The sequence below is a fragment of the Lathamus discolor genome, chromosome 8 (genome assembly GCF_037157495.1).
Source record: "Lathamus discolor isolate bLatDis1 chromosome 8, bLatDis1.hap1, whole genome shotgun sequence".
In the NCBI taxonomy this organism is placed as follows: domain Eukaryota; kingdom Metazoa; phylum Chordata; class Aves; order Psittaciformes; family Psittacidae; genus Lathamus; species Lathamus discolor.
Genome location: NC_088891.1, coordinates 1,265,042 through 1,336,240, shown reverse-complemented (window position 1 = coordinate 1,336,240; position 71,199 = coordinate 1,265,042). Strand labels below are relative to the sequence as shown.

The window sequence follows — 71,199 nt, the reverse complement described above, 5'->3', positions numbered from 1 at the left end:
AAGATGGAGCTGACAGCTCGGGGCGGGAGCGGCGCAGGGAACCTGGGCTGGGCATCTCGTGCTGAATGGGGCTTGTGGTGGTGTTGGTGCTGCACCAGGGATGCAGGGGTCCCGCGGGTGGGGATGCTGGCCTGCTCCTGGACCACTGGTCAGCAGGGCACTGCACAGCCAAGGTGATGGGCACCGAAGGACAAGCTTTAGAGTCCTGGGGGGACTGGGAGCAGCAGGAGGATGCTCTGCCAGGGCTATGGGGTGGCTGGGGAGGGGGGGCCTGCCGTTCGCCATCCTGCTCAAGCTGCTTCTGACACATCTGCTTCATGGTGGTCATGCTTGTCCAGGCCTCAACACACTGCCCTCAGCCTGCCTGGACCTGGGGGTTATCTCCTCCAGAGTGTCCTATTGTCAATCAGATCCCCCTTTCTCCTCTCAAACTGCTGATTCCCACCTCCTCTGCTGTGTCTTGTGCACAGGGGCACCCACGTATGGCCTGGCTGTCAGGGAAGAGGGGAAAATGCATCTGGGAAAGCAGAAGGACACAGCTTTTTCCCAACCTGCAGGATGCCAGATGAGCAGAGCCCGGTGAGGAAGGATGGGGGGCTCAGCCTGAACTCCAGAGGGATCAGAGATCATCCCATACTCTGCTGCTTTCACCCAGCAAAGGGATGACATGCAAAGAGCCACACGCAGCAACAAGCTCATTTCTCCCATCTCTCAGGGCATCCAGCAGCAGAGCAAGCACTGGATCTGCCCAGCCTCTGCTGCTCCGCAACCAGCAGCAGCATCCAGACCATTGCCCTTCCCGACTGCCTCATCCCCTTCCCAACTGGCCTCCCATTTCCACAGTTAATTTATCAGTTTAATACCAGCACCATCGAGAAGGGCGACGCGAGGTTAGCACTGAGCCAGCTCAACTTTATATACAGATCACCCAGAGTAAAAACGTCATGTAAGATTTACTCAACACGCATTATATCAAAGTGCTCAAGCGCTGAAGTAAAAGAGCTTTTAGTTAGAGCAGATTGAAGGGGGTGGCACGTGGGGAAGGAGGAGAGAGCGGGTGGATTTTAGCTCTGCCAGACGCTCTTGTGGCTTTTGCATCAACATCTTTATTTTCTAAGGGAGGATTTAAGACCTTGTTGTGTATAAACAGCCGAGACTGGAGGAACCCGAACGGTGAGGAACTGTAAAAGGTTAGACTGAAAATGCTATTAGTCGGCATGAAATAAGATTCTTCCTGGAAACATGACACTGAACATTGAAGGGAGGGGGAGGAATAGCTGTAAAACGGCTATAGGAAAGGGCTTACAAATTAAATATAATAAAAAGAATCCTTTTGAATGAGATCTTAATTTAACCTCCACATCATGACCATATATTTCAGGAAATTAATCCCTTGGCCTCCAATAAATCCAAAGTATAACACAACCACTTATGGTTCAGCAATGAGCCATTAGTATGGGCTACAGATCCTGCAAAACCACCAGACCCATTATTTAGGAATGTGCTGAATTACCCGGGTCTAATGCAGCTCATCAGCAACCAGTGTAATTCCCATACCAAAGGCTCTGCCAGCTGCTTCCTCCACCCCATCCCACCCATCCTGAGCAAACATCATCCTTCTTACCTGCAGGAATAACCGGGGAGAGGTGTCGGAAGGGGGGGGGGGTCAGCCTCAGCCAGACCCAGAGGAAAGCCCCACGGGGTTGTGGCTGGTGGATTCCATCCCACCAGCACCACGCGGGGCTCCCAGCCTCTGCATTCACCCACATCCAAGGCTGCGCTGCTTCCAGAGCAGGATCATTAAGGACAGAAGCGCAAGAGCAAACATCCTCCGGAGCATTCCCGAGCCCCCCACCCCGCGCGCTGCCGGCTTTGGCACCCGGTTCTCCTGCATATGCCCCAAAACAGGGCAAGGAACTTGTAATGAGTCAAGAGCGTAACCCTGCTCTGAGAGCGAACATATGCCACCGCGGCTCCCTTGGCAGAGGCACTTGGAGCCCGTTGCTGGCTCTGCAGCGAGAGCTCTTCCCATCCAGGCTGCAGACACTTTGGGGCTCTTGATAAGGAGCACATAGACCAGGTGAAGAGCACTGAGGCTTTGCAAGCTTCAAAGGACCTGCTGGCAGGGCCTGCTGCAGCCCTGCTTCATGTCAGAAGCCGTGCCAGAAGCCAGATTCCTCCTAGAGAAACATCCCTGCAAACTGATAGGGATATTGTGGAGCAAGTGGCCATTTGGGGGGTAAAAGGCATCATTACAGACACATTTAATATCATCAGAGAGCACGCGGACAGGTTCAAAGCCTCCAGCGCAGGCTTGACTCTTGAGAGCCTGCACCTTGTCCCCAGCTTTCCTTTCCAGGCAGAAAAAGCAGTGGAAATGGGAATGTGTCTGTTCCAATGGGCAGCCCAGAGCAAGCTGGAAAATGCCTTTTTGTCAGAAGAAAGGAAGTTCCTTATCCAAAAGCTTTTTTGTCAGCAATTTCAGTGCAGGGCAAAAGCCCAGCAGTAAATCCAGCATCCAGGGGATGCACCGTCACAGAATAAAAGCCAAAGATGCAAGTTTTGATGGAGGTTCACAAACAGGGGGGCAGGACCTTCCACCATCACCTCTCCCGCACCCCTGAAAACCCCTTTCACAAGCTGGAACCCGCATCCGGGCTGGCTGAGCCACCACGGGGCCAACAGGAACCGAGTGACCACCTCCCCACCCGCCTGCAAGCAGGCAGTTTCCTACATTTACCATGGGATCTCCCACCCGTGGCCACACGAGGGGTTTTCCACCTGCAAAAGTTGCCTGCGCAGGGGGAAGGCGCAAGGTGGGAACGGGGGGTGCTCCGCTTTCTCATCCCTCCCTGCACAGCCCCGCTCCCCAGCCACCGCGCGGCTCTCGCTGCAGCGGATGCTGTGGTTTTCTTGTCTGAAATAAATGCACAACAAGCCCAGCCTGGTGTTGAGGAGCATTAACTAAAGCAAAGCAGCTCTAATAGTGCTGGTCCTGAGCGCCCCGCTGGGAGACTTTCAATTGATGGACTTACGAGAGATGAAATATTCAGTAGGATTAGGAATTTGGAGGAGGTGGAAATCAAAGTGAAAAGGAAAACAAGTAAAAACAGTTTAATCTAGCCTCCTAGCACTAATTGTCGCTGGGATTCAGGCTAAAACAAACACAACAAAACGAGCTGCCAATTTGAAAGGGGAAGGAAGAGGGCGAAGACGATTCCCATCGCATCGAAAGCAACCTTTCATCTCCGCGCCGCCGCAGATGAGAGGCGGCAGGCGGGGAGGGACCACCCCAGCCCTCATCCCTCCTGCATGGGCAGCGATGCCTTGAAAGATGCCACCATAGATGCAAGGCCAGGTTGGACGGGGCCTGGAGAAACCTGCCCTAGTGCAAGGGATCCCTGTGGCAGGGATTGGAACTGGAGGAGCTTTAAGGTCCCTTCTAACCCAACCCGTTCTGCCCCACACACACCCAGCCAGGAGCCCTCAGGCAAACCTCAGGCTCGGCAGACCCTTCGCACCAGAGGGGCAGAGCCCAGCGCATTGCCCTCACGCTGCTGGGGCCACAAGAGGGGGATTATTTTACAGGCGAAGCTGAGTTATCCAACACTGCAATTTAAGTTGACAATTACATGGTAACTGACTTGCTCACAAAGAGAGGCTCTGGAAGTATTCCCAGAATACAGAAGTCTGACAGTATCCACCCAATTTGTTGCAACAACAAAGAATACTGGAATATGTCCTTTCATTTGGCAGAGGAGTGCTTTATTTTTCAAGGCTAGGTGGAGAAATTTAGCCTGCTATTTAAGGAGCATGTTGTGCCTTGAGAGTGACAAGCCAAGAGTCTCACTAGAAAGCCAAACTCAAACACAAATTGCATCCTGCCACCCAAGAAACTAAATTGCACCAGGGAAAGGAATTAGCAGGGCCCCATCTGTTGGTAGGGCCGGTGTTCCGAGGCATAGGGAGATTCAAGTGGGGGCTTTTTAGAGCTGGATGGGGAGACACCAAGCCAGGCCTGACGCAGCAGCGGCTGCAGTGATGCAGAAGATGCTCAGTCAAGATGCTCATTGACTTGCTCACGCTTTCCTGGTGATTTTATATCAGGATCTTCTATTAAAAAGCAAAATACAAACCCCCAGCAAACCCCCATGATTCTAACAAGGGAGATTCTGATGCTGGCACAGGGTGCCCAGAGAAGCTGTGGCTGCCCCATCCCTGGCAGTGTTCAAGGCCAGGTTGGACACAGGGGCTTGGAGCAAGCTGCTCCAGTGCAAGGGGTCCCTGCCTGTGGCAGGGGTTGGAGCGGGGCGAGTTTTGAGGTCCCTTCCAACCTGAACCAGTTTGGGATCCTGGGGTTCTGTGTCACCATCAGACTATAAAATAAAGCACTCCCAGAAAATCAGCCCTGAAAAGTCAGACCAGTGGCTTTCGCCCGATGCATCCCAGAGAGGAGAGGCTTCAGATGCACACAGCTCTTTGGGATGAGGAGGATTCCACAGCACCTGGCTTTGCTCTGATACAAGACAAACAAGGAGGAATAAAGACTTTATAACCCTCACATGGACATCCCTAAGGAGCCTTCTCTGTGTTACCCAGCCCCAGGGTTCACTCTGGCCATTCCCACCTCCTGCTCCCCTCCAGGTCTGTGTCAAAAGGTTAATGGCACGGGGCGTTTCTTGGGGTGCCTTTTTCCCCTCATGGCCTGGCTTGCGGTGGGCATCAATGGGCTCCCCCGCGCACAGCCTCCAGCTACAGCCGCACTTCTGAACCGCTCGGCGCTGCCACCATTCCGCAAACCACTTCCTTCCAGGTTACTGGCAGCCATGGTGCTGCGAGGGCCGGAGCACGGCTGGTGGTGGGGAGCCGTGCACCCCAGAGCTGTGCTCTGCTGCCAGCAGGCACCCCAGGCAAAAGGGGGTCTGCAGAATAACCCCCCCACACACAAACCCAGCTCCAAACCAGAGCTGGTGACGCCAACCCAGCGCCACCACGCTGCTTTTCCCTGCGGGGACAAACCCTCGGCTCGCACAGACAGGGTTTGGGGTGCAGGAGGTGTGGGTGAGCCCAAGGGGTGGCACCGCACCGGCACGGGAGCCGCAGCCACCCCAGCCACTTGCTCTCGAAATCGGTGTTTCACAAGAGCTCGCTGTGGATGGCAAAGTGCAGCAAAGTGCAGCACGTTTCTGTACCTGTCAGCCGCTGGCTCAGCAAACGGCCAGCCCTCTGCTGCTCTCCTCTCTTCCTCTTCCCCTTCCTCCCCACTGTATAGAAACCCATCCCTCAGAGGCAAAGCCCAAACCCCATGCACCCCACCATGGATGCTTTGCAAAAGCCAGGGTTGGAAAATTTAAGGCAGAGAAAGGAAAAAGGGGGATAAGCTGAGGGATGCTCAGTGGAAACAGAGCACAGGGGCAGAAACTCTGTAGAACTGACACCAGGCTGATGATGTGACCCTGCTGCTCCCTCTGACAAGGACCACTGCTCCCCACCTGCGTCCCAGGAGCAGGCAGCAGCAAGAGCATCACTGCCCCACCGGAGCCACGGCCAACTGCCCAACCACAGAGGTTTGTTTCCCTTAGAGGGGATCTCAGCTTGAAGGGGAAAAAAGAAAAGACGCCCCCAAAAAACAGCAGCAAAAGAAACCGCAGCCACATCCTGCCTAAACTGTCGCTCGTGATGGGTTACTTGCCAGCGAGGATGCAGGGGAGCGGCGGTGAGAGCGGGAGCGCTCCTCCACTTGCCAAGTAACGCTTCAGCTATGAGTCAATCGACTGAAGCCACAAATCCATTTGCTTATGAGCACGAAACCACAGCAACCCATGCTGCTTCTCAGGACCAACCTGGCCTAGTGGAAGGTGTCCCTGCCTGCAGCACGGGGGGGGGGGCACTGGATGAGCTTTAAGGTCCCTTCCAACCCAAACCAGTCAGGGATTCCTGGGTTATTTGCCCCACAGCATCCCTGTTTGCAGGCTGGTCCTCCCAGTCCGTCCTCACACAGCATCATGGAGCAATGTCTCTGGCAGCAGCCCAGGGATCACACCTGCACCATGGCACTGGGCCAGCCCATACCCACACCCGTCCTCATGGGGCAGAGTTGTACCCTTCACCCATCAGCACGGGGCTGGGTGGAGGCCGGCGCTGGGTAACGCTCCTGGTATGCAGCGTGTTGAAAGCCCCGTGGGTTAATAAACACTCGACGTGGGTGGCTTGTGACTCACGAGCTCCATTGCAGAGCACTACAGGTGCTGCTGGCGAGGAGGAATCCAGCAATTAAACACTGGGAAAGGGAAAGAACACCCTGAGCAGCTAAAGGCTGCAACCATGGGGCAGCCAGGACCCCGCAAGGGGTGCTGAGGGTATGGGGAGGGAACCGGGGGTCCTCCATTGCTTCCTCCATGTGATGGCAAACAGCCCCATCATCACAGAGCCGCCCTGGGCCACCCCTTGTCACCCACCAGATGATGCCACAGGCTGCGAGCAGCTCCCGGGGCTGCGAAATGAATCCCTGGGGTTATTAATGGGAGAACACAACCGTTTCCTCCCCACATCCAAGCCATGCCTGCTGCAAGCAGCCCTCCAAGCAGGAGGGTTTGGTGGCTTTGCCCCAAGCTCTCTCTCCCAGGGGACCTCCCTTGGCCCCAGAGAGGCTCTGTGTGGCTTTGGGCACCACAAACACCCCAAATCCAAGCACCGGCGCAGCAACGCATCCCTGATGAACACACAGTAGCTGTGCGGAAGACTCGGGGACTACACGTGCACCACGCACCCTCCCTCCAGGCTGCACAGGAAGGGAAAACAGCCCTCAGTAACGTACCCTGGGCATGCACCCATGCCCTGCTGTCATCCAGGGCGCCACAGCCTCCCCAGAAGCAGTGCTAGGCTCACAGGATGGGGCATCTCCCCCCCCCCCCGTGAGGCAGGGTCATGCTCTGCAATGCAATTAGGAGGAGAAAAATAATGACACAGTAGAAAAAACCCTGTGAGAGAAGCAGCAAAGCATGTTTGTGAGAGGGGAGACAGTGTCTGTGCAGCAAAACCGTGCTCTCAAGAGCTTTAGCAGGGTTTGGATGTTTTCCTGTGGCAGGACATCACCGGAAGAGCTGCACTGCCAGGCAAAGCCATGCCCCTGCCATCAGAGATGCTGCATCTCCCCACGTCCTGCTGTAAAACCAGAGCTGCTGAGCACCCCCACCCCCTGCCCCATTACCTGGGACAAAACAAGGCTCAGTAATCCCAGGTTCCTGGTGGGGAGAACGGAGTTAGAGCATCACAGCAGGAACAAATGGCTGGAGAGGTCCCAGTCCCTGACGGTGCTACAGTCAGAAGCCACAGGTCTGAAGCTGTTTTATCCAGTCAGGGCCAGTCCCTGCCCACTCGAGTGAAAGCCGAGGACTTGGCTCAGCTGTGTTAATTCCTCCTCAGGGCCATTTCCCTAACGAGTGCTGGTGAGTGCCGGAGGTGCTCACAAGGCTCAGCTGGACCCAGTGCAGAGCTCCCTGTGCCCAGCATCAACCAGAGCTGGGCTACAAGCAGCACTGCCTGGGCTCCTCCGCCTGAGATGCATGATCAGCAAGGACCGAGGTGCAAATGAGATGCAAGGAGCAGAAACACCCAGGCAGCAGGGGCCAGGGAGCTCACCAAGCACCTATATCGTGTCAGTGATCCCAGGAGTCATCTCCTGCCCTGTTGCAAATCATGTGTGCAATGCAGGAGCCTACCCCAGAGTCTGGAACAGAAACACAGGACCCCAGTCTGGTTTGGGTTGAAGGGACTTCAAAGCTCCTCCAGCTCCAACCCCTGCCATGGGCAGGGACCCCTTCCACTGGAGCAGCTTGCTCCAAGCCCCTGTGTCCAGCACTGCCAGGGGTAGCAGATCTCTCTCTGTGCAGAGCAGCAGCATCCAAACCCATTTCAAAGGCCACCTCTCCCCCAGGGCAGCAATACTCACCTCGCTCCTGGCTTGTTTCCTTAGGGCAGCAGTGCACGGAGGTTCTGGGAAGAGCCATGTGCACGTTACCCCTGCCCAGGAGTCTGCTCTTGGCTGCGGGGATAACCTGTGCCCACGTTGGCTCAGCAGGAGCAGCACCCACTTCAAAACAGAGGCTGTGCTGGCAGCCGGCAGCGCTGCCCCGAGCAGGAGCCCAGCAGCCTCTCCCCCCCTCCACCTCCTTTCTCTGTGTTAAACTTTTTAGCTCCTTTATTAAAGCAGCTGAACAGTTTAGACCCTTTTTTCCCCTCTCCCCCTTCCCCTGTGTGGCGCTCGGTGTAATCTGCCTCGAATATTTGATGTGGAATCCCTTGCGAGAGCGAGAAGTGTTTTTATGGGCGCTGGAGGAAAACTCTTGCAAAGCAGAGTGGTAATGAGTACCCCTGAGTACCCTCTCGCTTCCACAGCCGCCGCTGCTTCAAAATGAGCAGGAATTGGGCAAGTGGTGCTCGCTGGGGAGCGGAGCAGCCTCTTGCTCCCAGCAACGCTCTGCCTTCAGTAGCTCGGCACAGGCGAGCAGCGCTTGTTTATTCCAATTGAAGCTGACACCAGCAGCGGCCCAGCCCCAGCAGATGAGCTCATGTGTGTCCTGTTTTATTTCCAACGCAGATTAACAGCATCTCTTTAATCTCTAACGGCCCAGCCTGGGAGCTGCAGGCAGTGTTCAAACAACATCAGGGGCTGTCTCTCCGCACACCCTCCTGCTCCCATTCCCACTCTGCGACCAGCGTGGTGATTGTGCACAGGGCAAGAGCTCTCACCCTAATTACATGGGGTGAACTCGCAGGAAGCTTTCCATCAGAGACACAAACACGGGTGGTTTTCACCACCAGGTCTCTGAATTTAACACAGCAGACACGATCCCTGTCCTTTGCAAAGGCAAAGTGTTCCCTTTCATTTCCAGACCCCTTGTACACCACCCGCCGGAGGGAGCTCAGCGCAGAGCTGCACAGCGGCACTGCGGCTCGGCATCTGAATAAAGAGCTTTGGCAAGTCCTGGAGGTGTCGTGGCTCACCTCGGATGGGGTTTGTCCCAAAGCACACACCTCGGATCCTTCGAGGGCAGCGGGGTCCCATTGCCCGGGGAAACCCAGTGGCAACGTCGGAGCAGCGGCTGCTTTCCAAGGGCCATGGCTCATTCGCAGGGACAGCAGCAAAGCAGCCGCAGCGTGAAGAGAGGCAAGCCCCGGGGACAAACGAGGCCTCGCTGGGGTCTTGCCAAAGGCTTCTCCCTGCCCGAGCCGCCTGCAGGAAGAGCCGGAGCCGGGGCTCGGTGCCACAGGGCTGCGGCCCCGCGGGCGGTGGTGCCGAGGCCGCGGCTCCGGCTGCAGACAGAGGGTCCCATTATTGCAGTGAGGTCTAACGAGGCGATCAGTGCGGGCTGGGCAGGGCCCGGGCTCCCGCTGCTGCCCGGGCTTTGTGTGCCAGGACCCCAGGAAACGTCCCCTTCCTGTGCCTGGGGGGGCATTCGCAGCCCCTCACCCGTGCAAGGCGCAGCCCCAGCCCGGCGCTGGCGTTTGCCTGCCCGCTCCCGCACAAGGCAGGGCGGCTGCTGTGCAAGGGCTGCTGCCGGCAGTGGCTGGTGGGAGGGAGCACTGAGCCATGGGCTCATGCACGGTGCCTGCAGCTTCCGAGCACCTGCTGAGGGTTCATAGGGTCCCCAACGGGTTTGGGTTGGAAGGGACCTTAAAGCCCATCCAGCCCCAACCCCTGCCACGGGCAGGGACCCCTTCCACTGGAGCAGCTTGCTCCAAGCCCCTGTGGCCAACCTGGCCTTGAGCACTGCCAGGGATGGGGCAGCCACAGCTTCTCTGGGCACCCTGTGCCAGCGCCTCAGCACCCTCACAGGGAAGAGCTTCTGCCTAAGAGCTCAGCTCAGTCTCCCCTCGGGCAGGTTCAAGCCATTCCCCTTGGCCTGGCCCTACAGAGAGCTTTGTTTCCCCCTGAGCCGGCTCCTGTCCCACACTGCTGTGCTGCAGCAGGATCAGAGGACATTATTAAAACAGTGCCATGTTACCCATCAATAATAAATGACCAGAATAAATTCACTGCTCTCTGCTTAATAACCCTCCCAGATTTCCATTTAAATATCTGCAAAGAAACGGGTCCCCGCTCGATGAGCCTTGCAGCTGAATGCAAGCGCTGCATTCCAGAGAGCCGGCCCAGGAGAGCCGAGCCCAGCTTTTAATGGGAAAGAGCTTTTCTCCTGCCGCAGGACTGAGCTGCAGCAGAGGGAGGAGGAGAAGCTTGGGATGGATGAAATAAATCCAGTGATACACAAATATCACTGATGTGCTTCTGTCTAGGTGCAGCCTGAGCTTCCCCACCCTCTGCTCCCCATGGAGAACTTGCCTATCCTGGTCCCCTTGGCCAGCATCAGTGTTTCATTCCCAGGGACACGACCTTGGGCTATGGCCAACAGCGATGCAGCAGAACAGCAAAGCCGGGCCTGAGATGCTCCCAGCTCACAAAAGGCTGGAGCAGACCCCGGTTTCCCCAGGCCAAAAGATGAAATCAAGCCCCCATACCCCGCTGATGCTGGGAGAGCATGGTCCGTCCTGCTGCACACCAGCACACAGCAACCTCGCTGAGTCCCAAACCCCACTGTCCTTGGGGATGTTCTGCTCCTTCCAGGGCATGTTTTAGCTCAAATGGCTCTTGGCCTTGGGACATGCATCAGAGACACAGCCCCTGAACACCTCACGCAGGGCTTCACCTTGGTGCTTCCAGCAGGGAAGGCACGTGCACAGGTCAGCCCTGACTCCCTTATCTCAGCATTCGCATAAATGCAAAATCAAAAGGAAGAACAAAAGGCAGAGGGGATCTGGGGCTACGAGGCGCTCACCCAAGGAGCCAAGGAAACGGTGCTGCTGCTTTGAACAGCAGCATCACCCACACAGCTAATCCAGTGCACACCTAGGCTGGGCCAGGGGTGCAGCACATGAGTGTGCCAGGAGGATCCTTAACCCTGCCGGGAGCAGAGGCTTCCCACAGGCACCAGCAGCCAACCCAAACCCTGCAGGAAACGGAGCACATTGGGCTGGGATTAACCCCAGACAACAAAAGGGGTTGGTTATTTACAGCTCTTGCTTCTATCTGATAAAACCCCACATCTGGGAGCTACTTTCTCTCCTTGCTACAAGCCTGAGCAGTACAAGAGTATTGCACCTTTCCTCTAGGAGCCTTGTGGTAAGGGTGGAGGACTCCCGGGTGCTCCTCCTGGCATCCCATCGCCTGCTCTCCTCTTGCTTTCCTCATCCCTCTGCTTTCCAACTGCTTTGCTCTCTTCCTCCCTCCCATGCAGGAGGGAACCCACACAGGGATCACAGAGCATCGATGCTAACCAGCATCGCTGCTGCAGCGCGTGGCCACCTCCCTGCTCCCCAGCGGCAGGGCAAGCCCAGCTCAACCCCTCCGCCTTGCAGCAGGACACGAGCAGTCACCAAGAGCAGCACCAGGGACATCCCAGCTGCAAGAGCAGCGAGCCAGCGGGTCAGAGAGCTGAGCCCCCCGTATCCCACCCACGGCAGAGCCCGCAGCCCATCGGCGCAGAGCAGCATGGCAGCGGGGCTGTGGCGTGGCTCCGTTTTGCCTTTCAAGCCTGTCGAAGCAGACCGATCCCTCCCAGCGCGCTCAGATGTGGTTGCGTTGTTTTCGCCAGAGCTTCCCAAACACGAAGTTTCAACCTAAAGCAGACGCTGCCCGCAGAAAGCTTCGCCCCGAGCTCGCTGCAGTCATGAGCAAATAAAACTGGAGTGAATAATGGGAAATATTCATCATTCTTGTGCGTATGCCTCTGGAGTAAAGCCACCCTCGTAGAAGACATCCTCCAGTACAGCACAGCCTGGGCTGGATGCTCACTGCTTTTTGGACCAAAGCACATGGAGGACCGGGTTTATTTCCCCTTCATGTGGGCACAGTCGCATGGCAGGGTTCAAATCTCCTTTCCTTAGAGCCATAAAAGTTGAGGAGCTGCTTTGTTGCAGCCTCTGCTTTCAAGAGGTCCCCAAGCCAGCCTCCTCCAGCAGCTTCCCAGCACAGTCTACCAGTATTTAAAACCCCATCAGTTCACTGGCACAGAAGATCCTGTTCTATTTTTCAGGGTTTAAAGTGTTTAAGGCACCCTAAAGCAGCCGCAGGAGGGTGCTGGGAGCCCTCACCATCCCACACGCACAAGGGGAACAGGTTTGCAGCACCCCACGCCTGCTCCCGTTGCCCCTCCACAAGATGAGATGGTAGCGTGGACAACAGGCAGCGAGCAGCCCTGGCAGGCCCAATTTGCCAGCTCCCCGTCATCACCTCCACAGCAAGCACAGCTTTAATTTGATGTGGTCCTCAACACCTCAGAGCTCTTTGTTCTTCAGATCTAGAAACTAATTAAACCTGACCGAGGCAGGCTTTCAGCCTTCCTTTGTTATTGGAAATCGGGAGAGAAACACCACCGAGCACAGAAACACAACCCGGCCCCAGCGGCGTCACGGGGGAAGCTCCTCACGACACGGAGTCATCAGACCTTTCCTTAATGCTTGTCATGAAATCACTTTGGATTCTCCAGCTTCCTCCATGCAAAGCTCCCACAAGAGCAGGGCACAGCGCCCGAGCCCCGGAGGGCAGGATCAGGCAGCAACATGTGTTTGGAACGGGAGGCTTGGGCTTTGGGATCTGCTGTGATTTGTTATGGGACATTGCACAAGCGACGCCGGGCTGGGGTTTGGGTTTTTCCAGAGGGGACGTAAAGCATCTCCTATTGCCGGTGCTTCAGGAAGGGCAGCCCGAGGTGAGCACAGCCCCACAGAGCCCATCCCTGTGCCCCTCCATGCCCCGGAGGCTGGGGTTTGTTTGGGGTTTCACAGCTTGAGGGTTTCACCAGGGCACGAGGTGCACTGAGGGGGCTGGAAATGGGAAGAATAAGCAGGAAGATAAAGGTCCACTTCAATCCAGTGTGGTGTAGAGCCAGGCCCTCCCGGGATGTACAGGAGGAAAACCAACAGTGCGCCAGGTTGTTTTCCTCTCCCAGGGATCTGGAGCAACAGAGAGGACCACAGCAAGCCGAAACTGCACTGCACACACCAGGCTCATCGCAGCTACAGCCCTGGAACAACAGGTTGCCTTGTCCATATACAACCTCCACCCCTTCACCCGGCACCCTTGGGCCACCGAGCAGGGAGACAGAAGGGAGCAACTGCCTGATCTGCTGGAGGTGATGCTGGGGGCAGGTCCTCATCCCTACCTGGTTGGTGAGGGGACACCAGGAGGTGCAAGGCTCAGCCTCTCTGAGTGCTGGCTCTCTGACACAGTTTGACTCATTCTTTCCCAATGGCATCCACCACGTGCTCTCATACTCTGCCATTGCAGGGACGGGTGCCTGGGGGAAGGTCATGCTCCATAACCTGACATCAAGGTACCTCCCCAGCCAGGGAATTTGCTATGCTCGCTGGTAAGCTGTGATCCCATAAAGACACTTCCCTGTATCCTTCCATGTTACACAGCTCTTTTCTGCCAGCCTGGGAGCTGCTGTTAGATGCTGCCTCTGGTTTAAGCAGAGGATCACAGGGAGGGGGTACAAACGCAGCTATTTGGAAGTGACAAACCTCCCGTCTCCCCAGGAGCATCCGCAAAGCACAAGCCTCCAAGCAAAGTTCTGCCCAGAAAAGGAAGGGAAAGAAAAGAGCAATGCTTCAAAACCCTAAAGCTTCCTTTACACGGATTAAAAGGGGGAAAGATGCAAAGCATCCCGTGAATTCCCATCTCTCCAAGGCAGAGCTGTGGAACGAGAGCACACAGCATGGTATGGCACAGTCCCCTGTGACTGGAATGCCTTCTCCACAGAGAGCTGAGGTCAATTCATTTCCATGCTGGAGGAAGAGATCAATTGTCAGCTTTAAGTGGGACAACATCATCCCCCCAACCATTAAGCCACGGCAAAGGTGGCCAGCTTCATTGGAAAAGCAAGCATCCCTTTGGGCCTGCCAGGATGGATGCAGATATAGAGGCTGGAAGGAGGTGGACGAGGCGGTGGGGTGGGCTGGAGCAGATCCAGCATCCCACTGAGCTCCAGGTTACACTGGAAGGGGTAACACACATGGCACCGAGATCCTGTGCATGAAGGGCAATTGCAGGGTGAGTAATGCAGAGCCCAGCCACTTGCCTGACACTGCCGCAGACAATTGCCATGTTTCCCATACTCAGGCTGGGGAAACAAGAGGGGGGCTCACACACTCACCCCTTATTCATTTTGGATGTGAGCAACCACTGCAAAACAAGACCTGAGCAGTGTGGCCCAGCAACCCACAGTAATGGGCTTCCCCACAGCAACATTATTCAAGTGAAGGACACCACAAATGCACACAAAGAACGGAAACATTTGCAGAAATCAAGAAACCCAACCTGTGCATAATGGGTCCATCACCAATCTCTTCTTCTGGACTCGCCAAGTGCTGCTCAAGGCAACCAGAAAAGAGTGGTTCATCTTGTATGTTACTGTTCGAATCCACCCCAGTTTGTTTTAACAGGTATCGAGTGCTCTGATGAAGAGAATCAAGAATGAAGTCTTGAAAAACGTGGTCATTCTTTCTAAAGAGCAAGCTGCTTTATTACACTTTAATCCTAACAAGTAAAAGAAATCAGAACACTTTGTGCCTCTCTGCCCTAGCAGCTCAGCACAAGGAACCCAGTTCACCACCCATTCATACCCCGAGCATCCATGGCTGATGTTTAACTGCAGAGAGAGCAATGAACCTTCCCGGCCTTGTAACATATGCATCCAGCTCTCAGCACGGCCAGCCTGACCGCTGTCTATGTGAGAAACAAGAAGGGAAACCCAGGGATGAGCATCAGGAAAGGCGCTCCGTGGGAGCACTGGCAGAGCCCAGCACAGCTTGGCATGACCGAGAACACAGAGTCTGAGAGCCGGGCCCTTTGTTAACCCTGCCTGTGATCCTCAAGGCACCTGAGCGCGAAGCTGCTGTGTGCCGAGGAGGGGGTGGCAGGGCAACGGGTGCCTTTTCGGGCAGCGATCCTGATGGTTGCACTCCTTCCTCCTTCCCCCAGCTCCCCATCCCACACGGGCAGCACCACTTGCTAATGCAGATGCCAGAAGTGTGTAAAATACATGCTGAATTCCAGGGAATTAGGAAATTTCCATTTCAATTCAGATACAAATTAAACGCAAAGTTGTCATCAAAGAAAAGGAGAAGATGAGGATCAAAGTGATGCAACACTCTGGGAAAGGAAAAGATTAAAGAAAGTAAATTGAACAAGATTTTAAAGAGATATTAAAAGGTGTTAATGCAAGCTAATGCAGCTAATGAAGAGAAAGGCAGGCTATTCAATTAACATCTGCAGCAAGGAGAGGAGAGCTTTCTACACCTCCGCTATAACATCAAAGGGTGGATGCTACCTCTTATTAAAAGGGAACATAGAATATTTAAAAGGCAGAATAGATTAAAATAGATTCCAGATAATTATGTCTACCTCCATAATGGCAACAGTTTATCATTATATTCCAAAAACAAATCTAATAATACGTGCCGCATACTGCGGTTGGAAACAGCCTTTGAAGTGTTGCAGAACAGCAGCAATTAACCTAAAGTACAGACGGGGCTGTGGTTTCCCTGGGTAATGGGAAACTGGGATCGTCCGGCTGGAGCTGGGAACTTCGCCCTTCCCCCTGGCTCACCCTCCTGGCCTCCCGTGCGGGGTGGGCAGGATGCATGGCAGGGGCTTGGAACTGGATGCGCTTAAAGGTCCCTTCCAACCCAAACCCTTCCATGGTTCTGTGCTCCATGAGAGGCGCGAGCTGCGACAGCTCCCGCAGACAGGGATGCAGCCAGCCCTGCTGCGTGGTTAATGCGAGGTGACGGCCACGTGCTGCGCGCTCCACGCTCGCAGGGACCTTCAAGTGAAATTAAGAGATGTGCCATAACCAAAAGGGCCCCAGCCCTGTCACAGCAGCACTGCCGCCCTCCTCCAGGCTTCCCCCAAAGGGGATGGGGAAGCAGGATGGGGGAAAACCCCAGGGAACACAAGCAGGCGGCCGCAGCAGCCCTGACAACCCGCAGAAGCGATGTGACAAGCCAAAAGCCTCCTCGGAATCACGCCTCCAGGGTTTTGGTCCTGCACCCACCACACATCGGCAACCGCAGCCGGAGCCGCTGCTCCAACACGGGAGATGTTTGCTTGGTTTGGAGCAATAATTAAAGGTAATTTCAGTGTCTGCCAGCACCTCCAAACTAACCAGGGCAGGGGAAGGCCACCGCGCTATCTCCCTGATCGCGGTGGATGCTGTGGGCATCAGTGTGTTTTGCCAGCAGGGACTGCGCGCAGAGTGCTGCACTGCCGCAGGGATTCTGCTGGTACAACACTACAACAGGAACAGACGTGGAAAACCGGTGTTTTGGGAAGAGCAGAGGGCTGGGATGCTCCCACTGCACCGGGAAGCATGAGAGCAGCCGGGGCAGGGCTGGGCAATGGTGGGTTTCTGTGCTGGCAGCGTTGGTTAGCTCCAAACTGCAATCTGGTTTGGAGGCTGCAAGCGTGGCTCTGCACAGGAGATGGGCCATGGGCAGCCTGAAGCGGTGCCCAAACCGCGTTCCCTCCTCCCAGAGCTGTTTCTCCGTGTCTCTGCATGCACGGTGCCTCCCTGTCCCCAGGACGTGGCCAGAGGGACGAGGCTGATCTGTGCCTGGCTCCCCAGCATCAAATCCTCTCCACATTTTAACACATTCCTGCAACAGCTCCCCCTGTGCTCCCTCCCCTGCAGCCCCCCATGGGCAGATCATCTCATCCCATCCCTTCCCATCCCATCCCATCCCTCCAGCACACTCCCACAGGGGAGATGCTGCCAAGGCAGAAGCAAACACCAAAGCTTTTTGAAGGTTGTTCTTTCTGGTGAAGGGGCAGACAGCAGCAGACACTGCATTAACCCTCAGGCAAGGTGTCTGAGAATGAGAACCCATGTATTTTTAATTCCCTCCTGAGAGGCTCAGCACCATCCTGGCTCCCGGGAGCCGGCGGGCTGCCTGCTCTGGATCCTTGGGTGTGGAGAAGCCAAATCCTCCCAAACCAGCCAGGCCTCGGACAAATCCGTCCTCTGCTTCTGGAGCCACGAATTGGTGCTTCAGAGACTCAGTGTTTTCTCTATTGGGCCAGGAAGAAAAGCAGGCAGCAGGGAAGGCTCTGGTTTGGGATGGGTTTTTCGCTTCACTCGATACAGGTAACAGAACAGTGGCCTCCGTCAAAGCAGAGGTACCACGAGCAAACACCACCCGGAGCTGGTGCTTTAAAGATGCTCTGGCCAGCTCCCATCTTGCTCTCACCCCAGACCCCCGGTAGCACCAGGCAGCTCCTGCCTTGCAATTGCTGTCTGACTTGGAGCTGCCCCCTTCCAACAGGGAGGAAGAAGAGGGGAGGTGGTCCAGACTCGTTGGGAGCCATGGACCTGCTCCTCATAGCAAGGACACCCTGGACCAGGCACACACCACCACACCAGGCAGTACTGTGGGCACCTCCTGCATGTGCTGCCCCTCTCCATCTCCTGCAAGGGGCATCCCGGGGTGGTTGCCAAAGGGAAGGACTTTCCCCATGCTGTCCATCCTCCCGGCATCGCTCAGGCCCCATGCAGTAGGGAGTTACTCCCTCCCTGTGATGGGCTTTGAGTGCAAGAGGTGTCACTCCCCATCTCACCCCACTCTCTCCTCCCTCATCCTTCCTAGGGCAGGCCAGGACCTACTCCTGCACATCACAACCACTCAGCTATGGACGTGTCCCTCGCATAAGAGCAAACAGTGCCCTTGTGCCACAGGAGCACAATGGGATAAGGAAACCTCACCACTAGCACAGCTCCAGCGGCGCGGTGACAAATCCTCTTCAGTGCCTTCGATTCCCCGTTCCCTTCTCCCTGGAAATCACGGTGCAGCCCAGCTGAAGCCCTGCAGAGGGACGTCAAGGGGCTGCTCCTGCAGATGGGGCTTCCCAGTCAAGCAAACCTGGGTTTGGCAGTAATTGAGCACTTCTTCGTAATGGAATTAGTGGGGTCCATAGGCTTCGGGATGCTCCGCACGGCCTGACGAGCGCAGCCAAGGCCGGATCTCTCCATCTAAGCACGGGCGTACAGAACACACTGAATTAGCAGAGCTCATTATTTCAAGTGCCAGAGGATTTGGTTGAGATGCAGCAGCTTAATAGCACAGCATTAGCCCGGTGACCCGCTCACCTCTGCCGGGGGAGCGCTCAATCCACTCCTTCCCGGCTATGAGGAGCAGCCGGTGCTTGCCTGGCTAATGACACACCTGGGGACACCCCTGCGAACAGCGCATCAGCTGCGGAGCCTCTCCAAACACCCACCCTGGCAAACCTTTGCCCCTGCTTGGAGGAAAAGCCTGGTTTGGGATCCTCTCACAGGCAAATGTCAGCTCGGATGAAGCATTCAAATTCTCCCATGGGAGATGTCTAAACAAAACATTAACATTTTGACTTAAAATGTCATCTCACTGCGCTCTGCAGTGAAAAACAAAGTGACATTTCCAGTCAAAACGTTGGTTTGAAACCCAGCTCTCTTCCTTTGTTTTGTTTTACTTTAGAAACCAAACTCACATTTCAAACCAGAGAGAGACAAGGGAAAGGCTTGTTCAGGAGCGCTGCTCCCTCCTCACTACCTCCCCGGGAATCCCACATTCTGGGAATAACCTGCATTAAGAAAGGTTAAGTTTTGTGCTGTGGAGATGCTGGTTCCTGAGCTCATCCACACGTGGCATGAAGGGGCAGGGCCATCGAGGGGGCTGGCATTGGGATGCTCAGCTCTCCAGCCCTGGCTCCTGGTCGAGGGTAACACCATGATCACAGCCAGGTTTTTCCTCTGGTACAAACAGAGTGGAACAAGAATTCCCTGAGCAATTTACTGGAGGAATTCCACATCTTTCCTTTGGCCTCCTTTGTTCTCTCTCTATAAAACATTATTTTATGTGCTACAAAACCACTTTGAAACCGATTTATCCTTAAGCGTTACAAGGCTTTTCTCCTTCCAGCTGCAAAAACATCTGGGAGCAGGTTCAGCTTGTCCCCTGGGAGGGCTGCGGTGTTGCTGCTCGCTACCTCGTGGCAGTACATGAAGCCAGAGGAAGATTGCAGCCTGCACGGCAGCGGGAGTATCCTCTGCTGTAATTTAAACCTGGAATAAGCAGTTACCAGCACAAGTGGATGTTCGAACCTGGTGAGATGTTCACAATAAACTCAAACCCATGCCCATCCCTCTTGGTTTCGGTGCTCGGTCCAGCCTCCAGACTCAGGTCATACCCATCACGGGGTGCACAGAGGCTGGTGTGCGAGAGGACTGAGCCTGCTGGGCTGGCTGTCGGATGAAGATCATGAGGAACTCCACTTTGTGGTGTTTTCACATGAAATTCAGCCACGGCAACCAGGTTTGTTGGGCTTTGGGCTTGTTGGAAAGCAGCAGACCCACCGCTGTGATCCTGGTCCTAAGCAGCAGTGAGAACTGGCGTCAACACACAGCTTGGAACCCCTCTAGGAGATGAGACGGGTGGAAGGATGGGCTTTGGGAGCCCCTCTGGCTCTTGCTGTACTGTGATTTTGGCTTATCTAGAGCTTTAGGATGGAAGAACACATTGATGTACAAAGACATGAGGTTGTAGCACACGATCTGAAAAACCTCAGTGCTTCTATAGAATATACATGGAATATATATAGGGATGGAGGCAGACACGAGCCGGTAAACACACAGAGGGTTAAATCACACATGAACAAGGGCTTAAATCCCAGCCAGCTCTGGATGCTCACAGGAACAGCAAGGCAGCATTTAGACACCCAAGTCATTCCGAGATGGAGCGTACATGGCTTCAGACGGGACGAGAGCTCGATGTGGGCACGCACAGACGTGGTTTGCTCCGGGGAGGTTGCTTACAAGGCAAAGGTTGGCAAAAGAGCAGAAAAAGCAGCCCAGGGCTGTGGAGGAACCTGCTGGAGGCCACAGCAAACCCGTGCCAGAGCAGAGAACAGCTTCCAGGCCTCCAGCTCCCACCCCAGGCCCTCAGAGCCGAACCACATCCAACGGCTTCCCAGTGCTGCAGCCAAACCAAACCACAGGCTCGGGCAGCGCTCGCGACTCCGTTTGTCGGAGGAGAGCTGAAGGAGGGTGCAAGTCAAACCCATCCTTTCCCTGTGGCCCTTCCCACACCTCCCTCGGAGGAGGCACACCAGCAGAGCCCGGGGAAGGAGCCCTGCACTATGGTACAGCCACTGCCTCAACACTGCCCTTCCAGGCTGATGGCGCACGATGTCCTGCTTCTTTGTGATACCTTCCACACGGATCCAACACAGCCGCAGCCCCAGGAGCTGCAGGGCTCTTGGAACCTGGAGTTCTTCTCCTGCCCTGGACAAGGCTGACGGGGCAGCCAAAGGACAGCACCGGCTGATGGCTTCGCCCAGCATCTCCTGCAGCACCCCGGGCGCTGGCAGCCAGCGGCTGTGCACATTCCCTGCTGTTCCGCCGTGTTCCTTGCTGGTGACACGAAGGAGCTGTTGCTTTGCTCTAATGAGCCCGTTCAGGCCATAATCAGTTGATGTAATTACATCGAGGAAGTGATTTCATGTAAGAAAAGCCCGACTGAACGCAGCCGGAGCCACGCTGTCACCAGCAGGAGCAGTCACCAGTGCTGACTCCAGCTTTGGACCGTGCCTGGATGCTCCGGCTGCTTCCTGGGGCTGGCGGAAGCCGCTCAGCACACAGGGAACAAACAGCATCATCCTCACTGCCAGAGAGGAGCCAGCGCCCAGCTCGAGCCCGCGAAGACATCTCCCATCAACAACTTGTCCTGCAGCAAGGGATCAGATCATCCCATCAGTGCAGCTCCATCTGGCGAAAGGACAAGGGGAAAATGGAATAATACTGATTATTTTCTCCCCTTTCTTGATGTAACTTCCAGATTTAATCAGCACCAAGCTGTGCTTTAAATGGAAATGTATAGCAGGCGTGCATTGCCCTACAGCTCATTTGTTTCTTCAGTGCAAAGAATTAGCAGTTAAGGGACATGGTGGCACTCAGCATCCTCCTGCCTGGCCTGGGACGGGTTCCCCAGCTCCCAGTGGGACCTGGGAGCACCCTCATGGCTCCTTCATGTACCTGTCTGGAGCCCGAAGATGGAAGTGAGGTGCTGGAAGAGGCCCGGTCAGTGGGGTGGAATCATTCCACAGATTCACGGAATCAACCAGGTTGGAAAAGCCCTCCAAGCTCACCCAGTCCAACCGTTCCCCAGCACTGCCAAGGCCACCCCTGCCCCATGGCACTGAGGCCTCGTCTCCACGGTGTGTGAACCCTTGCAGGGCCGGTGCCTGCAGCCCTGCCCTGGGCAGCCTGTTCCAATGCCTGAGCACCCTCTGGGGCAGGAATTGTTCCTCAGCTCCATCTAAACCTGCCCTGGGGCAGCTTGAGGCCGGTTCCTCTTGTCCCATCCCTTGCTCCTGGGGAGCAGAGCCCAGCCCCTCCTGGCTCCATCCTCCTGTCAGGCAGCTGCAGAGACAATAACTGGCACCGTGGTGCTCAGCTCTGGAGGATGCTGACGGCTTTGCCGTGGCTTTGAAGGCCCAGGCAGCCCCGTGTCCTGACCCATTTACCCCACGGCAGGCGAAGGAGCCTGAGATCAACGCGTGCTCCCCAGCACGAGCAAAGCTCCTGTGTGACACAGAAGAGCCGCTCCCTGCCGGATGTGACCCACAAGCCCCCCCCCGGCCCCGCAGCAGCCCCCCTGTAACAGCCTATGCGGATAAGCGTGACCTGTGCGGGGTTTAAACAGCGCGGGGACCGCGGGGCAGAGCCGCTGCCGGGCAGCCCGGCACAGGGCACCGCGGGAGCCCGCTCCGGGTCAGCGGCCGGGAGGGACGCACGGGGACCCCCCCGAGCCCCCGGCCCGCGGCAGGCTCTGCCCGAGGGGCTGGAGCCGGGGGAGCAGCCCCGGTCCGGGTCTCACCATCTCCTTTGCTGCCGCCGGGTTTGAGCTGCAAATCAGCAGCCAAAAGCTGTTAAGCGCTCGAATTCATCCACAGGAATGAGAAAGGGCTCAGGGACAGGGACCAGACATCCCGTCTGCTCCCCGAAGCATCGCATCAAGGCAGGCGATAAGGCATGCATGCCAGGCAGGTCATTAAAGGACATGGATGTTTGCGCTGCTCCTTTCCCACAGCCCTGCTGGTGGCGAGGCTTGAAAAATCCCCAGGATGGGCAAATGCCAGCTCGTTAAAGCGCGGTTTGTGTCACCTGGAGCCGTTTGCGAAGTCTCCGTGATCTGCAAATAATTAAAGGAGAAAGCAATCAATCTTGTTGTTCAACACGGTGATTAGCCTGGGAGAACCCGGCATTGTAATTCCACCGGCACCCAGGGAGAAGATGCCGCATGCATAACGAGAGCTGCTAGTCCTCACAAGTTCAAGGACCACGGGGTGTTCTCCGGTTGCGATGGGAATTTCCTATGCGTCTCCCGGGCTGTGTCATCCTGTGTTTCACAAGCGCTTTGCCAAAGGAACAGAGGAACAGCTTTGCTGCTTGTCAGGCTTAAACCACGACACAGGCAGAGCCCGGCTCTGAGGACAAGTGAAGTTTATACACGGCTCTCACCGAGGATGGGACCCGGCTCTGAGCAGGCAGAGATGCGGAAGGGGAGAGAGGCAGAGCATCGCCAGCCCCCGGGCAGGCTAAAAGCCATCACACACAGAGCCAGGGGGGAGAGGGCAGGAGAAGCCTTCCCCTGGGCAGGTGGGATGGCAATGGAAGTCCTGCCCCACTCCAGAGGGGAGTGCAGAGACAGAGCGGAGGGGAGCAAGCTGCTCTAGTGGAAAGTGTCCCTACCCGTGGCAGGGGTTGGAGCTGAAGGGGCTTTAAGGTCCCTTCAACACAAACCAGGCTGTGACCCTAAGAGAAAAAAACCCCCCTCCGCAACCAGGAGAGCCCAGCACACACATAGGTAGGTCCCTGCAGCACTTCCTACCCACCTTCTGGTGTGCCTTTGCATGTCAGGCTGTGCCTCTGTGGCTAAAGCAACCCGCAGTGATGCAGAGGCGGTGGCACAGTGCTCGTGCAGGCGGAGGTGGAGATGGCTGCCCCGTGCATCGCTGCAGCAGGCAGCGGTGGTTCCGCAGCCTCGGCTCTGGCCTCGCCACAAGGCCAAGAGGAAACTGCAATTATTTGTTGCTGGTTTTTCAGAGCCCTCATCCAAGCACAACAGCCACGGAGCTCCCCGAGCCCAGCGCCAGGCAGCCCAGGGCCTTGCCAAGAGCTGCCAACAGGAGCTCCTTGTTTCTGCTCCACCAGAGCCCACTTCGCCGCGTACCTGCTGCTCCCCAGCACGAGGAAGTCGCTGCCAAGCCAATCCGCAGGCGGCTGTGGGAGGACTTCAGCTTGGGAAAGGTCACATTCCAAAACCAAGCAGAAAACACACAGCAAAAGGGGGGGAAAGGTGGAAAATGTTCCCTCAGGCGCCTGCCCCTCCACAGGCACCGCGGAAGGGAGGACTTCCCCCAGGACATGAGGGTTTCCATGCGCAGATCCACATTCCACAGACCAGGCTTTTCATCTGCCTCCAGCGCACCAACGTGCAGCCCCAGGAGCAGGGCTCTAGATGCGACAGGAGTCCATGGATAACCACATGGAACTTGGAATCGGGTCTCACGCTCGCTCAGCAGCCTCTGCTGCTGCCAGTGTCCCTGTTGGGGCAAGACTTTGAGACGAAGGCAGCAGCACAGCAGAGCCAGGGCTGTCTTGGGCTCAGCAGGGTCTCCCCATGATGGGTCCCTTCCTTCAGCTCCTCGAGGGAGCAAAACGCCACGGAATCTGTACCCAGAAGAAATCTCACCTCCTGGGTGAGCGCCAGGGCACCAGCCCCGGCTCAGGTGAAGGTTTTGGTGATGCTCAGCAGCACACCCAGCCTCCGGCAGGAGCTGCAGGCTGCTTCCAGCCAGCCCCGAAGGCAACGCAAGCCGATGACTGACAAAGCTGACCCCTTGAACCAGGGACACCGCGCGGTCACCGGCGCTTTAACACAGCCCCGCACAGCACGAACCCGCTCCCTCCGGGCCCCCACAGCTCCCGCTTAGCACAGACTGAGTCAGCTCCAGCTCCACGCAGGGCTCCTCAGCGCTCCTGGCCCCGAGGGGCCCTGGCTCAGCCCCATTCAGCTGCAGGATGCGCCCGTTACCCCAGCGCTGCCCTCGGAGCATCCCTGGCTCTCTGCGCCCTGCACAGGCGCTGCGGAGGCTCCGTGTCAGGATGAGCACCCGCAGGAGGGTCCATGTGTGTGTGGGTGCAGCACAGGAGCAGCGCTGGTGCCTGGCACGGGGCAGCGAGCAGGGACGGCTCCTGCTATGAGGAAGAGCTCTCTGCCGTGTTTTCCTTGGGAGCGATTCACATGCCGACAGGCTCCAGGGGCAGGATTCGTGCCTGCGAGGGTTTGCTTCCCAGCCCATCCCTTTGTGCGATGCTTACCCTAAGCTGTATCTGAAAGAATCAGCCTCACTTATTATCAAAGCCACAAACCATCTGGTTCCACTTTCCCGGGGAAAGGGAATGAGTGGAAATCTGGTTTCACTTGGGTTTCCCTTCCCTGGGTTCTGGTTTGCTCTGTGTTCACTGTTGTTACTGCAATGTGATAGCTGGGCAGTGGGTGGCCTGTTTCCCCCATTTGAAACTAATTTACAGCTTTGTCTGGCAAAATTGTTGCTTCCAATCAATTAGCACTGACACAGAAATTAAACCATCCGGGGGGCTCCACGCAGAGGGAAGCCGGTCCTCATTTGTTGGAAGGAATTCTCTATTCCGTGGGGAATCCAGCGCTCACCCTTCCTCTGGGCCAGGCTGAGCTCCTTTTTGAAGATCCAGGCTACATCTGTAAGAGAGATTTAACAGGAAGGCAGATCCATCCTGGATGCTATCCTGGTTTTACAGCCATGACCTTGTTAAGGAGATGGACAAACAAGCTGGAAACAGAACATGAATAAGTAAAGCCTGAGTCCATCAGAACATCCATCACCACCACACACTCAGGGCTCCCAGTACCCTCCTAGCAGCCTGCTCAAAGGACCAGCTCCCTTCCCAGACACAGTTCAGTATCTTTCCAATGGCTTCAGTTTGGTGAGCTGAGGATGGTGCGATGGGGTTCACCATCCAGACACCCCCCAGGGCTGCTGTCTTTGTGCCCTTGTAGAAACAAACCCTTCAATGCCTCCTATTAACAGCACGTGGTGTAACCTGCAGTCAGGAATCCAGCACCCACTTCCGCTGTAGCCCTATGGGATGCACCAGCACCGGATACCAACAATGAGCTTCAGTCCAATACAGGACCACAAACCCCTGTGGCAAGGTTTTGGATGGACCCAGGGGCTGAGCATCCAGACTGAGCACCCAAGCCCATGCTGAGCACCTGCAGTCCAGGGGGATTCCTGGATTTGCCCTTCGCTCCCTGGACAGGGGCGCAGCCGCGGGTACTGGGGTGCACACGGTGCAGGACAAGGCTGAGGTCAGCCTGGCGGGGGGGGGACCTGGGGCAGGCTTGTTTTCCATCACTTCCACAGTACCACGACCCTCCCCGCTTCTCCTCCATGGTCAGATGGCTCCTTGAAGAGCTCCAGCCCCATTCACGGCAGACTGCTCCATCTGGCAATTAGAGCACGGATGTTAGAGCCAGGTCAGGAGCTCTCCTCCTCCTGTGTGCAGGCCGGCACACGAGCCCCTGTGCTGCTGCTTTGAGATGCTGCCATATGGCACAAGCACAGCACAGAGCAACTGCAGGAGCTTGGCAGCAGCAGCTCCTTCCCCAGACCCAGCAGCTAAAAGCTGGAGTTTCTGACCCCTCCTGGAGCATCCGGGCCCTCAGCAGCACGAGGATGGTTCAGAACAAGCAAAACAACACAGAAAGAATCGCATTTCTTAGAGCATCCAAGTTTTCACAGCTGGTGAGAGCAGCAATGGGGAAGGTGGGAGCCAAAGGAAGAGCAACGGGAGAGCAGCAGAGCCTGGGAGCTGAAGATGCACCAGCTATAGCTGGGAAAATTCCCTGCCTTTGAAGGCCAGGTCTTTCTGGAGACAAACGGCTCTAATCCACGCTCCTGAGCGGTTCTCTCTTTGGCACCACATCATACCCGCCCGGATGCAAACCTCAGGGCAGCTGCACTGCCTTTAATCTAGGTTTTATTTCTGTAAACTACAGTTTCAAGGAGAACGCTGGCAAAGCGGAGCTGGGGCTGGGTGGCAGGGAGCAGAGCCAGGAGCACTAATGTCTGCAGTGGAAACACTTGAGCTTCTTCAAGTACAGGGCCCAAATGTGAAGTGCTTTGATCCTGAAGAGCCAGCAGGCCCGTCGGGAAAAGGGAGCAACCTCTTCCCCTGCCGCTGGGGCAGCTCCCTCTGCTGTCTTCGCTCCCCAGCTGCTGCCCACAGCCGCGGGGCAGCTCCAGATGGGCTCACAGCAGCAGTTCCTCAACACGTGGCCATTGGTCTCCTCTGTAAAGTTATCACCCAGGAAGAAAACTGCCCTGCACGGACCGAGGCTTGAAAAGGAAAATGCCATCCCCGCTGCCCTGTTCGGCAGCCAGCAGCCACGGAGGAGGAATCACACCCGCAGGCCGTTGCGAAGCCAGATCGGAGCCCCCATCCAGCATCCCTTCCACACATGGTGCCATCGGCCGGGATGCGGCAGAGGAATCGTGCTGGACACGTGTGGCGTGGCAGGAGCACGGCCATTGAGCTTGTTTTGACTAAGAAAGCCAGGTCCCCCCAGGCTGGTTGGGTGCTACCCATCACCAGTTCACCCAGTTGGTCCCAGCTTCCTCCTAGGATGCTGCCTCTGGCAGGATGAGGTCCTGGTGTGGGGGGACATGGCAGGAGGTTTCAGCTCTTCCAGAAGAGGCATCCCAACTCCATACAATTAATGCTTCCCTAAGAGGCTGTGCTCAGCTGAGCAGGCCCACTGGCTCCAGTATGAACAGAGCTCCCATGCCAGGCTTGTGTTGGGAGCAGACATCCCCTGCAGCAGGAGGGACCAGGGATTTCTTCCATTGCAAGCTGTTCTTGACCCCAAATTCTTACCAACTACACATGCTTTTAACAGGGAAACAAATGAAATCTGACATCTTTGGGCATTGAGAGGTCAACTATTTCAGCCTTGTGATAGATGGTAACCAAGGCAGAGATACTGCTGCTCTCCAGACGCTCTGGCTTCTCAGTGCAAGAATAACCCAGTAGCCTGCTTCGCTATCCTCGGTTGCTTTGAGCTGTTTCACACTCTCGGACTGAGAGGTTAACTAAAATGCCTTCAAGGACATTCAGGCCCAGGGGAGGTGCCCATGAAGCAGCTGGAACACGAGGTGGGATGGGTGAGGGGTTTGGTGTGCAGCCCCCAGCACACGGGACTGACAGTGGATGTGCCCTTCTCTAGCTATGGCCCTTCCCAGCGCATTCAAGAGCAAATCCTGCTGCTTTCTTTGCACCCATCATCCTCCCCTGCACAGGGCCAGGACCAGACCCCACTGGAGCCCCCTCGGTTCAGATTTCCTCTCCGTTTCGCCTCTCCTCCCAGTGTCACCTTTGCCACCGGGCGCAGCATCCCCCAGCAGCAGCTTCTGGGTCGCAGCACAAGCAGGAAACTCTTGTCCACGGCGCTGGCACCATCTGCAGGTGTCGGTGCCATCCGCAGCCCAGGGCTCCAGCTCCTCCCAAGGGACAGGCAGAGGGTGCATGGCGGGGCAGGAGCATCTTCAGACCCTGCCTTCAAGCACGGAGGTTAGCACGTGTCTGGTAGCTCCAAGCCCAGGCAGCGCAGGAGCTGCTGCAGTCTGCGCTGTGATAGCCTGCGGTAACACGGGAATCACCGCACTCAGTTCGTTCAGGGGAGCGAAAGAAACCGAGAGTGTACATGAGAAGGGCAGTGCGGTGCTTCGGGATGTCCGCAGAGCTCCCCCCGCAGGAGCCAGCCCATCGCTACCACATCCCGTGTTTCACAAACCTCCAGCGTGTTTCTGCTCCCAGGCCCCTGGACAGGCACAGTGCTGCGTTCATCGTCAGCACACAGACAGGGAGCCAAAGCCAAGTGAGATTTAAGGACCAAACCCTGCCTGCGGTCAGGCCAAAGCACTGAGCATCTCCCGCAGCTTCTCAGCTTAGCACGCACAGCCCTTTGCAGCAGGACAGCCAGGACCATGCAGAGCCTTCAGCATGGGGGAAGTAAATGTTTTCAAAGCCCAGGAGCTGAAGCTGACTTGAGGGAGAATCGCACGGCTGCAGGGCTGATCCCATGTGCCCCTCACAGGGCTGCAAGGCTGATCCCATGTGTCCATTGCAGGGCTTCAGGGCTGACCCCATGTGCCCCTTGCAGGGCTGACCCCACGTGCCCCTCACAGGGCTGCAGGGCTGACCCCATGTGTCCCTCGCAGGACTGCAGGGCTGACCCCATCTGTCCCTTGCAGCACTGATCCCATGTGCCCCTTGCAGGGCTGATCCCATGTGCCCCTTGCAGGGCTGATCCCATGTGCCCCTCACAGGGCCGCGGGCTGATCCCACGCGCCCAGCTCTCACCAGGGCTCACTAGAGGTGCTCACAAGCCCATGACAGGACTGAAAGATGCCCCATGAGGTTCAGCCAGCACCGGGAGGGAAGAACGCAGCAACTGACAAAGCCTGAGCTCCCCAAATCCAGCCCAATGTGCCCTTGTTTCCCCCCTCCTCTGCTCTCACATCCACAGGGAAGTGAACAGGCCAGGAAGAGAAGGCCTTGGGGGGTGCACACGCTCTACAGCCCTCCCTTTGATCTGTCCCCCCATGGTCAAGCCTCTTCCACGAGGAGGGGCCGAGCCCCCAGCCCTGGGGAGCAGCGCGCATCCCTCCCTGCTCCACGAGCGGGGTTTCACTCAGCATCGCCTGGCACGGGCCCTGCTGACAGCCACTTACCAGCAGTTATCAGGCTTTGGCTGGAGCCTGTTCCCCGCTGGGAAGGAGCTGTGAGGGTCACGGGGAAGGAATCGCGGTGGAGAGCAGCCCCTGCACAGGGACGAGGACCCGGAGTGGTTGGGAGCGCAGGGATGCTCAGGAGACGGTGCGGCTGCGCTGGTCGGACGCAGGGCACCGGGCTCCGTGCCCATGCAGTGGAGCAGCCCCAGGATTCCTGGTTCCGATGTGAGCACCGGTGCTGAGCCAGGCCTGCAGTGGAAGGCAGGATTGGCCCAGCCCTGGTCCCACACCGTGCACCGGGGGAATTCTGCACCTCGCTCTTTGGCACAGCCGAGCTTCTCCAAGAGCTGCGGGTGGGTTACCCAGCACCTCCCACCGGCACAGCAAACACACAGACCTGAGGCCCTGAGGAGCTTTGGGCTCTGGCTTTAGCATGGAATGTGCTGAAGATTCCACACTTTTATCCCTGCTCTTCTGAACACCTGCAAGTTCTTCCCCAAGTACCCGCTCAGCATAGCTGAGGCTTGAGCAAGCTCCAGAGCCGAGACCTGCACCACAGCATCCTGCATCTCTCAGCAGCGCTGGAGCTGTTCCTCTGACGCTGGATACCAGGTGTAGAAGAGGCAGAGCTTAAGCATGGGGATGGAAAAAGCTTTCCTAAGAAGCTGTGGCTGCCCCATCCCTGGCAGTGCTCAAGGCCAGGTTGGACACAGGGGCTTGGAGCAAGCTGCTCCAGTGGAAGGGGTCCCTGCCCATGGCAGGGGTTGGGGCTGGAGGAGCTTTGAGGTCCCTTCCAGCCCAACCCAGGCTGGGTTCTGTGATTTATTCCACTTCATCACCCAAGAGATCTCAGCCGTTCCCCCCGGCACAGCGGGAGCCGCGGCGCGGGCACGTTCCCTTCCCGAAGGCTTTGCAGAATACGCTTCCTTTCCAGCGGCAAAATCAAAGCCAGGCTCTGCATCAGATGATTGAAGGTTAACTGAGACTTCAAACAAGCCTCGAGGATGGGTCATCCTCCAAAGAATGATGGAACATAAACTCGGCTTCACATTTAATATCTGCGTTTCATTAGGGCCGTGTCTGAAGGCGATGAGCAGAGGAGCACAAGCTCTGTTACAGATGTGCAGTCCGCTCTGGAAATCCTTTGGAAAGAGAAGTATTGCTGCACCTGCTAGGTGGAAACCACTGGTGAGTCCTCAGCACCAGGGGAAGGGGTCCTGAGCTTAGGGCGAAATGAAGTCGGAATTGGTCTGAGAGGAGCAGAGGATTCCGCTTCAATCCAGAGCTGGTTTTGCTCTCTGGGAATCGAGGCCCTGGTGCAGACGGGAGAAGGCAAACACGGGGCAGGCTGAGCGTGTGGTACTGCAGCTTGGTTTCCCCTCCAGAAACCTGGCCTCTGGGAAGCACGAGTGAGTGACGCAGCAGAGGGGAGCAGCCCCCATCCGCAGCACTGGGACCCGGCATCTGCTTCCAGGCGCATCCCGCTCACACTTCCCTCCGTCCCTCACCAAAGCCTAACGGCAGCAGCCTCCTCACCGAAGCGGTGCCTCTCCGCACCGTTTCTCCTCTTGAGCTGGAGTCAAGGCGAAACCATAAACCCAGAAATTACAATACTAATTCATAGCCCGTGGCTGGGCTGGCTCTGGCTCTGTTTGCCGCATTGTACACAACAGCTTCCTGCCCCGGCCGGTGTACAAACCCAATGCGACCGCTCCAGAAGGGAGGCAAACCCCCAATTCCCCGCGCCCCATACAGCCCTGTGAGGCTTCCTCTAGAAAGCGGCTCGGAGGACGGGCTTCAGCTCTCCCCTCGTCTGATCTGGGGCCAAGCCTTGGTTCCAATCATAACAGCAAACAGCAGATGAAAGGCTGCGCCCTGCTCCTCCGCGCCTCGAGCCAGGTGTACAACTGGCACCCGCCGCCCCGACGGGGCGCACTCCAGCGAGGCCATGTTAAAGCAATAAGGGAAAACGAGGAACATGTGCCTGGAACCGTCTCCGCGTTCCGCTTCTTCCCTCTAAGCGAGTTCTCCCAGCGCAGCGTTCGGGGTTTAGCATCGCTCGGCCCCAGAGGCCGCCCGGGGCTTCCGTGCGAGCGCGATCCCTGCGAGGGCCCGCAGTGCCAGCGAGCGCGGCTCCCATCAACCAACAGCCTCCTATCGACTGTAGTGAGCGGCTCCAAGAGCTGATTTAAAACCTTCGAACGACACGAATGCCTGGGAGGCGAGGTGCCAAAGTTGAGCAAACAATTTGTATGGTATGTTAAGTGTAGGGGGAAGCCACAGAGCTTGTAATGAAGCCACGTCTGGTGTTTCCAATCAGAGGCAGGCAGGACGAGGATGGGTTATGGCAAGCTACCGAGTGGAACAACAGACCACGGCGGGTGGGAGAAGGGGAACCGAGGGTGGATTAAAATAGTGTTTGCTGCGGCTTGTTGAGCAACATGACGTCGGCGCTCCTCGCTGTGGAGAGGATGGGTGCTTGCAAAGAGCACGGAGCCATCTGCTGCTCGGCACATTCCAAAGCACGCTGTGGAATCCGGGTGGTTTGATCAAGGGGAAAAAAAGGGATAACGAAAATAAATCACTTTTTTCTGCTGCCTGGCCTAGAGAGCAGTGCTCAAGCGACAGGGTGAGGGGGGGGGGCTGGAACCAGATGAGCTTTAAGGGCCCTTCCAGCCCAGATCATTCCATGATTCCGTAGGAAGTATTGAGGTCAGCCCCCCCGTGACACTTCAGAGCGGGTTTCAAAGAGCAGTTGGAGTGATGGAGAGAAATGGGAAAGAGGAGCAGAGCCACATGGAGAGCCTCCCCCGCCGCCTGCGCGGGGCTGGCTCCCGGAGGCAGGGCAGCAGCAAGGCTCAGCTGCACACAGGAGGTACCTGATCCATCCTCCAGGGACCTGCCCACCTCCGGTGCAAAAGGCAGCGCAAAGCAGAGAGAGCGGGGAGCAGGCATTGGAGCGGCCGCATCACCCCCCTCCCAGCACACGCCGGAGCCCCCCGCGGCTCAGCCCGGCGATCAGCAGGAGGTAACACAGAGCAGGTTGGTGAGAGCAGCTCGAGACTGAGGAGATGAAGTTGAGCCGCTGCCAGTGCTTGTGGAGAACAAGGCTTCCCAAGCCTGGAAGAGCCTCACCGCCCAGGGAGCACTGCAGAGCTGCTCAGAAACGCAGAGATAAAGCAGCGGCGAGCACTGAGAGTGCAGAACAGCATCTCTGCCGAAGGACAGATGAAAACAGGTAATGGCCATGAACCAGCTCGGGCCAGAAGTGAGCACCAGAGCCATCAAGCAGCGGCTGGGGCACTGCAGCCTACGAGGGACACCATCACCCCGTCGCCAGCGTAGCAAGAGCCAAAGGCCAGCGGGAGCCGGCACAACCTGTGTGCACTGGCAGAGGTGCTCAGCGATGCTCCTGTGAGCCTCTCACGAGCTCTCCCCACACAGGGAGGCCCCCGCATGAAACACTCACATGAACCCTGCACACGGAACAAGGTCAGGGAGGCTTCACCGGGGCTTTAAGGAGTTGATGGAGCAGAACTGGAGCCTTCAGCCTCGAGATGCTCCCAGCGGCATTGCCAGGGCTTGCGGGAGCGCAAATCCCGGCCGTGGGGAGCGTGTCGGAGCAGGCACAACCCAGCTGCTCAGTACGTGGCGAGTGTTCAAACCCGGGAGCGATCCAAAGCACACGGCTTCCCGTCGGCCCGAGCTGCTCCGCTGCCAAGTCAGTGCTCAGCCACCCCTCCTCTTGCAGTGGAATCCAACCAGGACGGGGCAAGCTACCTTGAAATCACAACGAAACACCTTGGCCCTAGCCCTCAGAAGCCCTTCTCTCTCCTAATTCTTATTGATGGGAATTCTCATTGTGAGTTTAGAACTATTTCCTTTAAAGGAACGCATCCCCCACCTGCTCCCACCTCTTTCCCTTCGCATCATGCACATTTCCATGGCAAACATGGGAAGCTTTGAAGTGCCAACACAAGCGCTCACAGAAGGATCATCTCTTCACAACACCTGACCGGAGCGTGCCATGCAGCAGTCACTCTTCTTCCTACGTAACTGCTTCTGCCTGACAGCATTCATGTCCTATTCGTTCCCTTTGGGTGCTGCAAGAGCCAGGACTTCTGCCACCTTCTTATCGTCTGATACTCCTATCAGGCAACACTCGAGCACTCCAAACCACCCGGCTCTTTCCAGAAGCTGGAGCGGGGAGCTCTCGCTAGTCCGGGCATCCCATGACCCGCAGGTACTGAGCAGAGCCTCGTCCTTCGCGCTCCCCCAGGCAGCATTAACACAGCTTCCAGGCTTGCTTTGCTGGCCCCGTGGCTGGGGGGGCTCAGTGGCAGCCCAGGGCAGCCGAGGTCCCACACTAAGCACTAAGCTGGTCGGAGGCACGCAAGTCACAGCCCTGCAGACAAGCTGCAGCTGGGCCAGATGCTGTTCAGGGTGCTGTGGAGCTCAGCACCCATCAGTCCCTCAGTGCTGAGCCTCAGGGGGGGCCACATCCAGCCACAAGAACACCCATCAAACACTGGCCCGCTTTCACAGCTGCCTCGCTGTCCGGCTCCGGACTGTTCGTTGCCTTCATTTCTGCTCCTCCTGTCCCCCCCGGGGCACATTCCCAGGATTTCAGGACTGGTGCATTTACACTTCGCAGACAGAGGAAGCCCTGTTCCTTGCAGCCAAAGGGAAGTCCATCTGCAGCAGCTCTTACCTCCCCAGGGCCTCTCTTTCAACAGAGACACAGGAGCATCTCACGCCTGAGGTGGGAAGGCACCAGATAAGCACGTTCCTGGGTAAGTGCTTTGTGTTCAGGCAGAGCCAGAACCCTCTCTCCTGCGTGCCCGCCCCTGGCACACTCCTTATGCAGCCTCTGCCGTGCTGGAGCAGCGCAGGGTGAACGCTGGCAGTTAGCAAAGGCAGCTGGCACCAACCCCTCGCAGCCACAGGGCAGAACAGCTTCTCTGCCAGAGCCGACCGGCAGCAGCTCCGTAACTACACGGCAATTCAGTGCATTTGAAACTAAGAGGGGGAAGTGCAGCTTTAGAGGCAAACCTGAGAGGAACGTTGATGTGGCAAGCAGGAGGTCTTCTGCCCCCGAAACAGCCCAGCAGCTGGAACAGCAGCTTTGCCAGTGTGGGTCTACAGCCCCTTCTAGTTCTTTACCTGGCCTAGGAAACTGCAGCCTTCCTCCTCCTCCTGGTCCCAGAGAGGATGATAAGAAGCTGTCATCTGAGCAACGATACGGCCAAACCCAGCCACGCGCAGAAGGAAACATCACCTCCAAAGCTCACCCAGACCGGGGAAGAGGATAGGAACAAACCCAGCCGGCAGCACAGGAGCCCGGGAGGCGCTGCACTGGAGCCCCCCCTTCCCGTGTCTTTCCATCGCTTCCCAGCTCGGAGGTGCGACGCCGGGCACACGCGTGCCACAAGCACGCACCTCAGGGCTGCTGACCCAGCGTAAACTCCCTGAACCAGTTCAAACCCATTCCGGGAGCGCTGGCACAGCAACTGCATCCCGGCGGGCTCCGCGCCAGCCCAGGTAACCCCTGCTTGCGGAGGGCAGGTTGTGCCAGCGCAGGCACCGTCTGCTGCCCCAGAGCTGGCAGGAGCCCCACGGCCCAGCCTGTCCCAGCAGCCTGACAGGCACGGTGACGGGCTCACGCTGGAGGCAGGCAAGGGCGTGCTGCCAGGGGATGCGATGGCACAGGCGCGTTGTTGGTGATCGCTAACCCGCAGTGGGAGCGCCGGGAGCACAGCCCACGGGGCAGAGCTGCTGCTGTGAGCGCTGCCTAACCCCAGAGGCAGCGGCACCAAGCACAGGCATCACTGAGCGGTGGAGCTCCGCTTCAGAGCAGGGAGGCCAAGACCGTGGTCAGATTTAAGAGGTAGGAAGACAGAGGAGCAGGTGAGGTTGTCCTGACCAGGGTGACAGCAAAGGGAGAGCAGCCAGAAGTGGCTCAGAGGAGACTTTTCCTTGCTGCTCTTGGCCCAGGGCATGGCCGAGCCACAGAAGCTGCACCAGAACCTGGATTCTGGGGTAGGCAAAGCCTTTTGCAAGGCAGTAATTGCAGTGTCCTTACTTCAGTGGCTGAGAGTAAACCCTGACACCTCCTCAGCAGCCCCCCACAGCACCGGCTGGGGTATTTGTGGAGCTGTTGCCTTTTGTTTTTAAGGTCAGCGCAAACAGAATGAATCAAAATACCCTTAACCCCCCCTGCAGCCAGTCCATGTGCTCAAAGGCACAGGAGCACTTCAGCAGCAGATTGGTTTATTTGTTCCATGTAATTTACTTTACAATGGGTCCCTGGCTTCCCCATCAATTGCAGATGAGATACTGCAAAGGTGACCCGGGAAGTTTCTATAGCACATGCTCTATCAGATGCCACAAACCACGAGCAGCAGGAGGTGGGTGTGTGGCTCAGGGCTGGGGCTGCGTGGCAGGGTGTTAAATACCTTCACTCTGCCCTGCCAAGGGCAAGCGAATGCCTGCAGCCTGCCTGGGCCCTTTGAGATTCAGAGGGAGCATCCCTGAAGCGGAACAGGACAGAGGCACAAGCTGAAGCCCCAGTAGTTTTAAAGCTCTGCCTCATCCTTCCTTTATCCCCAGAGTCCTCAGCTCTAGAACAGCTCAAGAGAATAAGCAGATTAAATGCTCCTCTAACATCTGCACGGACACGAGCTGAAGGTGTCCCATGCAAAGTCACATCTCTGTCCTCTCCAGGCAGACACAGCCCCTGCGAGCAGCCCACAGCTCTCATTCAGAGGGGAAACAGCAGCAGAGGAACGCCAGGATTCCTCAAAGGTGCCCGCATTAACAGGGATTTGCACTCCCCTCCCTGTCCCCAGGTGAACCTGAAGCCCTTGGAGAGCCCCGTTCCCTTTTCCAGACCCTGCTCTCCCTCCACCCTCACCTCCTGTGAGGTTTTGCTTTCCGAAGCACTCCCTCTCATCAGTGTCTCACTACTTAAATGCCCACTGATTCTACCTCCCAGCAACAGTGGGATGTGAGAGACTCAACTGCCTGAGGCAGGAGGAGGCTGCAAGCAGAGGGTTACCGTCTCGCTGCCTCGGTTCTCGTACAGAAATAGGCCTGAGCACCAAGGGCCCTGCTTCCGGAGCACATCACACCCACTCCTTGTGTGCGTGGAAGGTATCAACACAGCACCTCCAGGGAAGCCTCCAACAGCTTGAGCGTGTCAGACTCCAGCGCTCGGATGCCTACACACAGTTGTCTTCTATTCACATTTACAGGAATTCGACAACTCCGGTGAGCTTCGGATCAGAGCAAGCTGCCAAAAGCCCAGGAGTCCTAAGAGGAGACAAGAAGATGTTCTTCCGGGCAGGAGACAACACGGATATCACCATTTGAACAGCCAGGCCCCTCTGCAGCTGATGCTGGGATTCCCGGCTCCTGCGAGATCAGCATGTAAAGGTCTCACACCTATCGCCTACCCTTTCAATTAGCGCATCTGCAGCCAAGCACTTCCCCTTGCGATCCAGTGCAAAGCTCCAGGGCTCCTGCCCAGCCAGCAGCAGGGAATTGTTCCAGACCCCTGGTTTCTGTGGGGAGATGCAAGACCAGAGAGCAGCTCCCTCTTGATCAGGAGGCTTTCTCCCTGCGCGGTTTCAATGCCCTTCGCCATCCTCACCCATTTGGAGGCAGGATGAGGGAATCACTGCAGATAAATGCATGATGGTAAAGGCAAGAAGGTGCAGCCATGGGGCAGTCTGTGCACGGCAGCAGTGCTGCTGTGGGAGCAGGGAGTTCCTCAGCAGAAACACATCTCCAAGCAATGAAACTCACCAGGCCGGAGCACACAGCACAATGCAGAGCACTCTGCTCGGTGGCTGGTTTCAATACATGTCATGCTAGCATCAGAAAGCACTCATGCATATATTACTTCAGCATCCTGTGAATAGGACCAGATATGGTGGCATAATTTCCACTTCAGATTTGATGCATAAAAGGCAGAAGTGGATTTACATCCCTGTCTTACTGAAGGAAATTGAAGACTGCAGTATTTCCTCGTGTGTTACCACGCAGAACTCAGCCGAGGTTCCCTGTGTTCCTCCAGCTCTAACACACTAGTAGCAATGTTGCATTTCCTCACTGACGAGCCAACACTGCCTCCTGCTCCAAGAGATGTAGGCTGCCAACCACTTAAATACCACTTGACAGGTCTCTTGGTGTCTCCCAACCACCAGCACCACCCGAAATCAGCATCTTCACAAGCTTCTCTGGGCTGTGATTGCACAGAAGCAGTCGGAGCAGGGAAGGCCAACTGCCTGTGAATGCTTTCCTCGGCTAAAATTAGAGCTCTCCAGGCTGGGATGGAACAGAGTCCACCCACAGACAGCTCTCTCCTTGCTGTAGCTCTCCAGCCTAGAGGACACTGTTCCCTCTGATTTTAGGCCATGCTCTGGTAGCTTTAATATCATACCTCAGCGCCCATCCTGCTATTTCCAGTATATCCCCATAACAGCTCACCAACTGGAAAGTATTCCAGCTTCATGAGCTCAAGCCAGGCCCATAAATACTTCATGGGTATTTCTCAACCCATTTCTTCTAAAAACCTGGCTATTGTTCTTGCTTGCAGCAAGTGCTCCTTTTAAGTCCTTGGCATCCTATACACACACAAATAAAAACCAAGCCAGCTTTGGCTGTTTCCCTGAAGCTCAATCCTCATATTCTGCAGAGGTTTTTATCCTGGTATCCCACAATTGGCACTTCTCTTCCTCCCAGATTGCCACCTCTCCCTAGGGAATTTTTGCTGACAAAAAGATCTACTTCACCTCTGCCATCCTTGCTCATTTCAGAGGAATTCAGAAGTTGGACTACATCTGCATGGTCAGATCACCCCTTTGCCACAGCTGTGATGTTTATAGAGAGCTTCCCTAAACCAAAGGCACAGGTATCCCTACCCATAAAGCTCGAGAGCTGCTTGAAGACAAAGCTACTTGTTCAAGTCTGCCCTGACCAGATCGCACTATGACTTTACTTAGTCTATACTCATCATCTGTAAGTATGCCCATGGGTACGTAAGCCAGTATCTTACAAGACCAAAACCCCAGCAAGTAGCATGGCAAGAACGACACCAACCAGAAGTCTCTTTGCACCCAGAATAATTCTTATACTACACCTGACCCTCAAGATGAGAGCAAGATCCCATCTTACTCTGCACTGTCCCCATTACATTATAAAACTAAGTTGATGCCCTGCTGAGAATGTTTAAAGTCTTCCCCACTGTATCCTAAGAACACATAAGCACCAATCCCAACATTTAATGAAGTGTAAAACTAATTATTATGAAATAAAGCTAGGCTGTTCAGCGAGTGGAAAACCTTCACATTTTCATGTCCTATTTTCTTTTCAAATGTATTCCCTTCCCATCATCCAGCATCCCCTGCAAATGTAAAAATAAATACCCTTCACAGCGGAGGGCTGGCTCGAAGTCTTTGAGTCCAACAAGAAAGCTTCACAACTTAATGGCCCTTAAACGCTCAACATCGTTTCCACTTAATGTAAAATCCATCTGATGTAATAGCTGCCACAATTACATGTATGTTTTTTCTATTAAAAGTTAATTTTCTGAGTTGGCAGAGCAATGCAGGCGTTAGACTAAGAAAAAGAAGCAGTAATCCCTCTGAACTTCCCAGGATGCAGAGAGATTCCAAAGGCTGCTACTCCAAACCTGAAAAGAAGTCCCATATTCGCTATAAAAAGTGCTGTTGCATAATAGGAACATTGTGCCAACAATCAGTTATGGGCTGCGTTACCTTATTGACGCTGCTTTACTGGGGCAAGAAGCAGCTCCCAAAATCCCCCAAACCTCTTAGATGCATTTCATTCACATTTGGAGTTCTTGTGCCCTCTCCCCTCTTCCTTCCATTATCAGTGACGCTTGTCCATGAATGCACAAGTATTGAAAGCTGCTTCACTGGGGAGGAGAAGCCTCATGAGTGATTTTACCAAGCACATGGATTATCACTGCCATGGGAACTTCACAGCCCAGGCTTTACCTTCACCTCCATGCAAAGTTCACAGCTTCACACTGAGAACAACCACCATTGGAATAATCTCCACAGGGAAGTGGTGACTCGCCAGTGTTGGACACTGTTAAGGCTCAGCTGCACAGGGTACAGCTGGGACATCCAGTCTGGGTCATGCTGTGCCTGGAAAGGTTGGACCAGATGGTCCTTGAGGTCCCTTCAACCCGGGATTCTGTGAAACTATGAAACTCTGGAACTCTGGAAATAGATAGAAAAACCCAATAAACCCACAGTGGACATCTAAACCCCAGATGTGTTACCTGGTATTTGGGAGCACTCAAGTGAGTTCAAGACCCTCCACTACCCAGACTACATTTCTTTACCTTCTACAAAACTGAGCACTACAATAAGAAAAAGAAGAAAACATTTTATTGATGATGTAGGAAGGGAGAAATTTAGAAAAACATAGATAGAACTCCCTCGAGAAGGACCGTACAATATCAAAATACGCCGAGTTAGTATATCAAAACAAAGGCTCTCTAAATAAGAGTTTCAAGTAATGCAACCGTAAAAGAATTTGGCTAAAAAGTAACACATATACTGAGATGTTTTCTGTAATAGTCCTCTAAGAAATTAAAGGAAAGCAGCAGTAGATCTGTTTAACTACAGACACATAGTTAGTAAATATATTAAGTGTATTTATATAATAAAAACTGCCCTGCACATTCATCCCTATGTCTGCATCCTCCTCCATGTGGCAGTTGTCTCTTCAGTTCCTCAAGACTCTGCCCAAAAAGGGATAAAAAAGGAAACAAACATAACACTACTAAAACAATGGGACCTAAGCCCACGGCTTGGTGGGAAGCTCAGCCACCATGAAGCAGAGAACTCCACGCTCTGACTTAGGTCTTCACTTCTCAGGAACATGGAAGAGGAGGTTTCTCTCTTCTGCATCAGGATGCCAGGTTCCTAACTTGCTGGTTATAAGCAAATGCTTTCAACCACAGACTGAAGTTAACACAACCACCAACAGCCTGTAATGCTCTTTGCTCTATTAGAACCACATACCTTACCAGGCTCATCTTCAATTACTTCCTTTCAATAGTCCCAAATTTCATGTTTTCTTTCATAAAACTCACTTATGGGAACATCATCCTTCAGTTAAAAACAAAGCCCTGTCTGGCTTAATAGGTAGATTCCAAATGGATCAAAATTCTCCTTCGATTAACCATTACTATTTGCATCTTTGCCCATAAATAAGATTATAGTACACAATTTACAGCTAAGAGGAAAATACCTTAAACTTCCATGAGATAGTGTTTGAAAATCCAATACCTGAATTGGCTAGTGTGCAGCTTCAGGAGCTGCTCAGTCTACACCCGTAGGCCTAATGAAGAATGAAATTATACAGGAGCAGGACTATTGAGTTTAGCTCAAAATGCTGCTCTACAAACCGTGCCACTCCAGTCCCAATGCTTTAGCCTACAGAAATCAATATTACAAAGCATTCCTGAAAAATCCTGGGGGAGGAGGCAAACATAAAAGTTAGTGTTTTGATGGAAAACCTGATTTTAAATGTTGCAATAAGCAAAAGGCACTACAGCTTACGCTTGTATTTAAACATAAAGCCTGTAACTTGGCCAGCCAAGTTACAACATAGACCTAAACACCTTTTCTTTACCTTTGCAGCTGACTCACTAAACATGTTGTAGTATGTCCTGATCAGCTTATGTGACAAAATAGCCACTTTCTCTTAATCATTAAAGGAGATATACAGCTACAATACTCAGCCAAACTCATTTGAAGCCAGTTTATGCTTTAACCATGAGAGTTCAAGTTCTGGGATAAACAGGTTTATGGGTATAGGCCCTGCTTTAATAAGTGGTCAATCAGACATTAAAAGAATTTAACTACCATGTCATCATTTTGACAGTCAGCTTGTATACCAGCTTTAAAAGATGTTCTGCATCTTTTATTAATCTAACAAGTGTCAGATCTCAAACTCAGTAGCCCTGTTTTACCATTTTATATGAAGAAAATGTTTCAGCTTTGTAAGCTGTTTCTTATTTGGAGGTCCTAATTGCAGCTATATCATCATAACTATATAAACCTCATGAAGGTTATCATTCCCATAACCACAGCACTCCTACAATGCAGCAGCCTTCATGAGCAACAGCACTAACATGTCAGCAAACAAGTCCCTGCCTCATCCGAATGATCTGTAGTAAAGCAGCTTGGACATCTTCATCCATGTGACCCTGGAGCAAGTAAACAGTTAAAAGAACAATTAAAATCCCATAAAGTGTCAACTATCCATCACTAACATTAGGAGATTCTTCAAAATTACCCAAAAGACTTAAATCATTGCTGTATTTTCACCACTCACTGGGAAAATCTGCAGTACTTTTGGAATCCTGTTATTTTTCCCCTCAAATAAGAAGGAGCTGCCTCTTTGACAGCAGTTTCCTTCACGAAAATATGATGTGGGGAAGAAATTACTGTTCCTACCCTCTGGACTCCACAGCCTGCTGCTGTGGTAGCACTCCCTCTCTTGCATGCTCAAGTATTTGGAGCCATAAGACTGGAATGAGTTGATCAGCTCTTTGTTCAGTGAGAGCCACTGGGTAAGCCTGCACTAGGTTTCCAGCTTCTACTGTACTTGTCTCCAGCATTACCTGGGATGATGCAGAACTAAATAACAGGCTCACATCACCAGACACCACCCCCCTTCAAAGCAGGTTATGGTTATACAGATTTACACATAGACAAACTGTAATAAGATGGCCCAAGTCTAGAGCTGTGGGGTGTGTTTGCTTTTGTTGGATCCATCCATTCCAAATTAAAACTCTCAACATCAAAACAGGTACTTGAAGACATTTGAGGTCTTCCAGTATGGCAGCTAGAAGTGGGTCTCAAGAACCTCTTATGCTGAGATGACAGTAAACCAATGTGACCCTGGGACTATCATACCTGTACAGCACTGAGAAGATGTGTCCGATAAACAGAAACTACCTCTTGATGCTGCCTTTTAGCATCCTATAAAAAGGAGAGAGGAAGAAGAGGTGAAGTCTTTGAGTTCTTTTAACATTTACTCTTGCCTATTTCCAACTTTGTGAGCTTGGATTTGTGCGCTTACAGACTAGCCGAAGCAGAATACCAAGGTTAAAGTTAGCTGTACCCCCTCCATTAATCAAGAAGAAAGTCACTGCTTTACTTTTGTTACTGCTGATTTGCAGCAAAGCAGTTTTGCTGAAGGCTGGCAGAGGCAGGCTGATCTAGTGTGGTAAGCACAGGTGCCAGGGTGAAAACCTGTTTCACCAACAGCAACAGCTGTTTGTTTTAAACCACCCAATTTAAGAATGCTTCGCCTCATTCGTGAGGTCAACCTCACAAATACTGTTAAAGACACAGCTTGCTTCTGCACAGATTTACAGCTAACCTTGCTCACATACACAGCTTTAATTATGAGCTTTACTGAAGTCACAGGGGCCACAAACGTGTTTGTGACAGTCGCAGCACTTGAAGTATTCCCATTTACTGTTAGTACACTTAATGATAAGCAATACTCTTCTGCGTTTGCAGGCAAGGGAACATGGAATCAAATCCATTAAGGAAGGACCACCTCACATTCTTTTGCAGTGAGAATATACATGGCTGGTGGGTTTTGTAAGAAAATACAAGCATGGAACTTGCATATAGAAACGCTCTTGGCACGCACTACAGCAGCGTAGCTCGTGAGCACAGATTCCCAACTGTCTGTCTCTTTTTTTACCTGGAAAAGTTCCCAATTGTTGCAACTCCGATGGGGAGAAAGAAGCAGAAGATTTACAAAGAAGCAAGCAGGGGGAAAAAAAAAAAAGAATAAAAATCATGAGATCAGGATTACTTACAGCAAGCTGCTGCTGCAGCGTTTTCACCTGGTTCTGGAGCACTTCAACCTGCTGGTTCTGCCTCTTTGAGGGAATCCCAGTGGTGTACGTAAGTTGAGACAAGCCATTAAGAGCTTGTTTTAACCGCTCCACATCATTAAGCAACTCCGTAATCTTTAAAAAAAGGCACAAAAAAAAAACCTCATTTAAGGATGTATCACTTATAAAAAACAGTATTTTTTAACACTTTTTGAAGTCTGATGAATCCCAGACTGGTTTGTGTTGGAAGGGACCTTAAAGCGCCTCCAGCTCCAACCCCTGCCACGGGCAGGGACCCCTTCCACTGGAGCAGCTTGCTCCAAGCCCCTGTGGCCAACCTGGCCTTGAGCACTGCCAGGGATGGGGCAGCCACAGCTTCTCTGGGCACCCTGTGCCAGAGCCTCAGCACCCTCACAGGGAAGAGCTTCTGCCTAAGAGCTCAGCTCAGTCTCCCCTCGGGCAGGTTCAAGCCATTCCCCTTGGCCTGTCCCTACAGGCCTTTGTCCAAAGCCCCTCTCCAGCCTTCTTTTTGGCCCCATTTAGGTATTCAGACCACCATCAGATACACCCGCATCACCATGTACTTAATGCTCAGCACAGAAAGTCATGCTTGAACACTGAAGTAGCTGCATTTGCTGTCTAGTTTCTTACCCCTAAACTGAAAGCATCCAGAGCTTAACTGCCATATCCCACCTTGTTATCCTTGGCTTCCACCTGCTTTGCAGATTCCTGTATTCTCTTCTGCAAGTCCATAATTGTTGTCAATGATTTATCACACCTTTCTTTCTGGTCTTTGATTTCTTGCTCAATACTGCAGCTCCGTAACTGCAGCAATTCCTTTTCATCCTTTAAAGAAAGCTCACTCTTTTTAGCTTGCAAAGCCTCCTCACATGCTTCCTCATACTTTCTATTCATATTGGACAAGCTTTCAGCTATGCTGTTAATCTGGGCCTCCAGAGTACTCTTCATGGATTCGTATTCCGACATGTCAATCACTTCTTTCCTCTGCAGGTCTGTTAAAGCTTGTTGAGTAAGCTGCACCTCAGACTGCAGCTTCGAGATTTCCTTGCTCTTCACTTGGTTTTCTTCTTCCTTTTCTCTCAAGCTGGTTTTCATTGCTACAATTTCCTGTTCTAACATTTCCTTCATTTGTGTATATTCTACCAAAGGGATTGAAGATTCTTTCAGACCTGACAACTCCTGCTGCAGCTGTCCTACTTTTAGTGTTTCTTTGTCGTAACATTCCTTCTTACTTCTGAGGGCTTCCCTCAGATCCTCTATAGTGTGGCCAAGAGCATTCTTCAAGGCTTCAATCTGCTCTGCTGAAAGATGCCCAGCCTGAGCGGTCATGGGCTGCTCGGTGCTCTCCTGCAGCTCATCCTTTTCTTTTTCACCTGTGTATTTCTGCAGCAAGTCCCTCAATTGCTTATTCAGCTCCTCCATTTTGCTTGTGAACATTTTCTCCATTTCATGGGATTTCTCAGCCAGGATATAGTTCTGCTGCAAGTCGCTCTGGATGGACAGAACACCGGTTCTGAGCTTCTCATTCTCCTCTTTGCACTTCAGGTTTTCCTCCTCGATTTCTCTGTACTTCTGCGCCTGTTCCTCCAACTGTGCTTTTAGCTCTTTCACTGTGGCTTCAAAGCTTTGTTCTCTGTCTTCAAAGGAGGCAACTGGGGCATATTTGGACTTAATGCACTCCTGAATTGTGTCAAGTTCCTTCTTCTGGGCTTCAATTTCTGCATGCAACTGTAAAATTTCTTCTTGACCCCTCTTACACTCAGCCCTAATTGCAGCGTTGTTCTCCTGAAGCTCTTGCATGCTTTTCTTTAAAGCAGTCACTGCACTTTCATGGTCTTTTAAACTTATACACTCTGTTTGCAGTTGGTTCTGTACGAGTTTCACCTTATTTTTCAAGGTTCCATTTTCTTCATTCACCCTCTGGAATTCTTGCTTTACCTCTTCCATTTTTCCCTTCAGATCTGACAGCTCCTTGTTGGTTTTTTCAAGGGTGTTATTCAAGGCTGTTTTAACCTCTTCATGGGTTGTAGCCAACACATACTGATCCCCAGGAGTCTCTCTCAGGGCTGTGTTTTCAGAGACCAGCTTGCACACTTTGTCTTGCTCTGCATCGTATTTTTTCTGAAGCTCAGCAAGCTGCTTTTCCAGCTCGATACCGCTACATTTTAAAGCTTCCACCTCTCTTTTGTGCTGCTCTGGAGATAGGTACACAGCTTGGAAGTGGCTCATGTTCTCATTTAAGTTGTTCTTCTCTGCCAGCAACTTTTCAGCTTCTGCTTTGCTTTCATTGTACTTCTTTGTCAGTTCAAAAAGCTTTCTGGTCAGGTCACTGACAGCCACATCATTTGTTTTCTTCAGTTCCTCGTGGATTTTTAAAGGCACACTCTGGCTTTTCAGTTCAGTTTTTAGCATTTGGATTTGTTGCTTAAATACCTTGTTATCAGCCTGCAATCTTTCAAGTTCCTTCTGCAGAGCCTGGTTCTTCTGTGACAATTCAGAAACCGCCTTCCCAAGCTCTTCATTTTTCTTCTCAAACCCCCTCCTCATCTGTTCGTGCTCCTCTGGCTTTACGTGCTGAGCCAGTTTCGCCTTCTGACTCTCGCATTCCCTCTTCAGGAACAGCACCTCTGCCTGCAGTTTTCCATGCTCTCCTTCCATCTCTGCTAACCTCTTTGCTTTCACATTCACTTCGTTCGATAACAAACTCTTCATGTTTTCAAATGTCTCTGAAGTTACCGAGTGGGCCAACTTGGCCGCTGTTTCTTTGAGCTGCCCTTCTAACTCCATGACATTTCTTCCCCTTTTATCTCGTTCCATCTCCAACTTCACAAGTTCCTTCTGCAACCTTTTATTTTCCTCCACTAGCTTGCCTTCATCTCTCTTGAATTCCGCCACCAGCAATTCGTTCTGCTTAATCTGGTTCCTCAGTTTTCCCACTTCAGCAGAGGCTCCCTCATACTTGCCTTTCATTTCTTTCAACTGCTCCTTCAGCTCCTCTGTTAGCTTACTGTTTCCCAAAGCAGCTTCGTTAGTCAGGTGATCTTTCAGAGCAAGAAAGTGCGTCTGCATCTGCTTAACTTTGCCTTCCGAGTCAAACATTCTTTTCTGCACATCTTTTAAAGCATCTTCCAGCTGTTTTATCTGTCCGTCAGATTCCGCCTTGGTTCTTTCACACTCTGATGCCAAAGCTTTACACTCCGATACCTTGTGAGACAGCTCTCGCTGCAATTTGTTGATTTCTTCCTTTGCGGCACCATAGCAGGTCCTCACGTTGTCAAGTTCCTTCTTTAAAGCTTCCTTCTCTGAAGTGGGTGATTGGTTAGGCAGGGAGAGCTCCAGGGGTCTCAGCATAGACCTGGACTGAAGATGAATTGGCACAAAGCGGATACACGTTTACAGGTTTGACAAGCCACGTACATAACTGTCTTAAACCCATGGTGACAGGAGCATAAAACAGGTCTGAGATTTCTTTTTTCCTTAGGAACACACTCCTCTATTCTTGCCCATATTACAGAACACGTGTGTTTCAGCTTTTAACAGTGAAAATCTTTAAAAGAGCTCTACATTACCATTTCCCAACCATCAGACCCACTGACACTAAAGTGCAGGTACAGTGTATTCATTTCCTTTTCCTTCTTATATTCTTCATATTTATTCACTCATCTGCTAGAAGAAATTCACTTATGAAGAGATTTCCCCTGGCCCTCAAGCATGGGATAATAATACTAAAAGGAATTAGACCAGACACTGTCACAGTTGATGGAAGCTTCTCTCTAAAAACACTGAGGAACACACTCATGTAATTTACCATCCAGGAATGGATCTCTCACAATGCAGCTCTGACCTCCTGTTAGGTGGTTTGCACTACCACCCATCACTTGTTCATGTTCCAAGGGACAGAAAGCACTATGTAGCTGTTAGGGAGGCTGGAAGCTAGGCTTAGACTAGCTTAAAGCCACTTAATTCCTCCCTACGACATGGTTTAGGTTTTGGGTTGGTTGGCTTTTTGCACACTCCCCCCTCCCCTTTTTCCCTTTCTTTTTATGTTAAGAATTACACATCATTTTAAACTTCAGTTAAAGATAAAGAAATCCTAAGACCACAGGGATAACCTCATGTGAAACACAGCAGACATGACTGGATTTTCTGTGTTAGCAGCAGAACATCAGAAATACCTATCAGTGAAATCCAGTCAGAGAGCCCAGGATGTACAGTTTTATTTCCAGCCATCACTCACCTCCAAAAGCATTACTCAAGTGTAAGAACAGCTTGGCAGTTAGGACCAGTCCCTGTCATATATGACTCACTGTCAGGGTCTGATGGATCTAGTTTATAACTGAATGGTTGCTTTACAAGGTAGCTAGCTATCAGCCACCAAAGTTGTCAGGAAATTGCTGTAGAGCTGGCACGAAAAATCAAGTTTCCTGAATTCTAACTGAATTAAAAGTAGACAAAAAGAATTATGGAGGTGAAAACCAATTGCCCTTTACACTGGCTGTTGATCCGGCAGTGGGATTGAGTTGTAAGGATGCTCACCACAGACCACCCAGCAGTGTCACAGCACTCGGAGCTATGTCACACGTGTAGCTCTAGAGGGCACCAGCACTTAAAAATAAACGCAACCAAGCGGGTGCTATGGGAAATGTTGTACTCCAAAGCAATGGTTCATATACATTTATAATTACATTTAGCTTTCCCAAGCATAAATATCTTAGAACTCTCTCAAGCAGCAACATATTTATTACCTGTGATTCCCCAGCAAACGCTTGTCCTTGTTTAAGTAATAAATCTTCTTTTCCTAGATTTTCAAAGCAAACACCATTTAGTCTCTGGTTAAAAACAGTAACAGACAAAAACTATGATTTTCCTTCCTCATTTTATTCTGTTCAGTGGGACTGTAACGGGCTCAGTAAACCCTTCTGCAGAACAGTCATAAAAATCACCATGAACACCAGGGAAAAGCATGCCCTTGCACTCCAAACGAATGACCCTTCCTGACGGGCAGGCAAACAGCTCTCACCATGGCTCATGATAGATTAAGTAACATTTTTAAGTTACACAGATGCAAGACAGGCCTGTGACCAAGTTGGACACAAATTACCATAGTTTCCTTGTCCTAAGCTAGACATGAGTGTTGTTTAAGACATGAAGGACAGACAGAGGAGCTCAGTTGGGAGCACAGATCCTGCTCAGCTTGTTTTTCATGTTATCAGAAGATGCAGCAGTTACAATGCACATTCCACAAGACCAGTCACTCATAAGCAAGACTGATCGATAGTGCCTCATGCGCCTATCCAGCTGAAGCTGACTGGATTCTGAAGTCTCAAGTGTGGACACACACCATGTGCTTGGCTATAGTTAAGACCAACAAAAGGAAGAGAGAAGAGGAAAAACACACCCTTTATCCATATTCTAACTCTTCATCGTGCATGGCAAGATTTGATAATTAAATACTTACTATTGGCAAAGTTACTTCCAGATCCCACAAAATCAACCTAAAAGCAAAGGCAAACACAAAATTAAAGCTGACAACTCATTTCAAAGTTTTACTCTTGTTAAACTAGGGATTAAAAGGCAGGGAAAGCTTTTATAAGGAGATAAGCAACTGTTGAAAGGCTTAAATTGTTAAGTATTTACTACAGTAAATACCAATTGCTGTATTACATTTCAAATCAATTCACATACTTCATAATACTTGAGTTTAGCTTTGAGAGCTTCAATAGTCCTTAAGCTTTCCTCCTGCTGTTTTTCCTTGGTGGTTAGGATTTTCTTCAGCTCATCCTTCTGAAAGAGAAAGAATACCAAGTAGCCAAAGCCACAAGGACAGATTGATAAGAGCTCAAGCAGCTAAGCAACTTTTATAAGGTTTAGGGAGAACTTCAACCAAGACCAGCACTGAAAAGGCTTCTTAAATGTTTGATTCTGAAGTTCTTCCACTGCTCCTCCACAAGAGGAGTCTTGAACAATGAGCCAAAGGAATAAGCACCATTATTTGCTACTGTTTAACTTACATTTATTAACCTTGCATTACTGAAAGTCACTAAAGACATTTATAATATTAAGTCTGCTTTAAAGGTGCCATAGGGATTACATAATTTATGTGTAGTAACAGAAGTGCTGCGCAGCTGTATAAGCTGAGCACATACCAGTGGATATTTCATTTAGCATTTACAGGTAGCTTTGCTTTTCTCTGTAGTTTTATATATCAGTTAAATGCACTAGAACAGGAAGTAGGGAAGTGACTATTGCTTGCAGGTGATATCATACCTCATTCTCAAGATCATCTGCAAACATTTGCTCCTGCAAAAATAACAAAGAAAATCCCCTCACAAATTATTTCAGCACTGAGGTATAAGGGGTTCATACACAGTTCAGCAGCTGACAACTCTACCTCAGTTTTAATGCTACACATTTCTGACTGCTCCCCTTTGCTTTACCATCTAACCTCTGGAAGAGAGGACAAACAGAAGTTCAGAGTCTTTGACAGAGCAATGTCTCTTGACATGCATACAAGGCAACTGGACTATCTTCAGATATCTAAATCATACACTACTGAGGCAGAAGAGAACAGTTTGTCACTAGAAGTTTATTGATTTTGGGAGGTGAGTGTAAAGGAGTTAACTTTGAGGCAATGCTAAGAAGAACAGTTCAGATAAGACAACGATTCCAGTAAGAAATATTCTATCCGTGTGCTACATTGAGGGGAAGCTGCACCCTCTTAAAGCATACCTCTACAAAAATACAATGAGGGAAACAAGTGTGAGCCTCCAGAAAGAGGAAAAACACCCTTGGTTTTATTTTCTTCCTTAATTCTACTGTCAAATTTGTGCCTTTACGAGGAGGGAACTTTTTTTTAAAATCAGGGTTTCAAATGTGGGGGAGAAATCCCCTATTGAAACCCTTTGTTTCTGTTTTTTTTACCAAATAAAGATTTTCCTCTGTTTCCACTTAAAGTAAGAGCTGCAAAATGCACTTTATCATAGCTGCAAAAACAACAGCTATGATAGAGTGTAACACACCACCTACATTTAGTTGCGGAGGTGAAGTTTACTCTCCATTACAACTGGCCAGAACTCCTCACAGTTCACATTACACTGCAAAGTACAGCCATAAATGTTATTGCTCACATTTACGAGCACCACTGAATGACATTGTAACAGGTCAGATTCTGAATCCTCAGATTCTGATTATTTTTACAAGACCAAAGGCTTTTGCAGCAGAAGAAAACGACAGTGACACATAGAAATGATTCACAGGAAAGCAGTGAAGACGACATCCTAATCACACATGCTTTCCTTTCTACTTCTAGCAGCCTCCCGTCAGCACTGGGTAGCTATTACAGCCCTCCATTCCAACACTAGGCTTACCTCACTCAGCTGCAGTTGTAGCCCACTGATTCTATCCAGCAGCATCCTTTGTTCCTCTTGCGCTTCTCTCATTCGATCTTTCAAATCTTGATTTTCTAACTCCAATTCCTTAGAAGTAAAAATATAAAATTAAAAGAAAGCACCACACAACCACACTACACACCCTGGGAAAACCTAAAGAATCTGAATCAACAGATTGAACAGCCACTAGAGACATCAAGCTTTGCCTAGTGAGCCCCCTAATGCTGCTGGGGCTTTACTCCAGGTCTGGTTCATTCTGAAGGTTTACATATGCACAAGCTCCAGTCTTCAAGCTTTTCAGCTCCAGATAAATCATTCTCTTGCAAGGGTACATACAGGCTTTGAAAGCATGAGCAGAGCAAGATTACATTCGATGCTGACAGCACTCAAGAGGCTGCTTATCTGCTGTCTGTTAACAAGTAGAAATAGCTGATGTTAAAACAGTTCCTGAAACCCAGCTGCTGCAGCCAAAGGCGTGATGAAAAAGCCTCAACCAGCATGAAGCCCAGCAACCCTCTGGTGTGCTAATTGTTCCAAACAACCCCAAGAACCACCCTAGTAACAGGTAACCAACCCAGCATGTGAAAGTGGCAGGTGTGTGGCATCAGTCAGTCCAGTGCTCACATGCAAACAACAAAGCCTCTTTAACTCTTGCCTGATAAGTGCCACCTTAACTGGGGCAACTACTTTAGCTCAAAGCAGAGAAGTTGCCTTTAGAGATCTTTATCCTTTAATTACAAAGCATTTCAGAATGCAGGCCTCTATTTCTCAGTGGTTTGTTCCCCAGAGCTTAAAACGTTGTTTACCTTTCTGAGAACTGTAATGACACAGTAATGAGATGAGAAAATCAATACTGTTGGTAGAACCATTATAACAGGTTATTTTGGTGAGATGCATTGAGAATGTTAAAAAATAAGCCTTTCTGGTTTACGATTCTGATTACATTACAGGTGGAAGTAGACAGAAGGTTAAGAGTCAGGAAAAGTTGAGACATGAAGAGACTTGCAGCTATTTATTACACAAACAAGTATGTTTTTCCTGAAGTTAACAGTTTATCTGCACAATTGTCACATTACACAGTTGTGCAATTAAGTTTTAAATAAACAGCAATATATATGACCTTTAATGGAATCACTAATGCTCTCTTTACAGCACATCTTGTCTTTAGTGTGTCTGCTTCATTATGCACATGGGAATATGTAAGTCAGAGAAATCCTTCTCACTTACCTGAGCGTTATGTTCCTTCTGATACAGCTTGACATTCACCTCCTCCTGCGCATGCAGCCGATTCCACTTCTGTGGCACATTAGTAATCTGTTATTGCAACAGTAAAGTATTAATTTACATTCCTGTTGTGTTCTGCAGACATCCATTTCTGGGTACAGTGAGCTCTGCCTCCATCCCAGCTCCCACTGGGGGGGCAGTACTACCAGCATTTGCATTTGGACAGATTGCTTCTCAGCAAGAGGTCACTCATGATCTCATCCAGACAGAAAATGGGATGCTTGTCAAAACTCTAATCCCAAATATGCACACCATCACATATTTCTCAAACAGAAATAGCCACCCCAGCTGATTACAGCAGGAATCTTCCCAGCTACAGATGAAGTTAAAAACTCAAAAACCACTGAAGTAGTTTTGCATCACAGCACAATCTTAATCACCCTCTCAGCAACCCCAGGAATACACTGCCTTAGAGACACTTAGTACAAGCAGCCTTACCTTTTGTTCAGGCTGCCCCTTCTTCATGGTATCTCTTCCTAAAAAGGCACCACAAAGTAGGAAGTCAAAATAAGCATTTCAGGCTCCTGCAACACCTTCAGCTAATTCTATTTTTGACCATTTCAATAATGAGATTCACCACCAACCCAATTAAACCAACATGGAAACATTCACAAGTACAAAATTTTTCTATAGATGAGCCTAAATAACTCTTATGATCAATACTGCAATGCCAGGTTCAAGCAATGTTAATATCTCAACGCATCAGAGTGTGCATTTACCTTAAAAGCTTTACTAAAAAGCAAAACCCCAAAGCCTTCTTTCCCCTCCCAGACAGGCAGTTTATCACCTGTGTGTTCAAAGGACTACAGCTGCCCTCCAAAAACATAGCTCCTGAAGACATAGCAGTGGGAAGATGCACAATTCAAATGAAAGAACAACAGCAAGCTGTTGTAGCCATGTTGCTCGTACCTTTGCTGGAATCCTCAACGGCAGCTTTTATTAAAGCCAAAATGTCAATATTGTCCCCAATCCTGGCATAGTAAGTACAGTCATGACCAAGGCCATCAGTCAAACTAACATCCGCACCATTTTTGAGCAACACTTCCACTGCATCCCTGCAGCCATATTCACAGCCTAACATTAAGGCAGTCCTGAGGATGGGGAGAAAGAGTGTGTTCAGAGACTCGGGTGCTTGTGCTTTAACAGAGCAATCACAGAAAGAATCCATCATACACTTATGTCTAATCACAGAAGCTTGAGTCAAGGAATCTCTCCTCTATCAAGAGAAGAAACTAATCTTTAAGAAGTTATTTTGTCAACGGATAAATATTTGTTAAAAAGCAACCAAACCCACTGTAATAGCAGTATTTTGATGAAACCCAACATAAACCTACTGCCTGTGGGAGAGCTACCCAGTGTTTTGAACTCATATGACTTCGGCTTCCTCTCTATTTAGATAGAAATCTCAATAGACTCAACAAACAAGAGAAGAAGTTTAGACAAAGTTCAGGGTGGGCCAAGTGCAGCTTGAGAGCCCTGGCAATGCTTAAAAATAACTCGCCAGCTTCAGAACACACAATGCAAGTATCCATGCTTTGGCCCCCAGCAGCCTCGTGTCCACTGGCCACCAGGCAGTCACCCTCCCAGAAAGGAACTGGCAGAAACAGCAGCTACAAATAGAAAACCCTTCCCCTGGTCCCTCTCCATGAACAAAAAAGTTAAACATTTCAAGGTCCTTAGGTTCCTTTGGAGCTCCAATGGGACTCAAGTTCTTCTTGTCAGAATGCCACCTTTGTCATGACCCATTCTGCATATTGATCCCAAAGGGTGCAAGATGCAGCTTTGGACAAACCCTTAAAACAACCAAGTGCACTTCCTCTGCTGGCAAGCACAAGCCTGTATGTATTTAGGATGCAAGAATAAGCAGTGAAATAAAGCCATGCTTCTCTGCATTATTGAACTGACATATGTACTTTGGAACTAAACCCTGGGTTCTTTTCCACTGAATTTAGCATATTTATTCTGTAGCCTGAAAGCCAAGCGACAGCTTTTTATTACCCTTTAAATGTCAGCGGGCACTCTGACAAGCCCTTGCATGCATTACCTGTTCTGTTTGTCCCTGGCATTAACGTCTGCTCCTCTGTCTAGCAGAAGCTGACAAACAGTGGGACGACACATCTGAGTGGCCAGCACTAGCGGTGTCCTCCCGTCCTGAAGAAAGGCAAAGGTAATAAGGGAAGGAGGGAAAACAGGGAAAGCACAAGAGCTCCAATAGGATTTGTGCAGGAGAATGCAACATTTATTAGCCACAACTTACTCCATCTTTTGAATTCACTGAGGCCCCATGATCACACAGTAGTTGTATGCTTGAGGAACAGTCCGACATAGCTTTCAAGAGAAAAAAAGAGCAGGTTACATCGCTGAAAACAGCCTTTGTGAAACCCCAAACACCTGCTTCACAAAAATTCATGCAACCAACTTAAAGCATGACAAGGCTCTATGACTTGGTTCTCTCACAACCATCTCAAAACCATGTTAAAGAAACCAAACATGACCCTTCAAGACTCTGCACAGCACAGTGAGAAAGCAGAGTAGAGGTATCTCAACCTATTAACATTGCTCTATATACTTAAGAGTTTACTAGACAATTCAGGGGCTCCAGAAGAGACTCAGATCTACAACCTGTTAAAACCATTAACAGGCTGCTATTGAGGACAAATAGAATGACAGCATAAAACATTTTCTCCTACTACAGTCACAGCAACTAAAAGATAAGAATCTGACCCATGTGAAAATTAATCCCTTCATTCAATCTAGATTTCACACTACAGTTACCAGAAAAGCAGGACCTTTTACCTGCATCATGCAGAGCAGTTCTTCCTTGAAGATCCACATTCTCCGTTGGACAGTTGTACTGTTAAAATAAGCAACCCCGGTTATCCATTAGGATTTAGACTGCACTTCCAAAACATTAAATGTTTTGAGGTTTGAATTAAAGCATTAAAGAGCAATTGAAGAAAATGTGTTTGTAGTTTACAAATACAGTGACATAGATGAAAGAAAAAGCCATGGGTACATGCACCTTAGTGCTCTCAATACACTGATCAAGAGTTGCAGAAGTCAATTAAGACCATGCAAAGAAAATGCACAATCCCACACGGACTTTTCACAAACACTTGCAGATGTTCTACGTTTCAAAATCTCTGGCTAAGATTTCTCACTACTCATCATGACTCCTTCACCACCAATATCACTACTAGTTCTGGCACTCTGCAGAAAACGTGCCATTTATAGCTGCAGAGACACGCATCATACAAACACAAGGTGAGAAGAACACATTGAAAGCTAAAGATTCAAATGAGCACAAACTGACCAGGAATAAATCAAGATAAACATAAATATCACACAAACCTAAGGTAACCCCACAGTATTGTTTCATTAAAAACAGAGAAGTTGTATTTCCAGTACCTGCAACAGCTTCTGCAAACATAAAGCGTGTCCGTATTTCGCAGCGAGGTGCAGTGCATTTCTACCTAAAAAGAGAAATCAACATCCACTCGGGATCTATGTTAACATGCATTTAGAAACACCACACACAAGTTCAACATGCCTGTGCTGCTTCTCAGGATGTCTATTACTAACCTCATCACAATCATTCATAAGACGTTCATTTGTACTTCACTAAAGCATTATCATTTCAGCTACAACAGTCCCTGTGCCCCTCTTCAGTTCTGTCAGTGCTATGGGCCACGTCATCTCTCCTGTATCTACTTCAGTTTTTACAGTCTTCTCCTGCTCTAGAGAAACTGCAACCAAGGAGTCAAGTTCTATAATGAAATTAATCTCAAAGTACTGTAAATAACTCCACATAAGCATTTACAAAGCTGATCCGTCATATGAAAGGAGCAGACTGGTTATTTCAGCTATTGGAGCTTAAAATAGGAGAATATTCATTAGCCATGTTAAACAATCCAAGGCAAAATTAGCACCTTTTTAATTACCTCTTCCCCAAGACCTTCACACAGACTCCAATACCACACATGTAAATCCCGAAGGAATGTAGCACAGCCACACTCTGGATTTTGGAGGGCTCAGTATGGGTGCCCAAACACCTACCACATCATTTAGCTCCAATCCTCAATGTGTACAGCACTTCACAAGGCTCAGTGAAATGCACTTAGTACTTAAAAGAACACAAATTCATTTAGAACTGTTCATAAACTGTGATTCTGAGGCAGAAATGCTTATCTCACGAGTGAGTCTGGAGAAGAATATATCTAGAGCAGCACAAACGCAAAGCTCATGAATGCAGCAGAGCTCAGTAACTCACAGGACAGGACAGTTTCCTCGAAGCTCAGCAACAAGTCACTATCATTGCTATAGAAACGAGGAAAAAACTCTATCCCAAAGCTCAGCTTAATTCTACTCTAAAACGAAAACCAAGTCAAGAACTGTTGCAAGCTGCACTGGGACACAAAAGGAAGCCTACCTGCAGCATCTGTGGCTGTGATATCAACTCCATGAATAAGGATAGTGTTCAAGCAATCCAGGTTTCCCTTTGATGCTACAACATGGAATCTGCAAATAGAAAATACCTTACTGAAACCCATCTGGTTTATACACAAAAAATGGCACTATTAACCAGAAAAATCAGAGCTGTGTACTGAAATCATTACACAGTGCAAACCCAGCTCTGGACAGCATCCAAATCCAGCCAAGAGTCTTGCAGATACTACTTTAAGGAACAAGATAGCTTTCCTGAGAAGTAAGCATCAAATCAGAGACCCAGAAGAAAAACCAATATGCCTTCCATGTCCCAATATTCAAATCTGGCAAGAGCAAGTATTTAAATACTCATCTTCTTGTTGAAGTGAAGATTGTTTATGAGAATTTCACATTCTGGCTACCTGGTATTCCAATCTGGATGAGATTCTAATCTAACATGATGTACTACACAGATTTATGTATTAAAAGAAGAGGTTTTAGAGCAGCAGCAAGATTCAGGAATTGACTGGCCGTCAGTGGCTTCCCAGCACCATTATGAGAGCGCTGGAAGTTACTTACGCAGATCTCCCTTCCACATCCAATTTGGTGGGACTGACTCCTTTTTTGGCCAGGATTGATGAAACCTTTTCCACATCTCCCCTTTCGGCTGCTTTCATTAACCTGTCATCATATTTGTTCCAGTCTGTGTTCAGCTGTGTAAAACAGAAAAGCAAGTGAGCTTATGGTACACTATTGATCTACCAAAGGATATCAGTGAAACGCTGGATCAAATGCAACTGGGGGAATAAGCAAAAAATACCTTTGATTGCAATTAGACTTGTATCTGTTAAAGATATTTAGAGTTAGTTATGTACCATGTCACTGTAGCATTTCAATCAGGTTGTAGGCATTCCATGTACAGTGTTCCAAGACTGCCTGGTTAAGCTGCTTTGGTCCTAAAGGAGATCTTGAGGATCAAAACTCTTCTGTTTTCCTCATTCTTTGCTCTGTCTAGTAGACCTAAAACTAAAGCCACACACCACAGCTCCCTATCCTCATTTCAAGATGAATGATTTCAGATGGTTTCTCATATTAGGCTGCCTTCAGCCATCTCCTTCTAGCCCCTCTATGTGCCACACAAAACTGCCTGGATAGCTGTCCTGTCACTGCATCTTTGCTTTCTCTCCTCTCATCATGGATACTTCCACTCTGACCAAAAAATACATTCTCCTATACATGCTGCATAGGGCTGTGATGAACTAAGGACTTCACACAGCACAAGAAGGACTACCATGTGCACTTGTACATGTACACAGTTCAGAGAAGAGCAACTTGCAGTATCTCAAGAACCCCACATTGGGGCCAGAAGGGACTTCAGAAGTCATGCAGAGAGGGAGCCCCACACAACATCACCTATAGCCTGGTGCTCTACTACCTCTCAGGAGCTCCACTGAAGGAAGGGTAGAGTGCCCAAGGAGACCTGCACTTCAGTCCTTCATTGGCTGTGTCAGAGAACATCTTTCCTAATGCCTAGTGATCAGTGTTTAATCTCTCTACTCTGCACATTAAGAGCTCCCCCCTCCTTTTCTCTGCAGCAGCTATAGGTTTGACAAGCTGTCTCCTCTTCGTCTCATCCCCTTCAGGGAAGGCACATCAACAGCTCTCACATCAGCAAGGCAATTAACTCCATTAACAGAATGAAAACAGGAGGGTTTCCTGCTCATCCTTATTGTCAGTTACTTGACTTGCAAGAGCCTAAATAAGACAATCAAATGTTTCACTTCCATATATTAAATATCTGCACATGCCTCAAAATCTACAAATTAATAAACAAGACACATCACAAAGGAACAGATAAGTCAGTAACTGCAAGTAAAGGAGCCCAAAATAGTACTGCTAACAGCTTCCAATCCAAGCAGTCATCTTCGGTCTCAGCTTTTCAGTGTTCATTACCAGTGATTTCATGAGGAAGTGGGCAGATAAATCACAGCTGCTAGAGTTTTCCCCCTGTCAACCCTTATATAGTGAAAGTACCACAGAGAATTCAACAGGTGAGCTTGGTATGATACTTAAGCAGGACATTATGAAATGTGTAATCAACAGCAGACTGGTTTCATGGATTCAGCAAGACATGAAATATGTACTAAATTTAGCCCTCTAAACTTGTTCAGATTTATCAAGAACAGCTGAGCCGCCAGCTTTACTGAAGTCCCACTGGTTTTCATGTCCAACACCCAACTAAAAACAATGAAAGGCAAAAGGCAGAGCCCAGTTTTCACCTTGCCCGTTCACACAACCTGCTTCCTGCTTTTCCTCAGCACACGCTTCCATTCACTCACAGGGTGCAGTCTGCTGCTGCTTCCCATTCCACCGACCCACAGGATGCTGCCAGGAAGAGCATCCCTTCACTCTCCTGTGCTTCACATGCCTCAGATCTGATACAGTCGAGACCCCAACCCTGCACAGCATGAAGCTGAATGCTGAAATGCTGTGAGTCATCATAGGTACACACATGGCATCAGCACAGAAAGGTACTTAATAACAACTCACTCAATTTGGCCAGTCTTAAAAGTAGACCTGAACCAGCTCCATTACATCCCAAGGAGGTTTCAGATGTCAACATCAAATGGAGGTGCTAAAAATACATGACAGGACACAGCTTTTCCTGTGTCAGACTGCTCCACTGGGCAAAATTGACCGAAGTGTGCCATTCAAGAGATGAACATCAATTGAGCTGAAGAAAGAAACTCAAAGGTTATAGCTTTAAATTGCCTGCAATTACCAAAGCAATGTAGAGTGCAGAGGAAGCACGAGTCAGTTATAAATAGACCACTGCACATCCAGCCTCAGACATTCCTCACCCCCCACTTTCTCCTTGTTTACTTCAAATGTAGAGATTCAAGCCCCAGGCCAAGCATCCCACCCCAAAACATGGAGCTGCTTTGCCTCACTGCCAAACCCCCTTTCTGAATGGCTTTATACTCTTCAGGAAATTCTGTTCCATGACAGAAACCTCACAGCCAAGCTGGACACTGATGACTTGATATTCACAACGCTTTTAACAGAAGAAAAAGGCTCATGAAGGATTATATTCAAATATAACTCTACACAGCAAAAGAATTTACTGGTAACAGTGAGACACAGGCAGCCTGAAGGAGCATGAAGTTACTTATCACTGTGGATCACGAAGTTCCACACCTCACTGAACAAAGAACATGAAAATTGATAAATCTAATCATTTCCATAATAGAGCAGCCAAAGAGTAGCTGAAGACACTTCTGTTTCTTGCAGTGAGAAAGCAGCCCATCAACCCTGCATCCTTCATGCTGGGTTCATCACAACACCCTCCCTCTGCCTCCTTGAAGTTCCAAACCCACCATTCAAAAGCCTTCACAGTCATCATATGAAAACAAGAAGAATAGATTAAAAGACACTCAAAGCTGTATAATTTTCATGTTAAAAAAATAGTGACATTCCATCAAGACAGACCTGTATTTCCCTTATGACTTTCTTACCAGAAAAGACCAACATCTTCCAGGATTTAACATAATAAAGTCTGGAAGATCCACAAAAAACGGTGCCAATGCCAAGTGGACAGAGCCCAGAGCCGTGAAAGGTCTCACCTTTCACCAGAGCCAGGCTTTGTTAGGCTAAAGGGGATATACAGAAAACAGGAGCACCAAAAACCCATTACCAGCCTCTAGAATGATTCATATAACAGAGCTGTAGCCACCATTATCCCTATGCCCCATCCTCATGAAAAAGAAAGATTACACTAATCATGAAGCCATAGCAATCACTTATTCAGTACAATACATGCTAAAAGTGACCTGAAGCAGTAAAAATAGACTACTAACATAATTACAAGCACCAGTGTTATCCAGCTAAGTACAAAACCCATCTGTCAATCAATGAAAACATGCATTAGGTTAAAAGCCAAGCCAGATCGCTCGGTGTAATGCAGCATCGCACCGTGACATTACTGCTCTCACACAGTGCCAGGGAAGCAGCATTCCCTGGAGCCTCAACCAAAGCCTCCTCTGCCGAGCTGCCTTCTTGGGCAAGGTTTAGGTTTTATGTTAAATACCTTAGGAACTGCACATACCGAGCACCAAGTTCTGCACCTCGGAATTCTTTAGCATGTGGCACATTCCACATCCTTGGAGGGAAGGGATCACATCCTGCGTGTTTGCTACTGGGTTTAGATCGCCACATTCCACACTTACAGCTTACACCTGCTAGCAAAAACTCACAGAGATCTGTACAAAGCCCTTCACCAGCCATTCCTTGAGCCCATTTCATAAATCTTCAGGTGAACAAGAGCAGTATTTAAATAAATCATCATCTTAATGGTTCCCCCCGCCCCCTTTGGTTGCAACATTTAAGTAAATTGTACCATTTCCTACGACATACTAAATCAAATGCTGTCTCCAAAACAGCTCACATCTAAGGAGAAGTCCTCACAGGACAAGTTGTTAAAGACACATATTACACATTAATTAAAAAGAAACTGTCAAACAGTTACAAAACTCAAGCTTTTGCATTTTTGCAGTTGCAAACTGCTGCCACTGATGTGAAACCCAGGATACCTACTGTGTCTTTAGCTGCCCAAGAAAACCAACAAGTCATTATCAAACCCACAGCGTCCCGCTGCCAGGAGCAATCAGTTTATCTCGCATCAAGTTACAACCCAGGGCAGCTCACAAAGCACTAAGGCAGAGTTCAAGCAGGCTGCTTTGAGAAACGTGCTCTCTCCTCTGCCCTGAATTCATCTTGCTCCATCCTTCACTTCACTTGGATCCCCACGTAAGTTTTCCCCATCCTCAGGATCATCTTCAGACTTCATAACTCTTGCAGAAACCCAGGCTAGGGGCTGGTGGAGCCCTCCGTGGTCCAGCTGCCTGCTCCAGGAGAGCCCTGGCAGAGCCTCCCTGTGTTTCTGCGTTGCAACAGACTGCTCAAGTGACTCAGACTCACAAGTAAATGTTGCCCAGATCCAAAATATCTTGTAAACAATACGTAGACAGTCTCATCAGCCCAGATCTATTTCTGATAGCGCAGTACTTGATAGCCGAGCGATAGAAAGCAATCGCTATTAATACATTCCCCGCATGCTCATGCTCTGAGTAACGCATTGAGATTTCATGTTAACTAACGAGACAAGCACGCAGGAAACTACTACAGCGTTGTTATGATCTGCAGACATGCAAGCGCTCACTCTAAAATAACAAACACGTTAGTCAAATTAAGTGTCCACTGACATTAAGGAAGGTCATGCTTAGCACCACTAATAACACAGGAGGACAGAAATACTCGCAGGAGTAATTTTTTCCCATTCCACCGCACCACAAAGCCGAGACCAGACTCAGGATCAGGCTTCAGACAGTTACAACGCAGAGCAGATGGAATGCATGAGCCTATTTCGGCAGAAATGTAACCGATTTTAAATTAGAAAACACACATGCCTTTGCTTTAAAAGAAATTCTCCTTTTCCAGCACTGAAACCCACCCGAATAGAACCCGGTTTCAGTTTACTGTTGCTGCCAGTCTGTCTCCCAACATGTTCTAGGAGAGGAGTCGCAGAGGCTGTGAAAACATTCACGAGACAGCATAATGATTAACAGGAGAAGGATGCCGAGTCTGCTTTCACAAGTTTGAAATTCAAATTGAGGTCTCCCCAGTGCAATATTTAGAGGACCAGGTCAGTGTGACAAGCAACCTGCTGTTTAGTCTGCAGAAAAGAAACATGGTGCACAGCCAGGGAAATCACACACACAAGACTGGAAGTGACCCAATAAATGGATCTTCTCTGATCATTCATTCATATTTGCACACACTCACTCTGTCTGAAGAACACAATCCCAGGCTGGTTTGGGTTGGAAGAAGCCTCAAAGCTGATTCAGCTCCAACCCCTGCCATGGGCAGGGACCCCTTCCACTGGAGCAGCTTGCTCCAAGCCCCCGTGTCCAACCTGGCCTTGAGCACTGCCAGGGATGGGGCAGCCACAGCTTCTCTGGGCACCCTGTGCCAGCGCCTCAGCACCCTCACAGGGAAGAGCTTCTGCCTAAGAGCTCAGCTCAGTCTCCCTTCGGGCAGGTTCAAGCCATTCCCCTCGGCCTGTCCCTACAGGCCCTTGGCCAAAACCCTTCTCCAGCTTTCTTGCAGCCCCTTTATGTATCTATACCATCACCAGACACACCAGCAGAGCAGATCTCAAAGTGCTGAATTGCCAGACACACCACATGCTTAACTAAGGCCAACGCTGCCCATTTGCTGTTAACACGGAGCATCTTTTTCCCAAGCTCAGTCTGATGGGAATTCTTCCCAACTTCAGGTCTCCAAAGATAAGGGAGCACCCCATTTGCACCATGCTGCTCAGCTCGAAAGCAATACTTGTTCCTATCAGCTTGTACCTGGTGTGCTCTCAGTTTGAGGGCTGTGTATGAAGCAGATACTCTGGGTGTCTGCACGCACTCTGTGCATCCATCTGGGACCACAGCGCCTTCGGGAGCGATGCAGAGACACGTTCACACCAGCACGCTCAGAGAGAACATCAACTGAACATGCACAGAACACTTCTCCCAGTGCTCTCCTCACTTTCAATAAATGATTTAAACTTCCTGGGCTGGAGGGATTCTACCTACATGCTTCATATTTCTGAATGAATTGCTTTATTATCCAGTTTTTGCTCAAGTCCAAGTCAGCTTTTAGCATCCTCGACACTCTTTAGTAAAGAACTGTACAGCATTACTATACATTGTATGAACCATTATATACTTCTGTTCTCTGAACGTGAAACCCCTTATCTTACCAGGTATTCAGCAGACCAGAAGTCAAGCTATTTCATCTACCTGCAGTTCTCATCTTGCAGTTATCCTTGGACCACCACATCACATTACTATTACTACACCCTCCTACTCTGTGCACAGCAATACTCTCCATCAGCACCAGTTCAGGCAGCAGATAAACACCACTCTCAGTTGTTTATTGAGTATACAGCATAGCTCAGACTCAACATTTATAGGACACTCTTTAAATTACAACCTTCAAAAACAAGTCTGCTCCTCATCCATCATTACAATTAAGTATTTAAAGATGAGAACAGTGAGAGCACTAGGAACAGCCAACAAAGGTATTTACACTCAGGGCATGCTTGGTACCACTAATTGCTCTCACTGAGCAAGATGTTCTAGTGCTACCAACAGCAGTGAAAGGACACACCAGGGCTGGCAGCGAAAGCCATGGGGTGCTGCCAGCAAAAGTAGCTCTGACAGGCTACAGAAAATACGCATTTGTACACTGCTGACAACCAGAGTAGTGGAGTTAACCTCTGAAGTTTACTATGGTTATAGGATATATATTTACCAATAAACATAGAAGCATACTTAGAGAATCTGAGCTTGAAACTACCAGGCATCATCTTAACCACAAGAGGAGCACAGAGTGTCCTGAAGTGTGCAGAATTTACTACACAGACACCACCCACCCTGGGGTCCCCCAAAAAAACTCTGAGCAAGGACAGTGCTTTAGTAGTGATCCCAAGACACAAGAGGAGAGAACACTGGGGTTACGGGGGCCCAAACAGGACAGGCAAATGAGGACCCCAACCTGAAGGCCTCTGGAAAGCAATCCCCAACACCCTTTAATCGCAGCAGTTTTCTTAACCCAAATATTCTCCCGAGTGAAGTCCCAGCAGCCAGAAAGCTGCTCACAAGACTCCTCAGGCCACCAAGTGGAGATGTTTCCAGTCATCAGTCTGAGCGCAACCAGCGAGGTACAATTCCCATCTGAGAATACACTCCATAGACTTCAAAATGCAACACAGGGCCAGGGACACAAGAAACACAGTTGCAAGGAAACATACTGTGACAAGTTAACTTGCTGTTGAAACAGTATTGCTCAGGAAGCATCCACCTGAGCCGGAATTGCTCATTCAGGGTCTCCACACACTTTTGCCCACATAGCTGCCTCAGTAATTACATAAACAGCTTATTTAAATAGAGCATGGCCAACGTTCAGCAGTCACCCAGCTCACTTCAGAAACACCAGCTGGAATTCAAAGCAGTTCTTAAACCTTTCAGCCTGGAAGCTGACATGAACCTGTGAAAGTGAGCACAGCTCCTGGGCGCTGCTGCCCAGCACATAATCCTATTAACGAAACCCCAACGGGACACATCCTCCTCTAATGCCATTAGCGGGTGACATAAGCACATAAATCACTGGGAGCAAAGAGCTCTGGTAATGCGCTGCCATCACCACCCACAGCAAGTGCTCACAAATGAATGGTCCTAAAAGCTCTCCAGGCAACAGCACTAACATCATAATTTATGGAAACAGTTCTAAAACTGAGAAGCAGGGTCAGGGAGATCTTATCACCATGTTCCAGCATTTAAAGGATGGCTACAAAGAAGACTGGCTTTTTACAAGGGGTCACGCGGAAAAGAGAGGTGATGAGCACAAGTTATTCCTGGAGCGATTCCAACTGACACAAGAGGAAAAGTTTTCCCAATGAGAACAACCAGCCACTGGAATCTCCCCAGGGAAGAGGTGGCTCCCCAGCACTGGACACTGTTAAGGTTCAGCTGCACAGGGTACAGCTGGGACATCCAGTCTGGTTCATGCTTCGCCTGGAAAGGTTGGACCAGGTGGTGCTTGAGGTCCCTCCAACCTGGGATTCTATGAAAGCTACAGCTTCTGAACTCTGTGAAGACTATGAGATAGAATCATCCTTGGCAGAGAAGAGACACAGAATTCTTCATTTTAGGCCCATCTTTATCCCGAGATGTTATTTCCCAGGTCAGGTCTAATGTAGTTTTCCTACAGAGAAAGACACTCACTGGCAAGGCAGAGTGACTTGGCAAACACAGCCGTGTCTCCCAGCAAGGTGAGGAGGATAAGGGCAGACGCAGCACATCTCTCCACCAGCAGGGTTTAGTTTTCCTGCTCTTTCCATAGAGGTCAGGGTACATTTGTGCTCAAACCAAGGTCAGAACAGACACACCCTGGGCCAGCTGCTTTTGAGGTTTGATTTAGTTAAAACGTGCACAGGCTGACAGAATGAAAGGCTAAGTTACACTAAGGAAGCTGTTCTTGTACAGGTACTCCCCACATGGAGCTTCCCCCATGGGACAGGCACACATCAGCCAATATCCCTCTATCTTACAGACTTGGGCTTATGAGCAGATGCCTAGACAAGCACTGCACACTCCAGGTCTGAGGAAGCATTAGCTCAGTTGGGGAAAGAGCGGCATTTTATATTTTATAAGCATATGTTATCAGGATGTGTCTGTATTCACACACAAATGTGTTGGAGTTTAAAAGTGCACAGCAAGATGCACCATTTAGTCCGCATAAGGGAAAACACAGCAAGCACGGGGTTCTTGTTTCACCCCACAGGTTCCCACAGGCAGCGCACTGTGTTACCACCTCATTTACTGCAATTTCTCCATCATGGAAAAGTCACTGAACACTGCGGAGTGGGCAAGGCTCAAAGCAATCAAAACCATCAGCCTTCCTAAGGCTGCTGTGGGTCTGCACTGCTCAAAAGCTTCCTGTCAAGAATGCATTCAACAGTTGTGCTGCTTTAAATGTAACTGTAGCCTGTAATTAATCCAGGTAATTTACTCCTAACGAACAGACTGAAGCAAAACAAACAGTAACCTTCTATAACCTCAATCACTGCTGACTTCACCCTGCTCTTACCCTCCCTAGTACAAGTTAGCATAGCCCTTCCAGAGCAAATTACTGATTAGCAAGAGAGTATTCAGATCTTCTTCTAGCTCTCTGTGACACGTCAAACAGTCCTAAGGCTCCAAATCTGTGTCAAAGAACACATTTCTGTCTACAAAGAGCAACATGTACTGAACAGCAAAACCGGTGTTGCTCTTTCCACAACCTTAGGAGGAAGAAACACCAGCACCAACTCCAACAGCATATGCACTGCAGCGGCAGTGTCAAAGAGCTCCACACACAGCTCCTGAAGGAGGGGAAGTCTGCTAAAACAACTGAAGGCATTTTCTGATTTGCTTTGAACAACCTCCTCGTGTCTCATAGCCAGCACAGAACTCAAGTGCCCTTTCTGATAAAACAACCTCAAGCTCTCAGCCCTGAGATACAGACCAGCTTGGACACTAATAGAACCGATCAGAACGAGTTCTGTGCTCTGGAAACAAACCAGTGGCTTTGCAGCTGCTCTTAAGACAGATTAAGTACATCTTAAGGTAACTGGGGCCAGACTTGCACACCCTAAAGAACATTGCACCCTTTTACGGCAACAAGAGCATCACAGCTTTCACCGCAAAACAAGAGGGAGCCCCAGAGCCCAGGTCCTGCTGCAGCCCAGCGCTGCCCCTGACACTGGAGTATGCCTGGGGAGTGAATTTCCCCTTTAAGCAGGGAGAAAGCAGCAGCAGGTCAGAGTCCAGCTGCCTTTGCATTGAAAGCAGCAGATCACACACAGCCCTTCCTCGAGCAGCGAGGCCAGGCATTAGCTTGAAATTACAGGCTCCCCGGTGAGGACCGATTGATTTTACTTCCATTTATTGATAACAAAGGAGCAGAAAGTGTCAGGGAGGATGAAACACAACATGACTGTTCCATTCCCGGAGCAGGAAGCAGCCTCAAGCACATATTCCCAGGGAAAGGAATACCACATTACAGCTTGGCTCAATCCTGTCTGGTCACCATTCGGTAATGACGGTATGGAGACAAGTCCAGTCCCTCCAACACCATAAGCATTTGCTTGCTGATAAATATCAATATTTAAATACTGACAGAGTACTACAGAAGTTATATCTGAGCAAAAGGTCGGATGAACTCAAACCAGATCGCCAGCCTTATCTGCAGAACTATGCCTGCAAACCAGCAAGGATATTGAACCTGCACACAGGCACTCCTGCACTTCCCGGCTTGAAAATAGTTGTAATAGCTACATTCCAAAGTGAACTGCTTTGAGAAATGCTCCCTGTCAGAGGAGCCTGAGAATCACAGTGCACCTGGAAACAAGCTGCTGCACAAGGCTTCTGCTGAGCCACAAACTGCCTTGCTTGACCTCCTGTTTCTCCAACATCAGCCACAAACATCACACAAACAAGCCCTAATTCCCTTGAAATGCAAATGAATATCAAAGTTGTTTTTCCAAGGAACACACACATTACCAGGAGCCTTAATAAAGCTTCCTGGAACCCAACCAGACTCTGAAGAGTAACCAGAGCCAGCCTAGTACCTGCCATTTGAATATTAGTGGCACTTATTGTGGCCACCTTGCCTGAAGGTGGCATCATCCGGTTACCCGAGGCTGCCCTCAGCAGACTCAGGGGCACGGGAGGGAAGAACAACTCCGCTCCAGCCAACAGCAGCGATGCTGGGAAAATCCTGCTGATGGGTCACAGCCCTGTGATCCGTGTGGCTGACAGAAACCATTGCCTTTGCCCAGGGCAGAGGAATGACAAAATACCGCAGAGATCTTGTTCGTTTACAAACAGCAGCACAAGTTGTCTTTTGTTTAAGAAGCTCAACACAAAAGTGATCTTGAATCTTTGGTTAAAACTAGGTTACCAAGCATCTATTTTTCACTAACTGAAGGAATGAAGTAATGAAGTAATGTGTATTCCACATCACACAAATGATTGTTAATGAAGTTGTTCTGCTGTACATAAAGAGATGTAGCATTGCTGATTCAGGGGCCAATTCAGACCCAAGCAGCATCCTTCCATTTACTTAGTGAAACAGGTCAAATGAGGAGGTGGTACCTCCCCTCTGCTGCTGACAGTAGCTGTTTAATTGCATATTGGGTCAACCCACAGAGTTTCACTCCCTACACAGAGGAAAAGTCACCACTGAAACACAGCACAACCTTAAACAAGTTCATCCGCCACCTAACTCCAGAACTTGTTCAGCTATTACATGAACAACCACAGATCCTCATACCAGGGCAAGTGCTCAGATGTCCATCTTTGTCTCTTACACAATGGTTTCCGCTAATTACACACGATGTTCAGTTTCTCTTAATTAAAACAGAACCCAACATCACTTTTCCCAAAGGAGAAAGGACTGATGGAAGTTCCTGCATGATTTTACTGCTCATTCTCATCACCTGCAGGTGCTCCAGGCAGTGCTGCTGATCTCGGAAGCACGCGTGGAGCTCGCAGCAGCTCTGTCTTTGATGTCTTACCTTAGGATGCAAACAGCTCCAGAGAGATGCCACCTGCTCAGTGACACAGCTTCAGCCCTGCTCAAAGCACTGCCAGGAATCCTGTATCTCACAGCAAGCAGCATCCTCAAGCAAGCCAGCCAGAAGCCCCCTACTTCTGCAGGGAGACCCCTTCCACTGGAGCAGCTTGCTCCAAGCCCCTGCCTCCAACCTGGCCTTGAGCACTGCCAGGGATGGGGCAGCCACAGCTTCTCTGGGCACCCTGTGCCAGCGCCTCAGCACCCTCACAGGGCAGGATTCTGCATGTATTCAGCATGCATTCTGGACTCTCAGAAACAGCAGCAGCACACGCTGCCATGGTCACCCCAACAGAACCAGGTTAATTAAAATCTACCTTGTAAATACTGGTGCATGAGGCATCATCTGTGATCCAACATGAGGACCATGACCTCAAGGCTTTGTGCCCCACAGAATCTGATATTAAAGCTTCCAGCCCACACTACTGCAAATGACAAACGCTTCTCTCACTATTCAGAGCACTGAAGACACCAAACAGGCTGCACAGATTATTTTCCAGGCCCCCTCAGCCAGCTGGAGTTGGCAAAACCAGATAATTCCATCTTCAGACACAACATTCTGGAGAGCGGTGGAATTGGTAGTAACTATCGCTTTGATTTTCTGCTGCTTTTCATGGCTCCCCTCCACCACAAGACAGGCAAAGCCATGTCCAGCAGATCCCCACTGGAAGACAGAGGACATAGAGCTACCACCTTAACCTGGAGGAAAACGTTCAGAGGCACAATGAAGGGATTAAGTTTCTCCCCACCCCCCAGGAAATAGCACTGGGTGGGGACAGGAGGGAGGGATGAATTTCTCAAACAGGGAACTCTTTTACACTGGATTCCAGCAGGATCCCTGTGGCTCCCGCTGGCAGGATTCCCACCCACTTCTCCTCCTTCCCCAGCAATTCCAAACACAGACCCAGCTTCACCCCACAACACCCCCCCACCTTCAGCCTCATTATTAACACCCACCCATGGGTGAGAAGTCTTTTTCCCCCCCATATAGTATGTTCTAAGTTGGTGTTTGACGAGCCAGTGATCATGTAACCAAAAATAAGTAATAAAGAGGGGCAGGAAGCATTTCATGGGAACAAGCCCCTTTTAAAGGATCTCACTGAAATAGATTTCTTTAAAATACCTTCAGCTCTCACAAGTATTAAGACTGCTCAAACCTCCTTTGAAAGGAAAGCCTGTTGAGCCTTCCCCTATGAAGTAAAAGATCCCCACACCTATTCAGACACAAATAGGGATCTGTTTGTCCACAGTTAATCAGCATAAGCTTATTTTAAGCTAATAAACAGTTCTAAAGTATAGGACAGCTAAAGAATAACATAACCCAGCGCCAGCCTCCACACTACAAATTATCATTACAGCCTTGTGAATCACTCCCCTGCACAGGGAAGTGCTGGGCACAGTGATGCTTCCACAGGAGCTGTCATCTTGTCAGAGGGGTTCGGTCAGCAGTTTACGAGCCTGAGTAGCTGCATATCTTTCAAATGAGCTATTATATTCAAGTAATAGCCTCAGATCCAAGACAAACGCGCAGGAGGATTTCAAAGATAGCTCATATATTAAAAGAGGACTGATAAAAGTCAGTGTATCTTATTAACCTGCCCTTTTCTGCTATTCCATGTAGCCAGCGGCAAGGTTAGCAGACAGCAGTAAGCTTCGGAGTGCAACTACCCCAGCAGACTGCCAGGGAAAGATTTACTGAGAGGTTGCAATTAGAGATGATTTACCACACAAAGTTATTTCCACAGCTTCCTTCGGTTACAAAGACCTCTCTCATCTGAGGCCATCGGCAGAGATGAATGAAGTGAAGAAGAAAACCAATAAAGCCTTTTAAAGCTGGTTAACACTGCCCTGAATTTTGGGAGCCATCGAGAACAAGACACAGCCATCTGCACCGTCACAACGGTACCTGGTTTCCAGGGGCTGCAAGTCCCCCAGACCCAGTTTTAGACTGGATGCTCACAAATCCCAAGTGCGTAAAGTCACCAGCCACTCTGAGAGCTTCCTAAGCCAATCCTCCTCCTGTGCGCCGGGGGAATGGCTCCGATTTCGCCACAGAAATCACTGATGTTGAACGAGCTCCCGGCAATGCCATGCACAAGTACCTCGGGCAAGCCTCAGGGCAAGCTGCCAGCCGGAGCTCACACCGGCCCCAAGGCTCCTACGGGATGGGGGGAAGGTGCTCATGCCTGCCGGGCCAGACGGCAGAACCGACGGCAGCCGGAACGTGGTTTGCCTGCTCCCCGAGCCACCGGGCAGCCCGAGCAGGAGCCTGGGGCCAGGCAGGGGCGCGTTCTCCTCCCGCCTCCCCCAGACCAGCGCTGGGACAGCCCCCGCACGCCGCGGAGCCCACCCGGGGCTCCCCGCCCTCCCTCACCCGCCGGGACCCCGCTCCTCGCCTGCCCAGGGCTCGCTCCATTCGGACCCCAGGGACCCCCCTCAGCCACCGCGGCCCTTCCGAGCCGCCCGCCCCATGCCCACAGGGCCCGGCCGCCTTCCCCCTCACAGAAGCCCCCCGGGGGTGGGACTCCCCCGCCGGCACGCACCGCGCTGCCCCCGATGACCGCTTCGTGCTTCTTCAGCCGGGACTTGAGGCTCTTCATGGCGCGGCCCGGGGGGGGCGGGCGCGAACCGGCCCCGACGCGCACCCGCCGCCGCCACGGCCGGGACGGGGCGGCCTTCGCTCGCCGCGGCACCCCTATCCGATCGCCCCGCCCACCCGGGACCCCGCAGCCAATCACCGCCCGCCCGCTCGGGCACTGCCGCCAATCACGAGACGGAACAGCGAGGGGAGGGACTTCCTCCTTTTAAAGCCCGCCTGAGGGGGGTGTGGCGGAGTCGCTGTTACCCGTGCGGAACCGCCCAGCCGGCAGGGGGCGCGCCGCCGGCGGGGCAGAGGCACGGGGCGGCCGGGGCTGCCCCTCAGGGGTTGCCCCTCAGGTGGCGGCTCCTGCGGGGCCATCATGGGCTCCCTGAGGGGCTGCCCTCCTCAGACATCCTCCCTGGGAGCAAAGGTGACGGCTCGC

The 71,199-nt window shown here is 50.9% G+C and overlaps 1 protein-coding gene across 1 annotated transcript; it reads right to left on the bottom strand.

Annotated features, from left to right (window-relative positions):
• Positions 1 to 39,333: 39,333 nt before the first annotated feature.
• UACA (uveal autoantigen with coiled-coil domains and ankyrin repeats) lies at positions 39,334 to 70,853 on the bottom strand. The gene is made up of 19 exons (XM_065688356.1): positions 70,720 to 70,853; positions 56,528 to 56,661; positions 55,953 to 56,041; positions 54,932 to 54,996; positions 54,320 to 54,377; positions 53,781 to 53,851; positions 53,568 to 53,674; positions 52,433 to 52,614; positions 51,962 to 51,999; positions 51,467 to 51,553; positions 50,219 to 50,326; positions 49,119 to 49,151; positions 48,537 to 48,635; positions 48,310 to 48,346; positions 47,597 to 47,649; positions 43,524 to 46,211; positions 42,813 to 42,965; positions 41,893 to 41,958; positions 39,334 to 41,180 (listed from the first exon to the last, which is right to left on the bottom strand). Exons 1-19 carry the CDS (start codon positions 70,774 to 70,776, stop codon positions 41,109 to 41,111), a joined length of 4,197 nt encoding a protein of 1,398 aa, XP_065544428.1. The 5' UTR covers positions 70,777 to 70,853; the 3' UTR covers positions 39,334 to 41,108.
• Between the last annotated feature and the right edge of the window lie 346 nt (positions 70,854 to 71,199).

Excerpts from the sequence above, each read along its gene's own strand:
- UACA (XM_065688356.1), bottom strand. The coding sequence starts at position 70,776 with ATGAAGAGCCTCAAGTCCCGGCTGAAGAAGCACGAAGCGGTCATCGGG. Across the intron at positions 50,327-51,466 it reads AGAAGGAACATAACGCTCAG|GAATTGGAGTTAGAAAATCA; the intron begins GTAAGTGAGAAG and ends TTTACTTCTAAG. Across the intron at positions 41,959-42,812 it reads CGCTGCAGCAGCAGCTTGCT|GATGCTAAAAGGCAGCATCA; the intron begins GTAAGTAATCCT and ends TCCTTTTTATAG.